This window comes from Aegilops tauschii, chromosome 3 (assembly GCF_002575655.3).
Source record: "Aegilops tauschii subsp. strangulata cultivar AL8/78 chromosome 3, Aet v6.0, whole genome shotgun sequence".
NCBI classification, from domain to species: domain Eukaryota; kingdom Viridiplantae; phylum Streptophyta; class Magnoliopsida; order Poales; family Poaceae; genus Aegilops; species Aegilops tauschii.
This window is the reverse complement of record NC_053037.3, coordinates 605655559-605727647: the sequence shown is the minus strand read 5'-3', so window position 1 is coordinate 605727647 and position 72089 is coordinate 605655559. Positions and strand designations below refer to the sequence as shown.

General features: G+C 44.1%; 1 protein-coding gene and 1 long non-coding RNA gene across 4 annotated transcripts; one reads left to right on the top strand and one right to left on the bottom strand.

Annotated features, from left to right (window-relative positions):
* Positions 1-25957: 25957 nt before the first annotated feature.
* LOC120962061 (protein FAR1-RELATED SEQUENCE 5-like) lies at positions 25958-30863 on the top strand. The gene is made up of 2 exons (XM_073511282.1): positions 25958-30536; positions 30649-30863. Exons 1-2 carry the CDS (start codon positions 27971-27973, stop codon positions 30849-30851), a joined length of 2769 nt encoding a protein of 922 aa, XP_073367383.1. The 5' UTR covers positions 25958-27970; the 3' UTR covers positions 30852-30863.
* LOC123497461 (uncharacterized) lies at positions 30863-39775 on the bottom strand. Of its 3 annotated transcripts, none has more exons than XR_012205731.1 (7): positions 33820-39775; positions 33230-33699; positions 32921-33092; positions 32403-32795; positions 32194-32294; positions 31902-32082; positions 30864-31797 (listed from the first exon to the last, which is right to left on the bottom strand). It is a non-coding gene; the product is annotated as an uncharacterized lncRNA (long non-coding RNA). The 3 variants fall into 3 exon arrangements; XR_012205732.1 differs by having other exon boundaries at positions 31684-31797; positions 32921-33699; positions 33820-36646; positions 36765-39775; XR_012205730.1 differs by having other exon boundaries at positions 30863-31797; positions 32921-33699.
* Between the last annotated feature and the right edge of the window lie 32314 nt (positions 39776-72089).

The window sequence follows — 72089 nt, the reverse complement described above, 5'->3', positions numbered from 1 at the left end:
TTCAGGTCGGTGGTCCGCTTGGCCAGCTCCTGGACCTGGGAGTTGAAGGAGGCCGCACGGATGTTGTGGTAATCCTACAACAAAGGCAACAGAAGAAAGAACAAGTTAGCACTCGGAACTCACCTTGAAGTTCCAAGCCGCCTGCTCAGCAGCCGGCCCAAAACTCGGGGGCTACACCCAGTGGGTGCACTGGCGCGCCCCCAGGGAAGATTACAAGAAAGAAAAATGAGACGCAAGAAACATACCCGGACGGCCGTCCACGTCGCCAGGAACTCCTGCGTGTATTGCTGGAGGGCGGCGCCTTGGGTCTGGAACCGGGCCTTGACCCTACGCGGCCACGTTTAAAACACTGGTGGCCTCGGTGTCGATGGCCGACGAGCTAGCGGCCCCGATCTTCAACGGCAGCGGCGCTGAGGCCGCCTTCGCCGCGCACCAGAGTACGGACCGCGGGAGTCGGGCCCACCACCAACTCGCCACCGGCTGGCGGCACCAGCGACGCATCAGGCCGGCTGCCCTGGGCGTCGGCAGTCGGCGTGTGCGGGGGCACTTCCGCCCCCAAGACAACGGGGTCGCCCCCTCCCCTCTCCAAGACTGGATGGTCGGCGCTGGCCTCTCCTGTCGGCGCCTGGACTTCCGGCACAAGCGGATCCGTGTGCTGCGGGCCGGTGGGCTCCGGAGCCCGGGTGCGAGACGCTTCCTCCGCCTGGGCCTTGGCGGCCGCATCCGCCTGCTCCCTGGCCGCCGCGTCGGCTTGGGCCTTAGCCGCGGCATCGGCCTCCGCTTGTGCTGCCTTGGCCGCCTCCACCTTCGCCCACTCTTCCCGCGCTTCCCGCGCGTTCCTCTCCGTCGCCGCCTGGAGGTGGGCGAGTGGATCCACGCGGCGGGGGCTCGCGGAGCCGCCGCTGCCCCAATCACCGAGGTAGACGGAGCCCGAGAGAGAGAGAGCGGGGCCCTATGATGACACAACAACAAGAAAAACTACTAAGAAGATTGCGAAGAAAGAAGAGCGAACGCAAAGCGACAACAGAAAGATCAAAGTACTTACGCAGACACCATCGGTCGCTGCTTCGGGGCCTTCTGGAATTGGGCCACCTTCGCGGCCGCCTCCTGCCGCTTGGTTGCGGTAGCCGAGTTTTTGGGCTTCTTGGGCCGGCTGCCGAACAAACCGGCATCGACCCGACGCTTCGACACGCCGGCTGCTGCAGTCGGCGCGGTCGAGGAGGTGGCACCCGCCCTGCCGGCGCCATGGGTACAGCGCGTCTCGTCATCTTCCTCGTCGTCATCCGGCCAGTCCCCAAGGTCGCCTCCTGAGGAGCCGCCTGCTCCATCACCGCCGCCGCTCGTGGCGTCGTCCTCTTCCATGGCGGCCGCCCCCAAATCGGGGTCGTCCACGTCGCTCACCGACCGGTCCGGCAGGTAACCTGGGTCCAGAGCATCGTCCGCCGACTTGGTCGAGAAGATCTGCACCACGGCCGACTGGTCACGCAGCAAAAGAGAACCGGACGAATGAAGAGAAAGAGTATTAAAAGACTCACCGCAGGCGGCGGGTGTGCGCGGCTGTATGGCGGCTTGCCGAACCGCCACTCCTTCTCCGAGAGCTTGCAGTTGGAGAAGTAGTTCACCAGCCGGACCACCTCCACGTCCGGCAGCTCCTTGCTGCACATCTAGCATGGGTCCCGGTGCCCGCTCATACGGCTGATGATATGGGGCCGAGCTTGGAGGGGCAGCACCCGGCGCGCCATGAAGGCGGTCAGCATATCTGAGGCCTTGAGGCCCTCCGCCTCCATCATCTCCTGGAGCCGGGCGAGTGCGGCGGAGGAAGCGGCCGACAGGTTCTTCAGCCGAAATTGCCAGTTGGTGCGGTGTTCGGCAGGCGGGCCGACTACGAAAGCCGGCAGGTTGACGTAGTCCATCGTCGAGTGGATGTTCTCGACGTAGAAATACGACTTCTGCCACAGCTTGGCCGGCTGCAGCAAGGCGAGGGCCGGGAAGCGGACCCTGGAACCCAAACGCCGCACCGCGACGCAGGCCCCGCACCGGGCCGTCGCGTTCATGGCGGCGGTGCCAAGTTTGAGGTAGAAGAGCTCCCCCCGGAGCTCAAGGGTTGGGAGCGTGCCGAGGTAGCCCTCACAGAGGGTGACGAAGGCGGACAGCAGAACCACCGTATTCAGCGTAAGATGGTGGGGCTGGACCTTGTAGAAGGTGAGGAACGAGCGGAGGAAGCTGCTCGCCGGCAGGCCGAAGCCGCGAAGGAAGTGCGACTGGAAGACGACGTGTTCGCCGTCCGCCGGCGCCGGCGGGATCTCCGTCTCGGGAGGAACACGCACCTTTACGTGCGTCGTGCGAGGCAACCGCCGCGTCTGGCAAAGGAATGTGAGGTGGTCCACATGAACATTGGAGCCATCCCAATCGCCGGAGCGCCCATCGTGCGCGATGGACGCGGGTACTCGACGGAGGCGCGGCGCGGCGACGAGCGGGCGAATCCATGGCGGGGCGAAGAGGCCTGGCGATGGCGGAAGCAAGGGAGCGCCGCCGGCGAGCGGCAGCGCGGTGACGGCGAGAGAGCAAGAAGAAGAAGGAGGAGAGAGGCAAGACAGAGGGCGAGGGGGGGCACGCGTGCGTCTGCCACCCCCACCTCCCCGTACTTATAGCCCCACGGCGGCAGAGCCGAGGGGGCGAGACGTGGGGGGTCGTGGGATTAACTGCGCCCACTCCCCCCACGACCCCGCGTTTACCGCGCCGTAAAGGCGTGTATTAACTACGCCCGGGAAGCGCAACCGCCCGCCTCGGCCGCACCGGATCCACGCGCGTGCCGAGGCCCTATAGTGGCGGGCCCGGGCCTGCGGTGACGTTCCATCGTGTGCGTGTGCTGGCAGGCTGGCCTGGCCCGCTGGCGCCGCGTGGCGGACGGGCAACGGGCAGCAAGCCTGTCACCCAGCTGGCGCGCCACCCGGCCCCCACCGCGGCGATTAGAATTCACCAGGCGGCCGGCCTGGCCCTGGCCGGCTCCTAACAGACAGCGCCTCCAGAAGGCGGACGAAGCAAAGCTCCCAGACCACTCGGAGTAGGAAGCTGCTGAGGCTCCTCAACTTTTCAGCCGCGGCGCCCCACCAGCTTCGGGGACTACTGTCGGAGTAAATGACCACGCGTAGCCTCATCATCCCCCCATGGTATTTCAAGACATCGGGGCTAGTTGCGCCCCTCATACCTCCTGGATGAACAGACGGCTCCTTGGGCCTGCTGGTCTGGGAGGCTGGCTGCTAGAAGGCGGCAAGACCACGGAAGGCGACCATGAAGAGGCCGACTCCTAGCAGGCGGCCACGAGAGGGCCGACTCCTAGCAGGCGGCCCCTCGTCCCCTCAAAGTCTGCACCCCCATTACCACGACGGGATGGGGCGTGGCTACAGTGCGACCTGTCACCCCCGAATCCAGGGCGGGGCGGGCTACAGTGTGGTGTACCAAGCGGACACCCCTCGCCCGGTGCGGCATTGTAGCCACGCGGCCCGTGACATCACCCACATCAGGAGGAGCCATGCTCCCACGACGGTCGGTCGATAAGGCCCGCAGGCGGCGGGCCCTACCTGTCGGCGAGCCCCAGAAGGCGGCGATGCCCCAGCAGGTGGCAGCGGGAGTGGGCCGCCTCCCAGCAGGCGGCCTCCCCCCTCCTCAGAATTTGTGCGCCATTAACCAGATGAGACGGGGTGTGGCTAAAGTGAGCGCCCGCCAGGCGGCGGGACTGTATCCACGCTCCCCCGACAAAGCCTCCGTCATCAGAAGCAAAGCAACAGTATAAAGCGGTCGGCATGACCCGCAGGCGGCGGGCCCTACCTATCGGCCGAGTTCCCGGCAGCCGATGGGACCCACCAAGCGGTGGGCCCCAGCAGCTAGCGGAGAAGCCGGCGTCCAGACACACTAACGGCCGGGTCCTACACCCTATCCTCGCAGGCGTCTGCTGCCCGAGTTTGATGATGAGATAACCGCCGATGTGACCGACTGGCCCCCTAGAGGACGTGACAGGCTAGTGCACGACAAATTCCAGACCCAACCGGCTCCACGCCGTCACGGCAAGGACCCTGTGGACTACCTAGACTCTCATGACGTTCGACATCGGATAGGAACAAGCCGGGCGCCGCCTGTCCATTTACGGGTCAAGAAGGCGCGAACCCGCGGGACTCAACGGCTACGATGCCTGGATGGACAGGAACGGCCGAGTTCGGGACCAGGGATACGCACGGATCTCCCCCAATATCTGGCTAGGAATTGGTCGTCAATGTGGTTGATTAGGTAAGCTATGAGTGAGTAGACTATTGGTGGATAGTACAAGAATACATCTAAATATTATATGTGTACTCATCTCATGAAGTATCTATATATGACTCAATGAAATCCTACTGGAAACCCTTTACCCAATCATATATGGAAAGGACTTGTAGCGCATACTGCCACATGAAATCTCGAGTTTGAGCTACCAAATCATATCTTTCTTGCAAACCCATTTCAAAGAATACCATGCCTTGGCGGTCAATATAAGGAGCATATATGAGGATCCGGAGGCCATGAGAAAACACAGCAAACCTACACAAGATATGCCGATTAAGGAGTTAGTCACAAGGATACCGAAATACGAAAACATTAATAAACATGAATACTAATAGAGAAGAAAAACCCAAGTGGCTTAGGATGTGAGGAGCAAAATGGAAAACTCGTTCCTGCAATTAATCACAGAATCCTAAACTCATGCCTTAGGTTTTTTTTAGGTGAACTCATTCCTTAGGTAATCCACTTAAACTTGATCAGACCCCGAGTTGGGCCAGGCTTGATAGAGCCCGAAGTGAAATCCCTAAGTCCAAGCTCAGCCCGGCCCCGCCAGAAACATATGAACAATATTGGTGTATAAAAATATTGTATTACTCCTATTTTTAATAAAATACTATTTATTTGGAAAATTTTGGTCTTCGGGTGGTAAAGTCAAGCCCGAGCCAGGCCCTGATCCCGGGCTTTCTGGTGGGGTTCATTGGACCGGCTGGGAGTCTCTATAGGGTGCTCTCAGTGCGAGGGAACAGTTATGTCACTCACTGCTGCACCGCATTGGGCAAGCCCAGCCTTGCGAGCAGTTGGAGGTGCTTCAGTGCGACCGTTCGAAAAAACAAATGGGTCGCTGCAGTGCACAGTTTACTAATTCATTGAGTAGATGCCTTGACATGTTGAGTTGCATTGACCACTGACTATTTTAAAAACATCACTAATTTTAAAAAAGGTTCATTGATTTTGTAAAGAAAGATCATCAAATTTTAAAATTTTCACAAAAATAAAAATGTTCATCAATTTTGAAAAAAAAATCGACGGTTTGATAAAAAATTCAATAATTTTGAAAAGTAATTTACCAAATTTTGGAAAACTTTCACGATTTTCAGGAAGTTAACCGGATTTATAGATAAGTTCATATAATTTTTAAAAAGTTCATCGATTCAAAAAAGTTTGACAAATTCGAAAAAAAACTCACAAAAAATTTAAGAAATATAATTTCATCAAATTTGAAAAAAGTTCATTGAATTTGAAAAAAATAGTTCATTAATTCTGAAAAGAAGTTCATCTAATTTAGAAAAGTTCATCGATCTTGAAAAAAAGTTCATCAATCTTTAAAAAGGGTTCTCTGCTTTTGAAAAAACCAATTCACGAATTCAAAGTTTAAAGAAAGAAACAAAATTGTTCCATGAAAATAGGAAAATAAGAAAAGAACGAAACTCTTCGAAAAATAATAAAAAAGAAAAAGAAAGAATATAAGAAATATAAAGCTGTAAGTAAACACAAAGGTGAGATGGCTGGGTTGGTTAGCGCAGCCTACATATAACCGGTAGTCCCTTGGTCGAACAAAACACCCATGCAGGCACGTTTTTTGCGTTTTACAAAACGAAAAAACAAAGATGGGCCAGCCCATGTGAAGGAGGGGGTGTGCGCCAGATTGCGTAGCGCCGTTTAGGATTTGCCTTTGCCTATTAGGCTGCCCGGTGTAACTCTACTCACTGCTTCCTCCATCCTGAGCGAACTTGCCTAGCCCAATTATCTAGTTATCGCTTCCTTTTTTCCGAGGAAGTTACCCTTTTCTGAGCGCAGCCAGTCGATGCTCAGGCTCATCTACACCTGGTCATAAACTAATTCACAAAAAAATCAACACAATTCAAAAATTCCAATTTTTTGCATGGTAGATAATTTATTGCGTGAGCTCCATTCCTGTTGAGTAGCTCTTAGCAAAAAATACAAAACGGGTCAGAACAATACATGAACAGTAAACTTTTTACAAACCCCAAATTTATCTTTTTTGCCGAGAGCTGCTCAAATGTTCAAATGATCTGAAATTGGAGAGGACCTCACACATCAAATTATCTACCATACAAAAAATATTTGGAATTTATTAAAAAATTTGAGTATTTATTTTGATTTTTTCTTCAACGCAGGTGCAGATGAGCCTGGACTCAGAAATGGATATTTGTCTTTTTCTTCCTTATTTCCATTTTGCTAGTTATTAATTTATTCTCCCTTTTATTTCCTTTATTTCTTCTCAAAATTTCCATGTACAGTATGTTTATTCTCAGATTGTAATTTAAGTATAAGGTGAAACTTATAAAAATCTTTTTAGGCAAATGTTGGTAATCACGGCATAAGTTAAGCATGTCAGATCTTGAGCCACCAATCCATTAGCTGCCCGCTGATTACATTCCTCTTATATATATGCAGCCACGCCGAACGCCATCCAGTCAATCCCATTACCTACACTATTAGTACTAAATATAAACAAACAGCGCCGCCACGCACGCCTGTGACAATGGCGGCGTTTCGGCATCTCAGCGCATGCAGCTTCTGCATGTGTCTCCTCCTGACCGTAGCTTTCGCTGGCGTCCCAAACCCACCAACCCTGCCGCCGGGCTTCCACAGCCGCGACGATTGCTACAGGACGGTGACAGGCGTGCCGAGTTGGTGCTCGGGGGAGTTCATCCGGGCGCTCTTCCCTGGCATCCAGGGCTTCCAGATCACCGACTACTGCTGCTTGCTGCTCACCTGCGTCGGCGAGTCGTCATGCGACTCCGCGCTCCGCGCCGTCTGCCGGCCCCCGGAGGCTGATCGGCCGTGCGGTCAATGATAGGCACGATTAACTAATACTCCAGCTACGTACCCTAGTAGAGTACTACAAGTGCATGCGTGTGATTTGCAATTCAACTTTCGGTAGTACCTACGTGGAGGATATATGCTGGACAGTCAAATAAATAGATCGTACATGTCATTCCAATTCTTTGTTTGTGTGTAATGCATTTGGTTTATGAGACAGATTGGTTTGATGCCAAACAAATAAGTATTTGATAAGCAATATTAGGAAAAAATAGAATTCCCAAAATTTGGCAACTTTTTGTGGGCTTGACAAGAAAAACTGGTAACCAAACGGTGACTAGCCATTAGCCAATATATTGCATTTGTCAAATTTTGACACGCCAACTTTTGGTATCAAAGCAATCGTGTCCTACGTTTCTGCTATCATTTATTGGCTTTCCCGGGCAGTATTGGCATTTGCCAAATTTTGGCATAAAAGCAATCTTGTCCTACGTTACTGCAATTATCTAGTGCCTTTCCCGGGCACTGTTCTCGGGCTCAATCCAAGAATCAGGGGGTTGTACCGCTGTCCACTAAGGTCTTGTGTGCCTTGTCCTAATCAAAATGTAGGTGTTTCGCGTGGTTGAATATCCAAAACCGACTATGATCACATACAGGTTGGTCGATTTGAAGATGACCACATGAGCGATTATGCCAAACTAGGTGTCAGAATAGGCGGTGGTGGTGCTCTTCTCCAAACGACGGTCGCATGCAGTGGCCATCTGTTGAGACTCATCCTAGTGGCAACCATTGGCGTTGGTGGTCGTCCTTGTTGAGGCTCAAAACTTCTTTGGATCTCGGTCCTTGCCGAGGCCAATGCTATCAGACTCTGATGAGTGGCATGATAGTGGTCCATAGAGGTGTTTGCAAAAATTGGTGTAGTCATCTTGTATTCGACAAGTATAATGTACCTTGAGCCGACGCATGCTTTGTTTTGTGTGAGCACGTGCTGATTAGTCACTTAGCTGTGATGTATAGATGGCAGCATTTGTGGATCATTGTTGAAGATATTGACTGAAGCTCACTCTTCAACGGTGGTAACCTCCAGTATATATGACTTTGTTGAAGATGTGTTAGCTTGAAGCTCGAGTGCGAACTTATGAAGGATGGGCTCCTTGGAACCCGTTATTTCAAAAAAGTCAAAAAGGATTTTTCCAAGTTTCAAAAAAATCAACAACAAATTTGTGAAAACTTCTACATATCCACGACGGATCTGTAAATTTACATTCAAAAAATATTATGATTTGCATGATAAAAAATCCTGGCCGAACAACAAATTATTTGGGCACATTTTCATGAACGCATTTGCTTCTTTTTTTGCCGATGCCACGTAGGAAAGTATGTTGTTTTGAACATGTTAAATATCTATTTATGTATGTAATTTTTTTTTATTTTTTTCATTGTGGAAATATGTTCTTTTAAAAACTTCGTCGTAATTTTCAGTTGAATTACCTTCAATTTAGGGGCGATAATCCCAAATCTTGTCTTCTTCTTTTTTTGTGACATCCCAAATCTGATCTTCTTGGTCTGTTAGACCAGACCACATCAACATATGATTGACAATTCCTTCTTGAGGCATCGTCTTGAGGATTTCTCAGGGTAACATTTTGTTTTTGTTGTCTTTTTATTTTTCTAACTGCATGTAAAAAATGTTGACATATATCAAAATAGATGTTCAAATAATTTATGCAATTACTTTGATATGTCAATAAAATATTCCAGGAAATACACATATTGGATTATTTTTAACATTCTTGAAAATGTACATGTGTATTTTGAAATGTTCAATTGCATCACATGACACACCATTGATTGTTTTGTATGGAAACAAAACTACCATAAGATTTTATATACTCGTGAATAAAAAATAGCTTGTGAATGTTTTGAGAAGTAAGTGCCAAGAGACATCATATTGGTGAAACACCCAAGAAGGTTAAAGTTAAAATAACCAAAATATCAAACCAAACAAAAATGAAAAAAAAAAGAAACAATACAAAAATATCAAAAGAAGGAAAAATATGAAAATAAAAAAGAATGACAAATATCAACAGAATTACAGAAACCATAATTAGGCCAGCCTTATTCGCCACAGAACCGTAACTCCCCCTTTAAGTAGACTTCTCCTGTCTTCTTCTTATTCACCTTTTCGGTTTTTTTTCTCTACTATTTTTGTCATATTCGCTTCTGCCTTTTTACTTTCTTTTTTGTCGTTTACTTTGCTTTCTAAGCGAAAAATTGTGTTCAAGGAGGGATGTAATTTGATTTGGCAACATATTCATAAGAAGACGAAAAAAAGGTAAATTTAATGCAGTGGAATTATTTATCATCTTTGTTCGTAGAAACATTTTAAATGAATTACCATAGTATTTTTGTTAAATACAAGAACATATACAATGGACAAAGCATATTACGCCATAAGGGAATGTATTTATCTATGGTAAAATTATTAAAATATGTGTGGACATCGTTTGTCATACATGAACGTTTTTTACATATATGGAAATATAGAAAAAATACTCACAAACCAATTTTATCTGTAGCAATTTTTTCAGCAGTTGCCTGAATATTTTATTCGTCATACACAAAATTTGGAGGTGAAACTTATTATTCTTTACAAAACGTTATTCTAAAATTACATTTTGCCCTTTTTTGTGGAGAAACTTTCAATCTATTCAACGTCAATCATGATATTACAACAAATACTAGAAATAATAAAAATTGCATCCAGATCCGTAGACCACCTAACGACGACTACAAACACTAAAGCGAGCCGAAGACGCACCGCCGTCATCGCCCCTTCCTCACTGGAGCCGGTCAAAACTGGTTGTAGTAGGTAATCGGGAAGTCGTCATGCTAAGGCCCTAAAGGACAAGCACCCGAAAACAGCAACCGCCGCCGTTGAAGAGAAGCTTAGATCAGAAGGATCCATCCTGTAGGCACACTAACACACACGAACAAAGACCGGATTCAGGTGGATCCACCAAATACAAACGCCGATCGAATCCCGCGAAATCCGCCCGAGACAAATCTCCACACACCCTCCAATGACGCTAGAAGCACCACCGAGACGAGGGCTAGGCGGGAGAAACTTATTCCATCTTTAGAGAGCCGCCGCCATCTCGTCTCTTTGAGCAGGACACAAACCTAAGAAAACTCACAAAAGCATTAATAAGCCAAGCCCTCCCGCCAGCTAGGGCCAGGATCCACCATGCCTCCATGGCCCTAAGGCCACAGGAGACGAGGTGGACCGACGCCGGCGAGAGGCAAGAGAACCCTAGCAACGGCTGGGTAGCGTCGCGCGACTTAAAATTATATTATATCGTATTAGTAAAATTTTGATTCCTGGCAAGAAAATCAACCTATGATTTTACAATATGCTTGTCAACATGAAAATCCTCACAAAATGCTTGGCATGCCTAGAGTTTTCCGTATGTCCCATAGGAGGCGTTTGATCGATGTGTAGCGCCTAATCGTGCCTAAGCACCTCCTAGGCCTCACCTTTTCCAACAGAGGGCAGTGCCATGATACCGGAGAGGTATGTGTCCTTTCTAAACCCATTAGTTATATCTAATAAGTTTGTCTGTCATGTTGCTTCTGTTGGTTTGATTCTTTTGGGAGTTGGAATAATTTCTCAACGTTATGGTTGAGATTCTTTTGGTTCGACTTAAAATTTAGATTCCTGGTAAGAAAATCAACCTGTGATTTTACAATATGCTTGTCAACATGAAAATCCTCACAAAATGCTTGGCATGCCTAGAGTTTTCCCAGTGTCCCATAGGAGGCGTTTGATCGATGTGTCGTGCCTAAGCACCTCCTAGGCCTCACCTTTTCCAACAGAGGGCAGTGCCATGATACCGGAGAGGCATGTGTCCTTTCTGATCCCGTTAATTAGATCTACTAAGTGTGTCTGACATGTTGCTTCTGTTGGTTTGATTCTTTAGGGAGTTGGAATAATTTCTCAACGTTATGGTTGAGATTCTTTTGGTTCGACAGCCTACACATATAGGGCATCATCCTCGTCCCAAGTATGTTCATCGCATCACTCACGTTTTCCAGTATTTTCAGATATGTGACTCAAGGGGCTTCCGGAAACATTTATATGATCAGGTTCCTGAAGGTGAATGGCAGTACCGCTGCTCCGGTCCAACTTGATGACTCCAAGAAGTTCCATTGTAATTCTTACTTGTAGGAGTTGCTTTATAATTTCTTGGATCATGGATCCCAAGCTATGTATCTGTAATGTTTGTGAGTATGAATAAAGTACATGTGTTTCTAAAAAGAAGATCTTTTCCAGAATAAATATAGCATCTGGAGAAATTAGTGGACAAAACCCATACTCTCCATTTCACGGCATGCCAAACATGGTTACATCTTACCCGAGGAGACTTTTCCTCTCAACCCTAGGCGTTGCCGCCACACTTCCCTACACAGTGTTGCCTTAGTCCACCTCCTCTTCCCCATCAGGCGGCCTTGTCGGCGACAAGAGAAGTGGGGACCCGTCTGTCTTGTTTTATTTTTCTTAGGTTTTTTTTGTTCGGCGACATCGACGATGTGGTCATGGCGATGGTGTGTTAAAATAAGGTCTCTTGAGTCCTCTGTACCTCGAATGTGTTCGATCCGGCGCCGACGAAGGACTTGTGCGAGTTTGTGTCCCTAGATCTGTTGGTTCCCTTTTGATCGCGCAGTTCGTGTATCTTCAAGAAGAGCTATTGGTGTGGCAACTCCGACATCTTCTTCCATGTTGTTCAATGGCTTGGCCCGGTTTCTCCAAACCTTTGAACTGGTTGTGATGGATCACAAGCTTGTTCTGCGTGGGGTGATGCACAAGCCGATGCTGCTTCAGCGATTTATAGATCTTCTCTCAAGGGGCGAGTGATTATTGCAGTCTTCAAAACGTGGTAGGCAAGGGCGTTTGCAGGTGTCGCTTTCCTTTTCTATTGGTTCAGTTCAATTTTAAATCTCCGGTGGGCCGTGTACAATGGGGGGGAGAAGAAGACTAATATGCTTTGAATGTAAAAAAAATTTGGGTGTTCTATGTCTAATTGTCTATCCATTGTACTGGCTTTTCTTTTACTCAAATATGCCCTTTGGGTGTCTTTATTCATAAAAAAACATGGCATACAAGTTAAAAAACATGTAAAAGAAAATAGAGTTGCTAAACCTCAGTCGACTGGGACTTAACTAAGTCTCAGTCAATGCAATATTCGTGGGATTTTACATGAAGATCCATGCAAAAAAATTCCTTTTTTTGTTTTTCTTTTTTCTTTTTTGCATGTTATGTCACTAGACTTAGACTTGGTTAAGTCTCAGTCGTCGACTGAGACTTAGCCACACCCAAAAGAAAAACGCATGCACATGATATACACCTAAAAACATGCATGGTTTAGAAGAATATTCCACTTCTCAAACACAATATATGTTCGTAATTTAATTTTGTACAGAAAATACTTCATACAAAATAATTTGTGGATGGAAATAAAACATAACATAATTAGGCAAATGCTTATAACCATGACGTAAATTAAGCATCTCATTACTGGAGCTCCATAAATAATAGGCTATCAATCAGTGCGTTGATTACGTCCTTCTCTTCCATATATACCGACGCCAAACGCCATCCTGACCACTACGTATATATCAAGCCTACACAGATCCATATAAACAAAACAATAGCGCCGTGCCAAGCACCCTGTCCTGACCGGCAATGCCTCTCCGGCGACTGTGCCTGTGCGGCCTATGCATGTGCCTCCTCCTGACCGTCGCCTTCGCTGGCGGACGAAGCCCCCCACCGCAAGAGGCCACTGTATTGGCCGGCGGCGACTGCTACAAGACGGTGACCGGTGTGCCAAGATCATGTGCTGGGCAGTTGATCCGGGCGCTCTTCTCCGGCGACAAGCACATCATCACCGACTACTGCTGCGGGCAACTCGCCTGCGTCGGCGAGTCCACGTGCGCCTCCGCGCTCCGTGGCGTCTGCCCATACCCGGAGAAGAATCTGCCCTGCCCGCCTCACCAGCTTGACCATGTCTACGACAGACACGGCTAATTAACACACGTTAGCCTACGTACCCTATCCTATTACTCTGCATACATAGTTACATGCATGCATGTGTTGATGTGTGTGTGTGATATGCAATTCGACTTTTAGTTTTTTTTTGAGACAAAATTCGACTTTTAGTAGTATCGTGGGAGAAGTTTGCTGGACTTGATAGTCGATCTCAACAACAACACAAATTGGAAAGCAGGATAGCTGGGCCTCACGGTGATTCACATAGCCAACCCGTAATTTTTTGTCCAATGAATTACATTCTCAGTCACTAAAATTAGGGGATGCTCTTGCTATGGTGCCTGATGTTTTAAAGTAGTTGTCCCGTTTCGAAAATTCTGTTTAGCGATTCAGTTTGGGCTAAATCATGATTTGTTAGCAAATCTTAAACATGTGGTCGTGGGCATACAATTAGGTGGCCAAAAATAATGAATCATTGACTAGTTGACACAATGCTCCTTCCTCTGATTAAGGACATTTTTAACCAACTCCCGAAATTCAGCTTCCAAAACACGGGCAACGCTCGTAATGGGCGCAAAAATTAGGCATCTCATGATTTGAGTTCCAGAAGTGAACCATCAGGCAAACGTGTTGACCGTCGATCACAACCTCCTCTTTATATGTATATATACCCCCTCCATTTCTATTTACTCCGCATATAAAATTTAACTTAAGTCAAAGTTCAGAAAGTTTGATCAAGTTTATATTAAAATATATCAACATCTGCATTACAAAAGATATAGAATAAGAAATTAAATTCTGATGCATCTAATAACATTAATTTGATATTGTAAATATTGATATTTTCTACTTAAGAGAAAACTTATATCTCTACTTCCTAAAAGAACCGTACGTTGTTAGTTTCGTCAAGCCCTCCCGCACCCCCACGTGATTGATTTTCTTCACGTCCTCCCCATGTTGGTTTTCCATGGAAACCACTCCTAAAAAACCGACGCCAATTGATTCCCTTGATATCCCACTTGTCACGCTCCCCGTCCTCGACCTCCCGCCAGCGACGCTCCAGTGTCTACATTGCCGGACACTCAAGGATTTGCCGCTACCGCCAGGAGATATTTTGCGGCGTCGAGGAGGGGATGGTCGAGAGTTCATGTCCTCCCGAGGCCACCGCCGCCGAGCTCGTATCGTTAGGCGGACATGGAGTCGATGCGGCCGCCGGCCACGCCCCGTTCTTCTCCCTCTCCCTCCCGGTTCATGCTCCCCTACCTCTTCCCCCATTCCCGAGGTCAATCGTGATGAACTCCTGATTTCTGAACATATATGTTGCTTGTTGTGCTGCAGCTTGTGGGTCGTTGTGGTGGGGTGTGGCAACTCCCGATACGGCAAGACCTACTGCGGTAGGGCGCCAATGGCGACGACGTCACCTGCATCAACCTTTACCTGACCAACGTCCAGCCTATTTTCACTTGGCAGTAGGTGTTGCTGATGCCATTTGAAATTCCAAGCAATCTCACCCTTTGCAGGTTCGTCTACCCATGTCACTATCCCCCGCAACAAGTGACAACTCGGTAACGAGCATCGCTGAGAAAAGAAAACTGGGAGATACCATGTGAACCAAAGTGCAGCAGTTCTTGTGGAGGCTAAACCATAATAGTTTCCCTTTGAGACTCTCCCTGAAGCGTACAAGAATATTGTGGCATGATGTGTGTGTGTGCTGCAAAAGATTAGATAGGCACAGCCCCCGTTTATAAGATGCAAGGAAGTCAAGGAACTATGGAGAAGTTTGGACCTAGGACTACATCCACATGAATACATGGATGCTAAAGGAGTAGTACAAACAGTACCAGACCTGTCGGAAGATCGAAGAGTGCTGGTTACGAGCCACCGAAACAAGGTAAATGCCGGGGAAGGGGGCGGGGATATAGTCATGCCACAATTCGGCTTGACATTTCAGTTCCGTGGAGCGCAAGCGCACGCAGGTAGCAGCGGCAAGCCAACAACACAGTTCCTTCTCTGAATTTGACCCTCTCCAATTTTCCTTGAATCATTTGCAAGCTACACAAAGTGGCAAGCCAGCAACACAATTCCATCGTCTCTGAATCTGGTCCTGTCCACAGCTAATTTTGTCTGATTCATTCCCAATTTCTTTCCCTAAATTTTACTTAGGTTATTGTCTATTTGTTTGTGTTACCATAAATAAATTATGGAAGATCTTGTTCAGTGATCTTGTTGTGTGCAGATTATGAAAAGGCACAATTGTTTAACAAAAAATTTCAGTTGGTAGCATAAGCAGTTCACTCAATTGTGTTTACAGTTCAGTGTAAGTAGCCGGCAGCCATCAACCATGGAAGGCTGGTTATTCAATAATGTACTGAGTACTGATTACGTCTACTGTAATACTACATCTATAAACTAATATAAGACGTTTTAGATCACTAATTTAAAACATCTTATATTAGTTTACAGAGCTAGTATATAAATGCTTCAGAATTTGTATTGTCCTTTAGCTTGGCCTGCCCACCTTTTTGTTCGTAGCTCCTCCACTGACTCAAAGGGAATGGAGATGATGTCAATCTGTAGTTTACTTCTAACGGCTGCATGTCATGTAATAATAGAGCAAAAAAACTTTTTACTGCTTCGTCACCCATGGACTAATTGTGTTATTCTTTACTCCCTATGATGAAAAGCAAGTAAAACACACGCATCAATGTCTGTTCAAAATTATATATTTTTCTTCAAATTAAATTATGATGTGTAATAACATATTTGCAGGAAATAAAACTATTGATATGTTGGATGAAAGCTAACATGATAGTTTGTGTTCTCTCTACAGGAACTAGATAGACATGTAATCTCAGATGCTTAGTTGATGAACTTTTTCATAATATACATGTGATATTTAGGCCAACCCAAATATCCCTTTTCCTTACATGCTGGGTATAATGGGCCTTTTAATTTATTATGAAGAATGGTATTTGTGACTCAAAGAACAAGCCGTATCGATGGAGGTGGCGAGCATGGATTTGTAGGTGGAGACTGTGGGGAGGAAGAACAAGAATAAGAAGAAAATTGGTTTGGCAGTAGAAAGGTTGAAAATGTCACCTGAAGTGCATTATTAGAACTTAAAGGTGTATGTTTGACATGAACAGTAACGAGCAACTAGAATATGTGTGCCCCTGTGCAACGCATAGGCATTCACCTAGTGTTAATTAAAAAGAAGCAGAGGGAGTACAGACGGTTGATCTCAATTCTAACACTGGAAATCAGATACCACATTATCCTTCAACGTCAAAGCTCCTAGGAATAGGGGCTCTAGTTGCTCCCTATGGTAAACAATCAAGAAGTGACATCTCATCCATCTCTCTCTATCTCTTTGTGATTCCCTTCATTTTTCACTCTCCCTCATGCCTGCAACACAAGTTCCAACTCCTTGCCCTCGCAATTACACAGTCGCCAACCTCCTCTAAACTTTATTCATGGGACATGCCTCTTTCCACATAATTGCACCGGTAGTAGCGGCCCCAGTGCTTGCAGAACATCACCTCCCGATGAGAAGGTCACCTGACGACTCCTCTCCCCCTCTGAGATGCACCATCCCACCGCTAAATAGCTCCCCCATGATATTCATCAGCTAAAAGCCACCCTAACCCTATCCTACTCAACCCATCAAGTGATGGCCGCAAGCAGACAGATCACCACAATACCTTCTGGATGGAAGTATTGTGCCAATATACATCGAAGTAAAGGATCAAAATGCATTCACTTTACCACAACTAGTGAGTAGTGAGTCACATGGACTAGTTGCGAACGGGTTGTGTATGCACCTAGAGATAGCCTACCAATTATCGCTTCAACAGGACAACGGTGACAAGGATAAGATAAAATAAAGTAAAACCAAGAGAAAAGTGAAAGCAAAGACTATAGCTAAACAAAATTAGGGCAAGTACCATAAAGTGAAGGTGGTATCAAGGCTTTGATATCATTAGTGGTAATGGGGTGATATACGCTTTCTCGAATTTTGCGGCACTAAAACAAACCTATAGAGAAATTAGGATACCAAATTCATGTTCGAGTTAGCAGATACTATCAATTATATATATAACTAAAGATAAAGAAGATATAAATAAAAAAGAACCACAAGAGTAAGAGAAAAATCAGGAACAAAATACAATACATTTATTGCATTCTTCTAATTGATTGCAATCAAGCTCGCCTCGATCTATTTTCCAAAGAAAAAAGATTGAGCAGATTAAAAATAGATCACGATATGATCATTTTTTTTCAAAAAGATCAGATCTATTACAAAGATTCACAGAAGTAGAAAGCACCTCATACGTAATAAAAATACAAAGCACCTCAGACGTAATAAATATTACATGTCCGTGTCGCCGCTCCCATACCAGAGCCGGTGTCAATGAATCTTTGAATCGATCTGAAGAACCTGCCGCCAAATCTCGCCGTTGTGCACACATGGTGGTTGGTGAGAAACCCTAACCTCGCTACCCTGAGGAGCTGGCAGGAATCTACGTTGGAGAACCGTGTAATCCATCTTGACGGATGAACTTGAGGAGGATGAGATCATGGAAGACTGACTCAAAGAAGAAGCACCGCCATTCATTTGAGTGTTGCCCCTGCTAGGACTAAAACCCTCTTATCTACTAGCCCTAGCCGAGGTACCAGGAATGCCCTCCCTAGCACCGACCACCGGAGCGCAGATGAAGGTGAGGCGAATCCATGGGCTCGCTGGAATATCAAGGGGAGGAAGACTTTCCCTAGTAGCCTTGCGAGAGAGGAATGAAAAAGTGGGATTTTAGGTAATTAATCCTGTCAAGATATGATCATTGGATTTGAAAAATTGAGATTCGATGGTAGTAGTTAAGTATTTTATCCAAAAATAGAAGATAATAAGACAATGCTTATTATCATAGCGCAATTAAGCAACTAATAAAAATGTGCTAAAAAACTAAGCCATCAACCAATACATTCATTATATTCACCCCCTATATATACTAATGCCAAATGCCATCTCAATCGATACCACTATATTTACACCGTGGAACAGCACCAGGGCTGTGATAATAAGAAAAGATGAAGAGGATACAAATAAAGTAGAAATACATTAAAAGGAAAAAATAATGGGTTATGAAATGCAGTAATTTTTCTTTATTTTTTAATTAATTGCTATTAAACTAGGTGGAAGAGATTGAGTCGAATAAAAATAGATCATGATGCGCTCATTAGACTTGAATCAAGATTGGATAATTTAAGACTTCATCCAAAAACAAAACAAAAACATTGAGGCGAATAAAAATAGATCATGGTGCTATCATTAGACTTGAAAATCAAGATTTTATAATTTAAGGCTTCACCCTCAAACACGAGATAACTAGACAGTGCTTATTATCACGCCACAAATTAGGCAACTAATAAAAATGAGCTAAGAAAATAAGCCACCAACAAATGCAGTCATTATATTCACCCCCTATATATACCGAAGCCAAACACCATCTCGATCGATCCCACTATACCAACAACACACTACAGCACCACGGTCGTACCACCAGCAATGGCGCTCCGGCAACTCTACATCTGCGTCCTGTTGGTATTTCTTCTCCTGGTGGTCGCTTTTGCTGGCCGCCCAAGCACGCCACAGCAGACGTCCATGGCCTTGGCCCGCGACGACTGCTACAAGACTGTGACGAGTGTGCCGAAGTGGTGCTCGGGGCAATTCATCCAGGCGCTCTTCACCGGCAACAAGAACATCATCACCTAATACTGTTGCGCACAGCTCACCTGCGTCGGCGAGGCAACGTGTGCCTCCGCGCTCCACGGCGTCTGCCCACCCCCCAAGACTAATCTGCCATGCCCCCCGCACCAGGGCGGTGGTATCTATGATAGACATACGTAGTACCCTACATATACATACATAGATGCGTATGTATGTGGCTTATCAAAAGAGAAGATGCATATGTATGTGTATGATCTGCAATTTGAATTTTGGTCGTAGTTGGAGATGTCTGCTACACTCTAATAATCGGTCTGATGCGTGCATGTACATGTGGTTGCAATTCTTTGTCGTGTGAATTACATCTGCAGTTCTTAAAATAAAAGAAGGCAATTTTCTCCATGCACCTATGGTTTTTTTCAGCAGTTTCATTCAAAACTGTTTCGCTGCGTTTTCAGGCAAGTTAAACACACCTCTGATGCCTTAAATTATCCTACGCTGTCATTTTGACTTCTAAAGTTCAAAAATACACAAAACAAGTCTTCTAACTTGTTCGATCCTGCAAATACGACGCCTCTTCCCAAAACGAGGCATATGCCTTGCCCATATGGCGTGCCAGTGTGGTCGTGGCCCACCTATCACTGACAGGGAGGGAGACATAAAGGAGCTGGGTGCCCTGCGTGTGCTGATCTTTGTGCAGAAACCCCCTCATGATTTGTCTAATTACCCAAAAAAGCCCTTGACCGACCCTGACCAGCAGGTCCGACCTGGCAGTGAACACAAAAAATGGTAAATCGCCGGGCAGGTGGCCATTTTGACCCGACGACCTGGTACCATCAGGCTCGCATTGATAGCCACCTGAATGAAGGACAACACAGTTTTATATATTTTGCTATATATAATGTGTGGGCCCGACCAGCTCGTCTCTTCTCTTCTTCTACCTTTGGACGCAGATGCATATGCAAAAGTTAATTGCACGGAAGTACCACAATTGAGGCTGTATGTGCTGATTGGTACCAATTTCCGTAATTTTTACATGTTAGTACCAAGATTGGGAACGTGTGGCTACACAACGACCTAAACTCCGTATAAACATGTATTGGCGCTGAAACTGACCGGCGCGGCCCTCCTGTCAAGGGTTGACGTGGCATGTTCTTTCACAAAAAAACCATGGATTTATATGTAATCAAGCAAATGCCCCTGCTTGCAAAAAAAGAGGCTGACAGTTTTTTTCCCGCAAAAACAACCCATGCACAGGGCCCCGACAGGATTCGGTCCTGGGTCATGAATATTTTTCTGTGTGTGTGTGTGTGTGTGTGGGGGGGGGGGGGGGGGGGGGGTCGTCATGAAATATTAGGCGTGTGCGCGCAGGCCAATACGGCCATTGATGGCTTGTGTCAAACTACAGGCTTACATACTTTCATAATTCAAATTTTAGACACGCCCGGGCCTTTGTGGACTGTTTAGTTGTTTTATGTGTTTTTTTGGATTTCTTTTATCTTTTATACTGTGATATTTTTGTCAGATCATTGTATATTGATTTTTTTTCAATATATATAACAAAAAAATTCATTGTGTATTATAAAATAATGTTCAGTGTATATTTATACAATAATGTCCAGTGTCTCTCACGCTTCTAGAGAAAACACCGCATGTGGGGGTGCGCCCTTTCGGCACACGATCCTTGGCACATGCGGTTAGGTTATCTCCTGGGTTGCTACGGCCAGTTCAGAATCGTTGCTTTTGTAGCCCCAATTCCCAAGTCATCTTGGCTATGCGGTCGTTTGCCGGTTTGGAGGTCGCTAGAGAGGCTGGTCGTCCCTGTGTTTAGATCGAGTTCTGGTAATTGGTTTGTTTGGTTTGGTGTCTCCTGGGTTATCACGTGCCCGTGTAAAAACACAAAACAATCGTATTCATTATCGTCATGATTGTGTTCGGCGAATGATTGCGAAAAAATAAGGTTCGGATAGTTTACCTGTCTTCTTCATGAGCGATCATCAAAAATATAATCTTAGAGTCCATTCGCCTGCACAAGCAAACGACTTATGTGTCACCAAATAAAGCTATTGGAATGATTGTTGTCGAGTCAAATTCCAACACAGTACGGGCATAACCGTTTGCATATAGTTTAGGAAAAGGATCATTTAGATAATTCGCTTATCCTCCGAGCTGCAGTTGGTTTCTGTGTCAATCGTCGTTTTTTGTCTTTGGTAAATGTGTGGGCAAGAAACAAATGCAATACAAACATAACTAGTTTTAGACCATTCATGAAAAATATCCTTCAAATAGTTTACTTAACTTCCATTTTGTGTTTCAAAAAAGCTCGCTTAATTTTCTGGCTGCAGGTGGTCTCTACGCCATCAAACAAGTCACCTAAATTTTCAGTACTATTAGTTGTTTCTCTTCTTGATCTCTTCAAATACTTCACTTGAATTCGATTTGAAGTTATATATAGTTTGCTTAACTTGCAGGTTGGACTTCATCTCCGCACCAATTGGGGCAACGGGTCATCTAGTTATAGAAAGGAAGGGAGGCTGAATCCTCTTTGGAGAGGAATCCCTCCTCCCGTAGGTCGGTCGAATTGGGAGGGGTTCCTTCAAATCACCCCCCCCCCCCCCACACACACACACACCTATATATATATATATATATATATATATATATATATATATATATATATATATATATATATATATATATATATATATATATATATATATATATATATATATGTATGTGTGTGTGTGAAGAGACCCTTGTTGAGGCACACCAATCCAAAGGTGATCTATCCCACATAGCTCCACGCTCAACCTGGTCTAATTGGTCTAACCTTCAGACTTCTAATAAGACGTGCTCTAATATTGGTCTGATTCATCTAATAAAATTAGACTCCTAATTAGATGGGACGTCACTAGGCTCTCTCTCTCTCTCTCTCTCTCTAGCTTTCTCGAAGCTCTTCTTCCAGGACGTCAAAGTGTTGCCGGATTACATCTTCAGAACACGTGGATACCGCACAGAGAGGTCGTCTACTTTGAATCTTCATCGGCGGATCATCTCAAAGAAATTCTCATGGCCGGGAGGTATAACCTAGATGCGGAAATAATTGCGCTTCACCAATTTCCTCGCTGCTTCCGTTTAGTCTGCTTGTTTGTGAGTTTGCTCATCGCCGCCATCTTCATATTTATCATGGTTGTGGTCGTGTAGCATAATTTTTGTTGTTGCATATCACATTACCCTACAAACCCTTGGACGATTCCTCCAGCCACATCGGGGGCACCGTACAAGTGTGCCGCTTTGCTTCCTCGAGGCGCTGATGAGGTCTTCCCTCTCAACCACCACCCGACTGAAATACCAAAACCCACCTAAGGTTGGGAGGCGACGGCTCTTCGTGTGTCCTGACCTGCATGGAGGCGCCGCTTCGGTATGTTTGCTTCACTGGCAGACTTGTGCTACACTTGGTGGGTGCTTGGTGACTGTTGAGTCCGAGTGGCGGCAAAGCAGTGGAGGTTCAGCGAGTGCCCCGTGTATCTTTGGGATTGTGTTCTTGGGCGGCGAGGAGCGTGGGTGTGTCCTAGAGGTGCAACACCTTCGATATTTGGCGAAAGGGGATAGGGTTCCCTTTCCGATGGAAGCAATGCGGCGGGGGTCATGGATGCCTTCATACATTATATATTCCTAGGCTCCTAGCTTCGCCACTGTGACTCCGGAATTTCCTTGTGGAGATGGTCGTGCACAATGGCTACTCTGGGTTCGAGGTCGACATCTGTTCTAGGCTTCTAGCTCTTGGGTGAGCGCCTCTACAGTTTGACGGTGTGGTTCCATCGATCTTAGGCGATGGTATAAGGTTCCTTTTCAGTGTCAGAGAAGGGAGGTGTTGGGTGTCTTTGGCCCCATGGATCAGGCTTGTTCGCGGTTCTTTAAGTTGTTGGCCAATCCTTGAAACTTCTTCTGCTTGTCTATTCTTTGGTGCCGGAGTGCAGCGAGCTTTGACATTACTAGCAGTGCTCTCCCTATCTTCTCTTTGTGTGCTTGTACTGTGCGTTGCGTGGTAAACTGGTCAGTCAGCTCCCTTGTATCTTTTGACAGATTTTTTTTAAAGGCGAAGTGTCCAGTGAAAACGCTCATTCAGTGAAAACTTGAAAATTATCTTCCTGGGCCATCAGATCGCTAACGTATGGTACAGATCAGAGGGGGAATCCCACCAGCCACTTAACCACAGTTTTCCCGAAAACCCCCTACTAATTATTAGCTGAAGGGAAAAGAAAACAAAAATTGTCCCCTTCCTACTTTTTCTCTAGCCGTGAGGGCGACCAGGATGCCGCGGCGATTCAACGACGACTGACTGCGGCGCCGCTCCCCTAGCGACGGCCATGGTGATGCCCCCGCGCAGTGGCGTCATCGGCGACCCGGCGCTACACCCACACGCGAGTGAGACCAAGCGGCTGCGGCGCTGCATCCATGCGATGGCGACACGACGCTGCCCCCTCACAAGGGAAACCAAGCGGCCGCGGCGCTGCATCCATGCGACGGCGACTCGGTGGCTTGCTTGCCGTCAAAACTGCTCCACGCGAATGTTTTGCTGATGTTTGACAGAGAAATTGCTGATGTTTTGCTGTAACAGAATGAATGTGGATGTACAGATAAATCCTAGTTCTTTTGCTGATGTTTTGCTGTAACAGAATAAATCCTATATCTTTTGCTGCACGTGGTGTGGATCTACAGAAAATACTTGAATGAACATGGATGTACAGTAAATCAGTTCTGTCATTTCAGTGACATATTCTTGCACAGCTATTTAGAGATATAAGACCATCTAAAATGCATCCAACAAGTGATCTTCAGTACAAATATTCAGAGATAAAATGATAATCTCCTAGAAAAATGTCGGCACAAGTACCAATGAGCTTCAGTATGAATAATCAAAGATACCAGCCATCCAAAATTCATCCAACACATGAGCTTCGATACAAATATTCAGGGATAAAATGTTAATCTCCTGGCAAAATATTGGCACAAGTAACCATGAGCTTCAGTAATAATATTCAGAGATACAAGGCCATCTAAAATTCATCCAACACATGAGTGGCCGGGGACATAAGATCGGCAACACCATTGTTTTTACGAGGGGCGGTGATGCATGATCTGAAGGGTGACCCACGACCGGCGTAGGGCAATGACTCACGGTCAGGGCCAGCGGAGGGTGGGGGATCACAACCGTCGGAGAGCGAGAGCTCCTGGACGGAGTTGTCAGAGGGTGAGTAAGAGTGCTCAAGGATGGGCTAGTCCAAAAGCTAGGCCACACGTCCGCCGGAGGGCCAGCGGCGAGCGTACATGGCAATCGGCAGGACGAGGCTCCATGGCGGCTCAGATTGAACACGATTTGGTTTCTTTTTTTCTTTTTGCTGAACCCTTACCAAGCTAGCACGTAAATGCAGGGGGGTTTTGGGAAAACTTTGGTTAAGTGGCTGGTGGGATTCCCCCTCTGATCTCTACCATACATTCGCGATCTGATGGCCTAAGAGGATAGTTTTCAAGTTTTCACTGGACACTTCACCTTTTCTAAAAGATATCGGTTAAATCCAGTCTCTGCACCGACAAGAAGTCATAAAGACATTCAGGATGCACATAGCCCGAAAAGAAAACCAAAAAGAAATAAAGAAACAAGGACCTCGCCACAGTGATCAGCTCCTCTTAGTAGTAGCAAACAAACCATCACCAAAGACAACACCCGAAAAACATAAAAAGTCTTCAAATGCGACACCTACATTAAGGAAACAGTGCTTGTCTCGAGCCATATCTTTCAACTGATGTTGCTTGGTGGCCATATAATTCCTGATCGACCCATGGCTTCGTTAATTTATAGCCGAGCTTGTCTCGAGCCTTCCTTCTATATACAATGAAGAGGAATTAGGAACATGGAAATGCCTAATTGACCTCTAGGAAAGATAGAAGCGGGAGAAAAGAGCTAGAAACTCTCTTCAACAGGTACGTGATGGATTATAACTCTTGATACTTGCAACAGGGACGAGCTAGAAACGCTCTTCAACACTTTGCAATCGTAGAGACTGCTAGCATTTGGATTTGTGTACAAGAAAAAAGGGGGCATCTATACCACGTAGAACTGCACACACCAGCCAGTTCACGCAAAAGATAAAGCTGATGGGAAAGGTGGGCACCTCTGATACAACGTAGAACTGCATACACCAGCTAGTTCATCCAAAGTTCAAACTGATTGGAAAGGTGGGTGATGCATTTATACTTCAACACTCACAAATAAAAAGGTGTGTTATTTTCTAGCATACCAGCTCCATGTATATAGCTAAATAAAAAAAAGGCTCCTTGCTGAAAAAAAAAAAGGCAACACCAAGCAGGGTCCATATCTTTGAGTACCCAAACTCGGACAAATTTTGCAAGCGAACCGACGGGAGGAGAGCTGTCAAAAGAAAAAGAAAATAACAGGAGCAGTGATTATTTCAACAGATTTTCAATCTGATAGCAAGGCCATTAAATTCTGAAACGAAGCGGCGCTACTGAGCTAGCGTTCATGGCGGCCATCATGCACGCCCAGTGAACTCCCACCAAGCTCTTTTGGTCTCGCGCTCGAATCGCCAACGACGCATGCGTAGCGTCGCATCGCATGCCGCCTCTTTGCCTTCGCACTCAAACAACTAAGGGAGTGTCTAGGTCTCAGTCGACTGAGACTTCGCGAAGTCTCAGTCGGCTGACGTCGGCTGACGTCATCGCATGCAGATTAGGCCTGTTAAGTAGCTCTGTTTTTGCTGGGTTGAAACGCTTAGCACCTGGGCTTATTTCGTTTCCCCCCTGTTTGTTTGTTTCTTACTTTGGGCTGGGCTTCTCACTTTGTTTGTCCTGGTTGAGGCTGGACCAACAAGCTGCTACTGTTGTATGGGCCTGGACGCACCAAACACACAAACAAAAAAAGCAGAAAGCCCATGTATAGCTAAAAGACAGGAAAACTTTTGCTCCTCTGTCAAAACCCTGAACCCCCACCCTCCCACGCTGAGAGAACACGCCAGTCCTCACCCCTCCCACCTTTCCCCTCCTTCCTCCCCGTCCCTGCTTCCCCTACCCAACCCTAGTGTAGGTGGCGGCTGTTCTTGGACATGAAAGAAGCAGATGATGAAGATAAGAACAGGGATAAGGGGAAACAAACTCACCAGGGTGAGTTTGTGCGTCCATGGATCCATCTGCAACTCCTTTCTTTTTCAATTCTCCTGATCTTGTTCCCTTCTTCTTTTTGGATATGAAAACCTTCTTATTTCTTCTTCTCCCTTTGTTTTTCTGCAGCAATCTTGGAGCAGTATGGAAATTTCCCGATGGGCACGCAGGTTTGTCTCTGAGATAACTTCATGGGAGGAAAACTCCATCTTTGTCTCACATGTTGTTCAAAGTTTCTCTGAAGAAAAAAATGAAGAAGAAAATTGTAGTATATTAGAAGCATGTAGTATACTAGAAGCATGGGTATTCAGTGGTTTGATGACATAAAGGATAATAATTTCCATGCTGCTACTATTTTTGTGTATGTCCAACACACATACAGTTCAGGACACACTGAAAAAAACATGTAGTGCGCTTGTTTGTGGACAGAGAAAAGGTTGTATGCTTGTTTTGGACAGAGAAGTTGAAAATTTGCTGTTGTTGTTGACACTTTTTGAATATGATAAACTAATGAACATGGTTCTTTGCATGAGACAAAAAAAGATGCTGTACAGTTCCCTACAGAAACATGTATATGAGCTGTTTTGATTTCATGTTTCAGGGCAAAAAAACAGAATACATGCCCCCTCCCATGATTACCCCAGTACAAATACAGTGAAAACTGAACTTTTTTTCAAGATCTGCTATAGTGGGTTGTACAAGAAAAAGCATATAAAAGCATACATGCCCCTGCCCCTCTGGATCTATACAGAAAGATGGAAATGTACAGTGTATGTAACATCTTGTTTGCTGACTACAGAAGATAGAAAATGTATACCTCACAATTAATGATTCCTCTTCATTTTGTAGGTGCCGGGTGAAACTATGGCACAAGGAACTCCAATCAGCCGTGGACCAGTCCCAGTTGATCCAGTAACATCGGTTCATGTAAGATCGCTGTTTTTTTTAAAGAACAAAACCATTAGATTGTGAAAGAAAAAATACATAATTTTTTTGGGTGGCCTCAAAAAAGAAAAGAACTTAGAACATTACTCTCTATGTGCAGCAGCCATACGTTGGTGCCCAATATGTGCAGCAGCAACAAGCTGGGACGCGACTGGCATTTCAAACATCTTCAAGTCCATTTGCAACGCGTGTACGTGCTTTCATGAAAAAAAATGATAGCTTGTGCCCTCTTCAAGTCATGTGCTTTTTCATGAAAAAACTTGTTCTTCTGCTATGTTGCAGACACTTATAACTCTGAAGAACATAAAAAGAGAAAAAGAAAGTAACTTACACTATTACCAAATTCTAACATGCAAAAAGGGGAAAATAATGCAGGAAATGAATTTCCTTGGAAGTGGTTACATGAGCTACACACAATTGTTGATGGTTGCTGATCAAGAGGTACTATAAAGTGCCTTTATATTGTTGACTTTGACATGTATGTTGAAAAATGTCAACAAATAAAATATAAAACTACATAACATGTTTGTGGTCACAGGCTAGTATTGGTGGATCTCAACATTCTGGTCAACAACAAGATTCTGGTGGCAGGGGGTTTTGTGAGGTATGATTTCATTTACATATGTACATATCCGACTGCCCTTTCCCCCATGTGTGAAAGAAAAAATAACAAAAAAAATATGCTTACTCTCTTATACTTGTTGTTGCTGATACAGAATGACGCATACATGATAACTGAGCGGTATGGGCGTTTGCAAGGACAAGATGAGGGGGGACAGCCAACAGGGAGGCAGCAAGCGGGGAATGTAGATGTGGGGGCAGAAGGTTTCCCTAGCTGGAGCTGGGATGACAACACAGCTGAAGGGCACCAAGGTTGTAGCTACCAGCCTAGATAAAGAGAACAAGACAGCGATGATGGTGATTTTGACTTTGATGAAGGTGAGGATGACTTGGATGATGATTTGGATGATGATATGGATGATGAAGTTGCTGCTTGTACAAGCCATGTACCTAGTTTCCCTGATGACATGAGTCTTGATGGTGGTTTGGGTGATGATTCAGCAGCTGCTGGCTCCAGCCATGGCCCTAGTTTCACGGATGGCATGAGCTTCGATGATGTTTCAGACAATGGTAAACAAGCAGACGCACATGGAAAAAACAAGAATGTCTGTGATTGTGATGATCAACAGGAAGGCGGGCCAGTGCAACAAGAAAATGTTGAACACCTGTCACAGGAGGACATACTCATTTTCATACAAAATGACAGTGTCTGTGCGGCTCAGGCTCAGACTTGCAGCCAAGAAGTACGGAGCCACCATGTGCCATATGTGGGCATGGTCTTTGATTCTTGTGATGCTGCCCATGCATTCTACAATGAGTATGCAGCCATTTGTGGTTTTGCAATCAAGAAAGCAGGCAACTACCATGCAACTAAACCTGGTGGCAAGGCAGTGTCCCGTTACACTTACAGGTGCAACCGCTCGGGTAAAGTTGTTGGCAAGGATGTGCTTGAAGAAAGGAAAAAACAGAGGCAGCTCAAGAAGCAAGAAAAAACAGGGATTCCCCCACCTGAGAAGGCAAAAAGGAAGAGGAAAAACTTCATACAAATAACCGGGTGCCAGGCTAAAATGATTGCAACACTAAAAGGAGACAAATGGGTTGTCACGAGTGTTGACCTGGAGCACAACCACACACTTAGCCCTCCAGACGAGAGCAAGTATCTCAGATCGCACAAGAAGATGACAGAGGAAGAGAAGTTGTTTATCAGGACATTTAACTCTGTACAAATGCCCACTAGGAAGATTATGGCCATTCTTTCTTACCTGCGAGGGGGTGATGCACCATACACTAAGAAATATGTTAGCAATGTGAGGACAGCAATAAACAGAGAGAATGGCAAGGGAGATATGTTGCAGGTCCTTGAGTACTTTAGGAACAAACAAAAGGAAGATCCAAATTTCTACTATGCATTCAAAGTTGCTGACGAGGACATCAATAAGGTGTTGTGCATATTCTGGGCGGATGGCTACTCGAGAAAAATGTATGAGCTGTATGGTGATTGTTTGAGTTTCGACACGACATACAAGACAAACCGTTACAATATGCCGTTTGCACCGTTTGTTGGCATCACTGGACACGGGCTCAACTGCTTGTTTGCTTGTGCTATAGTGCATAACGAGACGGTGGACACATTTGAATGGCTTTTCGACACATTTCTGGACTGCATGCGTCGAAAAGCTCCTCTCACGGTCATTACTGACCAAGATGTGGCAATGAAGACCGCGGTTCCTGCTGTTTTCAAGGGTGTTGTTCATAGGTGTTGTCTCTTCCACATAATGAAAAAGGTTCGGGAAAGATGTGTGAGAACCTTTTCAACACAACCAGACTTGTATGCTGACTTCAGCGACATCATGCATAACTGCCTGACAGAGGCAGAGTTTGAGACGTTGTGGCCACCGATGACGGAGAAGTATGGAGTAGAGAATGTCAAGTACTTCAGGTACATGTGGAAGTATAGGGAGTTGTTTGTCCCAGTCTATTTCAAGAAAAGCTTCTTCCCTTTCATCCACTCGACTGCCCGGAGTGAAGGGACAAATGCCATATTCAAGGACAATGTAGGCTCAACATTCAGTGTGATTACCTTTTTGCGTGAGTATGAGCGGATATTGAAAGCGATGCAGGAGAATGAGAAGGAACAAGACTCTATTACCAGAACAACAAAGCCAACCTACTGGCTGGGCACTGAACTGGAATTGCAGGCTGCAGAGAAGTACAACAGAGCGATATTCTACATATTTCAGAAAGTTATAAAGTTTGCAAGCCAGTTGCATGTGGAGGAGGTTGAGAAAAACACAAGGTACGAGGTGTACAAGAAAGATTTTAGAATCCGGAGATATGTTGTCATTGTTGATATGCACAGAGAGGATTTTGCTTGCATTTGTGGAAAGTTTGAAAAAGATGGCGTTGTGTGCAGCCACATACTTAGGGTATTAACACACCTCAACTTGCCGGTGCTACCCGAGAAGTACTACATTGACAGATGGAGACCCAAGCAAAGAAAAGACATTAGAAAACTCAGGTACGGCGTCCCTGAGGAGCTAACAGCAGGGGACCATCACCTTAGATACATGTTGCTGTCTAGCAGACTGAATGAAATGGCTTCGGATGCTGCGTCATCCAATGAAAAATATATGTATGTGGTTGGTGAAAGTGTGAGGATTGAGGCAAAGCTAGATGAGATGACTTTGGCAGAGGAGCAGCAAAAAATGCAAGACAAGCATGTTGAGAGAGCTCCAGCCCCTACTATGGTCACGCCGCACCCTGATGGGTACGGGGAAAGTCTAAAGGATCCTGATGTTATTGCTTCGAAGGGGCGTCCACAAGAGCGTTACAAGACATTTTTGGAGAAAATACAGGCAAAACAACAAATTGGTTGCAGTCATTGTGGTCAGCATGACCATGTTTTTGCTTCGTGCACAAACAAACACATCCCCAGGTCCCAATTTCACAAGAAGACTACAGTCGGCAAGCAACCAACAGGTTTGCCTCAATCCTCGCACTTTAAAAGCACTACTACTTAAAATCGCATCACTCTGCTGCTGTCATTTGTTTGTGCCTAAAAAACTAAGAAAAAAAAATCTTGTTGTCACAGGAGTCCCTGGTGCTTCAAAGGATAGTAGTAGGAAGAGTCAAACAGGAGGGGGGCCAAAAGCAGGTGACAAACGGAGTGCACAGAAGGATACTACTAGTGCGCCTAGTGCCTCAAAGGGGATGCCTAGCAAGAAACAAACAGGAGGGAAGCAAAAAACAGGCGAGAAGCGGAGCGCACGAAAAGATACTACTGGTGCATCTTGAAGAAAAAAAGAGTTGAAAGTTCTTTAACAATAAGTACATTATAAGGAGAGACGATGAAAACTGTTGCATGTTTCTCTTCCTCTCTTTTTTTGCTTATGAACTGAAAACTCTGTTGTTGCACAAATGATGGGAAACAATGTGGATAAATTACCTTGTTGCTGTTGGTCTTGATCTTCATGAGTGTTTCCTTGCATTATGAGAAAAATCGAAATGGGCATTGTTTCTCCTCCTTAAGTTCATAAGTTTTTGGTGCCTGATGTATGATCTTTATTAGTAAAATGACAAAATGCAGTAAAACTGGAAACTGTATGAACAAAACTTGCTACCCTAGCTGGGATTCTGAAAGATGACTTCATACTTTAATATGTTTGTAAGCAAAAAATGAGTGCAGGAGTAAAATGATACAGGAAAAACTCAAACATGAGCAACGATTTTAGGTGGATCTGAACCTAAAAAGTATAGAGATCTAGAAACTTAAAGATGACTGTTGTGCATTAAAATGAGTACAAAAAAGATATAAAAAAGAGAGGGTGACCTTTGTGTCATCATCTCCTTGGCCCTCTCCATCAGATGGAAAACACCAAAAAAGTATTGATGCCACACGGAAAACATGAAAAATTCATTTAAGCAAAAATTTGGAAAAGGTGCAAACATAAACACATGAGGAAAAACACTGTTATAGTTCCTGTGTTTCACCACATTACCGAGTGAAAAAGAACAAAACAAAAAATAATAGAGGGGGCATATATATGTTCTACAGCAACAAGGGTGTACATTCTGTGTTCATACAAAAAATAGAAAAACATCTCGAAAATGTTTAAACAATTGCTAACTATGTGTTTGATACAACTCCTCTTTCCTTTGATTTTGCTGATATGACTCTTGATACAGCTCCTCTTGTCACTGTGAGTGGCGTCTTTTAGGAGCTGTCAGCACTTTTTCATGTCTGCACGGAAGGATAAAAACACAGGGGGAAACTTAATAAAATCCTGTCACAAACATAAAGCAAAAGAATCTGAAAAAACCAGAAAAAATGCATATGGGGTTAACCTATAGGCAGAACTCCTTGACACGCTTCTTCTCGTCATCCAAAGTGTTGTAGTGGCTGAACATGAGATCAACAGCATATCGGATCCTTGCATCTGGGACATCTTTTGGTGAAAAAACTATAGGGGTTGGATTCCTTGGGCACCATCCCATTAGTTTCATAGTGAAAATGCCACAATCAATACTGGAAAAGGTACAGGTGTTTGTGAACAAAAATCACAAAAATGTATAAAAAAGTTACAACAAAGCAAAAGGAGTCAGGAAAAATAAAAAGCGTAGATGTTTGGTTTCGTACTCGTTATCTTGTTGAGGGACTTTAGGGTAAACAGCAGGGAATGCATTGAAATCCATTGGCTCAAGCCGAGCTTCGTACCAAGTGCATATAAAGCTTGAGATCTGCCTCAAATATAAAAAATAAAACATTTACTGATGTTTGCAGGAAAACTTGCAGACAATATAATTATCACAAAAACAAAAAACAGTATTAAAAACCCTTGTACTTACAATCTTCTTTTTTATGTTCATATGATATGAGCTCTTCTCATCATACAAAGAATCCAGAAAATAAAACGTGCGACCCTTGATGTCGACGACGAACAGAAAGTAATGTTCCTCGTGTAGTGTTGGAAAGTACAACTTGTGTACATCCATTTTGGAGTTGATGCAGAAAAGGGAAAATATAGATAACAAGTTAGTGTATATGAAAGAAGGAAAAAACACTAAACTAAATTATAGCTGAACTTGTGTTGTGGAAAAATGAAAAGAGGAAGTTTGACAAAAAACCTTGTCTGACATCGAAAGATTATGTGCTTTTCCAGCTCCAATGAAACTCGTAATCAGTTTCTTCCTCCACCAAATTCTTGCCTCATCATTTTTCCATTTGCCCAGGAAATATTCCTTTTAAGTTGTTGAATGATGAAAATTTTGAAAGGTAGGTAAGTACGATGACAGAAAAAATAAAAACAAGGGAAAGCATCAAAAACAAACAGAGAGAAAAAAAAGGTGGGGTTTCATTTGCTTACAGATGCAGTGTGGAAGAAATAGTGCTTGAGTGAGTTCCTAGGATGATTTTCATTAAATAGGTGCCTACATTAGACATTTATGACATAGGCCTGGACCCGGCCATCTATTTTCATCGAGTTACCCAATTGTCCAAATGTGGCGACGGTTATGTCAATCAAAACTGCAGGTTTGCTATACATATAGAACAAAAGGAAAACATGTCAGCTTGCAGGTTAGGCTTACTCACAAAAAGTCTTTACAGTGAGTATAAGGCAAAAAAAAACATTTTGCAAAAAAATAAATTAGTGATTCTGAGAAAAAAAACTCACGATCCTTCAACATTGGCCAAGGATGTTATGTTCTCATACATCTTTCTCTCGTGTGGCATTATTGGGCCCCTCTCGCTGCAGTCGTATGGTGAGCTACGGTACCTGCTTGGTTGGACAATCCTCTTTGGTGGTACATTTTCTTTTCCACGGAAACTGCTTGGCCTTCCTAATGAGAGATTTGTGTTGTAAAAATCATCAGTTCTGTTGACCAATGTGCTGCGCTCTTGCCTAAACATGTTTTCTCCATGAATTTTGAGTTGTCCTGACTATACATATGACACAAAAAGAATTTCAGAAAAAGAAAAGAACGATTAACAAAACAGAGAGCACTTAAAAAATAAAAAACGGCTTCTTACAGTTTTTTCTTCCATTAGATGTACTGGATTCCTTTTGCTGCCGCTGGATTCTTGTTGACAGCTTTCCTCCTCTGGAAATAACCTTTTTCCTATTATTGGAACCATGGAGTAGTCCTGGGGGAAACATAAAAATAGAACCAAACACACAAAAAAGTGCATATGAAAAGGATTGTTTTAGTACGAAAAAAGAATACATGCTTGTATTTGATAAGAAATCTGCTATTTCAGGACTACCTTCCTCATTTTGAGTGGGGGAGTCTTGGCTGTGTACTCGTTATTATTTTTGCATGGTGAGTAGCAAGTTTGCCTGTGATTCCACCCAGTTGACATTTGAACTTCAGGTGTTGTCTGCGCCACATAGGGTGAATAAAAAAGAAAAAAGGAAGGAAAAAGTCAACCCTGGAAATGCTTGGAGAAAAAAGCCTATTTGTGATAAACTAATACAAGACAAGAAAGTTTTTTGCGAAAACTGACCAAATCAACAATCTCCTCAACTGGTTTTGGGGGGTGTGGCGTCTCACACAACAAACTTCTCTGTACTTCCCTTTGGGCGCACTGAATGCTTAGCTCGTAGTTTGAACTACTGCTCCCCTGTTTCTGTGTTGCTCGTCACAAAAACCAAGTAACAAAAACACAGAGAGAGACCAAAAAAGTCAAAAAAATAGCCAGCGTTTATAGCAAAAGATTTGAACAGATGGGGGGTAGAATACCTTCAAGTTTGTATTCCCTTGCACACAAATGTCGGTTGTACTTCCTTGAAGTTTCTGGCGATCTTCAACTTCGTTGCCTGTTTATGAGAAAAAGAAAAAATGTTATGTGCATTGAAAATATGGCATTTATGTTGACAGGAGAAACCACTTGTGGATGAAAAAAAGATATTGAAAAACTAGCCTCTAACTTTTTATTGTAACACTCATCCTTCATCCATACAGGCCTCCACAATTCATGTTCTTCGATTATATTTCCACATTCATCCACATCTTCAGAGATCCTGAATGAGGGGGTGCTATCCTCGGCGAAGAAATATTTTTCTCTTGCCTTGTCTAGAAAGTTGCTAATGATTTTATAGCCTCTTGCGAAAACCTCATCTGTATGTGTCCCTGAAAACAAATAAAAGCATTTCAGTCACACACACACACACACACACACACACACACACACACACACACACACAAGAAAGGAGACCTCTGATTGTGCTGGTACATTAATGTCTATGCTTCAATTTTTATAAAATTGAGAGCATAAAAAATAGAAGACATGCTTACCACTCTCTGGTTGCGCTTTTACATTAATGTCTATGCTCAGGTTATCCGGGCGCCCCCTGAAATTTTTCCTCTGCAGGTCCTGTTTTCAAGTGAACAAACAAAAAAACAAAGAAAAAAGACAGAGTTAAACACATAGAAGAAGACAAAAAAAGATTGACAACTAGAGAGTGGTAAGCATGTCTATGAATGCCACTGCTGACATGAAGAAAAATAAATTTTGTGTACCAATTCCTGAATTGATGTGTTTTGAAAACCAGAAAATGTTGTTCGCTTTGATTCCGTGAAAATTATTTTGGACTGAATGAGCTCTGTTGGGATGTCCTCCTTGGCACTCTCTGCTACATTTTGAACGTGGTTCTCTTTTGCTTCTCCAATAAGCATGTAGTTGAGGCTGCTGCTTTTCTCTTGTTGATTATCTAGAGTGTGGACTTCATCCTTTTCTTCACCCTGTTTTGAGGGGATTTTTTTGTCTTCCTGTTGCAGGAAAAGAATGCAAACACGAAAGCAAAAAACTATGTTAGACGAATCTTTTTGAAAATCAACTTGCATTACGAAAAAAGAAAAAAAACAGCACATTCTGTACCTTCAAAAGAGCTTCCAAAGGCTTCTTATGCTTGATTGAACAGGGATCATGTGGTTCGCTGCTTGATTGGGCATCTATCCTCCTCCTTTTGTATTGTATCAAAATTGCTGTGGTTCAAAAATGAAAAAAATGGAGTTAGGAATGTAAGTTCAAGAGAACGAGAAAAAGAAAAGAACATTAAAAAGTTACAAAAAACCAAAAAGTTGTACCTCCATCTTGATTTCCTAGAGTGAAAGTTGATGCGGCTGGAGCACACATTTCCGGCATGGGGTCCTTTGAGGAATGCTCTCTTTGACATTGTGCTACGGAGTCAGACTGTTTAAGGGTACATGGTTAGACGAAAAAAGAAAAAGAAAAAATGTGTGGCCAACCAAAAAATGGTGTGAGATCAGAAAAGCTGTGTGTTGCAGTGCGCACCTTCAGCTTGCCTATTTCATGGACTTTAGGAGGGCTGCTACAAAACCCATCAGCTTCATTTCTGCTCCCTTTTCCAGCATTTGTTTTTGATACAGAAGAACCAACAGACTGTTGGCTAGTTGATAGAACATTCGTTTTTGATACAGAAGAACCAACAGACTGCATGGCGAGGAGAAAAAAAAGGGCACCAGACGGGAGGTGTGACACCTTTGTAAAAATGCTGACTTATAGACTGACTTGTAGGCACACATTAGAAAAGGAACTACTACTGAAGGATTACAGCAAAAAAATGGTGACACACCTCCATCATTTTCCTCTTGAAGTTCAGTCGATTGTAGTTTGACAGTGTCTCCTGAGTTGTTGGATTGTTGGCTTGCATTCAATTCAGTTCCTGTTGAGCCCACTTTAACTGTATCACCTGATTCACCAGAGGCATTGGTTATGATGCGGATCGAGTCTAGCAAAAGCCCTTTAGCTTTGATGCAAGTATTTAGGTCTTCATTCTTCATATGGTTTTCGTAAGCGAGGAAGATATCCTCTTTGACCTGGTCCAAAAGAAATACATGATGCATCACAAAAAGTGAAAACTCGTAAAAAAGGCGTAGGCTGTACATATAGAAACCGCATAAAAAAGAAGGGTTTGCTTCAATGAAAAAAAGCACGGGGTCACAAAAACCTTGTCAGACAAAGAATTCCCTGCAACATTGTTTATCGCTTTCCTGAAATTTGAATTCTTAATTGTACTTGCCCACTCATGTGTTCCATCCTTATAGCAGGTTTCTGATACTTCTTTTATCTACAAAAATGCATACAGAAATAAAAAAAGTGTAAGAAATTTAAAAATAAGAAAATGTTGCACAAAGGATGTCATGCTTTTGGATGAGAAAAAGAAAAAGGAGGGTGAAAGAACTTACTGTCAGACATCCATACTTTCCATCTCTTCCAATGGTCATGTCACTTAAATGCTTGACCATATCTCCCTTCCAAACACATATCCTGGCATCAAAGATGGGATTTGAATTGAGCCAAAATCAGTAAAATCAAGGCAACGGACCTGCAAAAAAACAAAAAAATTGGGAAAACATTAGACTAGATGATATAGGACTACACCAACAAAAGATAAACAAACACAAAAAATGGCTTAATCACATAAAAAACACATTGGATTTGAAAAAAAAGAGTGACATACTGCTAGGTGGTATATACATCCTCCTAGAGTCATCATTGTTCGGTTCTGCTTCAGCTTTTCCTTTTGGTATTTCTTTATATACATCAACTACCAATCGTGAACAAACCTGCACCAATTTAGTTGCTTGAGTTGCTCCACATTAACTAGAGCTCCCATATATTTGGTGCTTGGTTTAGTGTTTGATGTCGGGCAGAGGAATGTTGATAATGCCACAACCAGGAAACAACGGATGATCTGGTCGTCAGACATATCTTCGTTCATCAGCTTATTGCCAAAGAATTTGATTGTTGGGACTTCTGTCAAACCAAAAAGCGCAAGAAAAGCTTGTTTGCCAGCATCTTCTTCTTTAGTGTTTATGATTGTTTCCCCTGAAGGAATCCCCAACACAAACTCCACTGACTGAGCATTCAGTGGAATGCTCTTCTTGTTGAAAACAATTGCTTCTGCTTTTGTGTCAACATTGTCAGCGATCCACTGCACAAAACCCCTGGGTACAGGACAGTCAACCAGCTCCAACAGATACCCGAAACCGCTGTTCCTAACAAGCTGGACCCTGTGGTGGCTCTTACACACGAAACTCACAATCTCGGAGAAGTATGGCACGCTACACCGGCTGTAAGCTTTGGTCGCAATCTCATCAATTGTGGCTTTGATTGTGTTTGGGTCAATCCTTGCTCTCTGTTGCAAAAAAGAAAAAATATAGAAGGTAAGAGAAGGTGTGTGAAATTTTTTGAGCTACACAACTATAGAAACAATGGAACCCCAACAAATGAAAAAAAGAAAAGAGCAGTGACGTACCTTCTTTTTTCGTTGCAAAACAGCTTTCCGATGTTCTTTCCTTTGAGCACTCTTAGTCAGCTAGCAAAAAGCAAAAAAAGAGAAAAAATTCATTAGGGTGGAGCAAGGGGAAAAAAGAGGCAACACAAATCATTCATTAGCTATTTTTTAAAACATCAAAAAAGAAAAAAAAATCATAGCCTCTCTTTCAACATGTGTTGCCTAGTTAAAAACTTCCTATATGAATTAATAACCTTGGAAAAAGAAAAAGTGTGTATTTGTATATAAAGAGTTACACACCACCGTCAGAACTTCTTCATACAGCAAATCGTCTGATGCTTCAGTGTCGGTGATCTCAACATCATAGCCTCTCTCATCTAAATCAGTATCTTCCACACACTGATGTCTCCCTTCTTCATTCCTATCGCTACCAGGGTTCCCTTCTTCATCTTCAATATCTGTACCTGGGTGTGGCTGTGTTCACAAAAAAAGTGCATATGATACATTAGTGTTGCATAGTAACATGTATCTTTTGCGAACATACTCTAGGCCAAAAAAAGATAAATAGCAAAAACAACACACATATGTTGCAGGGTAACTTCCCTTGTTTGCTAATGCTTAACGAAAAACCAAGCAGTAGACATTGTAGAAAGCATACAAAATGGGTGATTGCATTTAACAAAAAGAGAGGCAGTTAGCTAAAAAGAAAAAGTGAATTTAACACAAACACAAAAAAGAGAAAGATAAATGATCACTTGATTCCCTCTCAAAACTTTACTGTGCAGTTAGCTAAAGAAAAAAATACTGCACCAAAATCATTCAAAAAAGTTATGCATCAGAGACAAGGATTATGATCTTGGAGTCTAAATTCAGATAAGGGAAAGTGAAAAACACAGCGATTATGATTGATTCGGTTAGTAGTGTAGGTTTAGAAAGGTGTTGCTGAGTGAGATGCAGTTACACAAAAACAATACTTAATAAAAGTAGCAGGTTTATTTTTTCGTGTGTGAGGAAAAAGAAGAAGGACAACTAGCAGGTGGTCAAAGTCACAGCCTGGTTCGTGGTGTGGACATCCGATCCCAACCACAATGCTCGTCACGCCACGCGAAGCACGCACGCACGCATACCCCACATTGGCCGCTGCCGCCCACCCACGTGTCCCTCCGTCGCAAGTACTAGCTCAGCCTAGATTTGTGTGAGGGAATGGAGTCTGGCTAGAATTGCCTAGAAATAGAACTATGTATAACACAACACTGGCCCAGCTTGGTGTAGAACACACACATTGTCTCAAAAACAAAAAATCAACTACCTCAGTATGCCAAATGCCTCAGAAAAATAATTCAAACAGGCATTGCCAAAAACTCCATCCCAGAATCTATATTCACACCATATACTCCATCTCCCACAAACTCCATCTCCACAAACTTCATGCCCAAAAAAAATGATGATGAGATTCATAATAAAATGTACAAAAAAGGGGTTAAATCAAAACACATAAAAAAATGATGATGAGATTCGAGTGCGTACAGTTTTAAGCTCTTGACCTAACCCTTCTTTCAAGGACGCCTTGGCTTTACTTTCGATCTCGTGTTCAATCTTCTTGCGGGCATCCATCAGACACTGCTCCATAAAAAAAGAGGCGCATTAATTTAAAAAATATAGATCACAAAAGTGGATTTACACACGAAAGACAAAAAATAAAAATGATCACTGGATTCCCTCTCAAAAACTTTACTGTGCCACTTAGCTAAGAAAATAAGATACAGAGCCGGGATATGGTTTAGAATTGGTTAAGAGGAATTTATGCATAGGAAAATAAACCGAGCATTGTCCTCAAAAGAGGAATATGGCCTAATATATACTTGATTTCTCAAAAAGAGTTGCAAGTAGCAGAAAGAGAATCACAAATAGTATATTTTTTTGGTTTGAAACAGCGACAAAAAATTACCCCAAAAAAGACACCTGCCATCTTGGAGCATGCTGCATTCTTTCACAAATTGTAAAACGTTCTTAGGTGCGTACATTCTCCTAAGACGCAATCTCAACAAAATACAAAATCCCTCCCATGCTCACAAATCACTGAATGACTAGACAATGGGACTAGACGCAACATATTCCAGTTAGCGAATTCAGCCAGGGGACAATACGCAAAAACATATTCCAGTTTGCGTGAATTCAGCGAGGGGACTACAAAACTGCTAAATTCTGCTATATACTAGCAGTTCTGGTGCCATCATTTACTTGTGAATCACAGATATATCTTGTTCAAAACATAAGTACAGATAAAAACATGTTCAAGTACACAAACTCTGAATTTCCAGGCAACAGAGTGCACAAACATTGTTCAAGTACAGGAATCATTCGCTCCAATTCCAGTTGGCAAATTCTGCAAGGGGACTAGACTTGACGCCGCATATCAAGATGGCAAAACTAAAAAACAAGCAGCAAACTGCAAAAAACATGCATACATATCTGTGCATGATTCGTGTCCCCGCTCTCTAAATTGATTAGTTGCTGTTGTATCTGAGCAGCTCCCACATGCTAAGTTCAGAAAAAACACAAACAAGCAGAATGCGTTCTGACAGTGAACAGAATTAGACTGACGCTCTCATAGAGCACATAATAAAATTCAGACATAGTCCTACTAAGTTCCCCATCCTGCTGACCGGGCGTGGCGCTGGCCGGGGTGCCGCCGGAGAACGATGGAGAAGACGGCCATGCTGCCCCTGACACCTTCTCGTCGGGCAGCACCACCGGTGCCCATTTGACCTCACGGGCGACCACGCTAGTTCCCCCCCCCCCCCCCCACACACCCATGCCGCTGCACGAAAACACACCAAAATCCCTCTTCTAGACTTGCAATTCCCTCACGGAATCGTGATTCTCAACAAATTATGAATCCTATACTGTAAAAAATGGACATCCGCAGCTGGATTTCGCCTCGCGTACACGCAAACGGGGGGCGCGATTGTGTGGGGTGGAGGGGAGAGAGGGGAAAAGCGGCCATAGCTCACCTCATCAGCGGGGCGCGAGGACTCTGGAGGGGCGCCACCGAGCATCTCGCCGCGGGCGTCGACGAGCATCTCGTCGCCGGCGACTTCCGCCGCGGAAACCTTGGATGTGACCGCCCCCGTGATGCGGCTTCCTTCCTTTCCCGTTCTCTCTCTGTGTCTATGTGCCGTTGGGTGACCTCTAGAAAGAAGTAGAGCCTGGGTCCACATTCCGGAGACTTAAAAAAAAGAAAAAAAAATAGAAAACAGCAGCACACCGTGTATAGTCACTATTTTCCGTTGATTTGTTGGGCAATTATCTCTGCTTAATTAATCGATAGGACAAATTTTTTGCCTCCGTTTCGAAAAAACTCCTTTCCTTCACAAAAAAGTATTAAAAAAATATGTCCGAGGATCTGGACAAGTAACTCTTCTTCTTTAATATGCTCCTTTTATTTTTGAGAAAGTGAGCTCCGCTGTTAGAATAAGATACAAAAATATTATTTTTTCTTAAATCTTTGGGAAAACAAAAAATGCAAAAAGAAGAAAGTAAACAAATGTATATGAATATTATTTTTTCATAAATCCTCTACATAGTGAGGGTAGAGCATGCTTGATTTGTGTTCGCGAGCGTGGTTTAAAACAGCGGTGTTATGGTGCTCGTATGACACATAGTGAGGGTAGAGGATTCACGGGGGAGCTGCCCCCTTCCGACCAAGCAAAAAAAGTCTAGTTTGAGAAAAAAATTGTTTGTAAAAGAACATCTAGTTATACTCCGGGGGACAACGCTTGCAACTGCATGACTAGTTGTTGCCCTCTCCGGTAAAACAAAGGCCCCTAATTGCAACTAAGTTGGAAGACACTAAGTTCCGACCATGCTAGAAAAACATGTGGTTGCATGAGTATAGTTGGGCATGCAACACGGCCCCATGTCGCTCAATGTTGCCCCCTCCGACAAAACAAAGCCCCCCCTTAGTTGCGACCAAAGCTAGAAGACGTGCAGTTGCGTGCCTGGTGTGGGACATGCAACTAGTCCTCATGCCTGTTGACGCCGCCCCGTCCAACAAAAAATTGGGTACCTGCACCCCTCCCCGAGTTGGGACCAGAAAACTAGAAGAGCCGCCCCTCCGGCAACCAACAAAAAATGGAAGTCGAGTTGCGACCCAGCTAGAAAACATGTAGTTGCGTGCCTGGTGTGGGACATGCAACTGGGCCCCCCATGTCTCTCGACGCCGCTCCGGGTACCCCCCCTCCCCGAGTTGGGACCAAAAAACAAGAAGCCGCCCCTCCGGCAAACAACAAAAATGGAAGTCGAGTTGCGACCCAAGTAGAAGACATGCAGTTGCGTGCCTGGTGTGGGACAAGTAACTGCCCCCCCCCCCCATGTCTCTCGACGACGCGCCCATCGACAAGACAAAAAAGCCCTCTAGTTGCGACCAAGCTAGAAGACATGCAGTTGCGTGCCTGGTGTGGGACATACAACTAGGCCCCATGTCTGTTGACGCCGCCCCATTCGACAAAAAATTGGGTACCTGCCCCCCTCCCCGAGTTGGGACCAAAAAACAAGAAGCCGCCCCTCCAGCAAACAACAAAAATGGAAGTCGAGTTGCGACCCAGCTAGAAGACATGCAGTTGCGTGCCTTGTGTGGGACATGTAACTGGGCCCCCCATGTCTTTCGACGACGCGCCCATCAACAAGACAAAAGCCCTCTAGTTGCGACCAAGCTAGAAGACATGCAGTTGCGTGCCTGGTGTGGGACATGCAACTGGGCCCCCCATGTCTCTCGACGCCGCTCCGGGTACCCCCCATCCCCGAGTTGGGACCAAAAAACAAGAAGCCGCCCCTCCGGCAAACAACAAAAAATGGAAGTCAAGTTGCGACCCAGCTAGAAGACATGCAGTTGCGTGCCCGGTGTGGGACATGTAACTGGGCCCCCCATGTCTCTCGACGACGCGCCCATCGACAAGACAAAAGCCCTCTAGTTGCGACCAAGCTAGAAGACATGCAGTTGCGTGCCTGGTGTGGGACATGCAACTGGGCCCCCCATGTCTCTCGATGCCGCCCCATTCGACAAAAAATTGGGTACCTGCCCCCCTCCCCGAGTTGGGACCAGAAAACTAGAAGAGCCTCCCCTCCGGCAACGAACAAAAAATGGAAGTCAAGTTGCGACCCAGCTAGAAGACATGCAGTTGCGTGCCTGGTGTGGGACATGCAACTGGGCCCCCCATGTCTCTCGACGCCGCTCCGGGTACCCCCCATCCCCGAGTTGGGACCAAAAAACAAGAAGCCACCCCTCCGGCAAACAACAAAAAAATGGAAGTCGAGTTGCGACCCAGCTAGAAGACATGCAGTTGCGTGCCTGGTGTGGGACATGTAACTGGGCCCCCCATGTCTCTCGACGACGCTCCCATCGACAAGACAAAAGCCCTCTAGTTGCGACCAAGCTAGAAGACATGCAGTTGCGTGCCTGGTGTGGGACATGCAACTGGGCCCCCCATGTCTCTCGACGCCGCTCCGGGTACCCCCCATCCCCGAGTTAGGACCAAAAAACAAGAAGCCGCCCCTCCGGCAAACAACAAAAAAATGGAAGTCGAGTTGCGACCCAGCTAGAAGACATGCAGTTGCGTGCCTGGTGTGGGACATGCAACTGGGCCCCCCATGTCTCTCGACGACGCGCCCATTGACAAGACAGCCCTCTAGTTGCGACCAAGCTAGAAGACATGCAGTTGCGTGCCTGGTGTGGGACATGCAACTGGGCCCCCCATGTCTGTCGACGCCGCCCCGTCCAACAAAAAATTGGGTACCTGCCCCCCTCCCCGAGTTGGGACCAGAAAACTAGAAGAGCCGCCCTCCGGCAACCAACAAAAAATGGAAGTCAAGTTGCGACCCAGCTAGAAGACATGCAGTTGCGTGCCTGGTGTGGGACATGCAACTGGGCCCCCCATGTCTCTCGACGACGCGCCCATCGACAAGACAAAAGCCCTCTTGTTGCGACCAAGCTAGAAGACATGCAGTTGCGTGCCTGGTGTGGGACATGCAACACGGCCCCCCATGTCTCTCGACGCCGCCCCATTCGACAAAAAATTGGGTACCTGCCCCCCTCCCCGAGTTGGGACCAGAAAACACGAAGCCGCCCCTCCGGCAAACAACAAAAAAATGGAAGTCGAGTTGCGACCCAGCTAGAAGACATGCAGTTGCATGCCTGGTGTGGGACATGTAACTGGGCCCCCCATGTCTCTCGACGACGCGCCCATCGACAAGACAAAAGCCCTCTAGTTGCGACCAAGTTAGAAGACATGCAGTTGCGTGCCTGGTGTGGGACACGCAACTGGGCCCCCCATGTCTCTCGACGCCGCCCCATTCGACAAAAAATTGGGTACCTGCCCCCCTCCCCGAGTGGGACCAGAAAACAAGAAGCCGCCCCTCCGGCAAACAACAAAAAAATGGAAGTCGAGTTGCGACCCAGCTAGAAGACATGCAGTTGCGTGCCTGGTGTGGGACATGTAACTGGGCCCCCCATGTCTCTCGATGACGCGCCCATCGACAAGACAAAAGCCCTCTAGTTGCGACCAAGCTAGAAGACATGTAGTTGCGTGCCTGGTGTGGGACATGCAACTGGGCCCCATGTCTATGGACGCCGCCCCATTCGACAAAAAATTGGGTACCTGCCCCCCTCCCCTAGTTGGGACCAGGAAACTAGAAGAGCCGCCACTCCGGCAACCAACAAAAAATGGAAGTCAAGTTGCGACCCAGCTAGAAGACATGCAGTTGCGTGCCTGGTGTGGGACATGCAACTGGGCCCCCCATGTCTCTCGACGCCGCTCCGGGTACCCCCCATCCCCGAGTTGGGACCAAAAAACAAGAAGCCGCCCCTCCGGCAAACATCAAAAAATGGAAGTCGAGTTGCGACCCAGCTAGAAGACATGCAGTTGCGTGCCTGGTGTGGGACATGCAACTGGGCCCCCCATGTCTCTCGACGACGCGCCCATCGACAAGACAAAAGCCCTCTAGTTGCGACCAAGATAGAAGACATGCAGTTGCGTGCCTGGTGTGGGACATGCAACTGGGCCCCCCATGTCTGTCGACGCCGCCCCGTCCAACAAAAAATTGGGTACCTGCCCCCCTCCCCGAGTTGGGACCAGAAAACTAGAAGAGCCGCCCCTCCGGCAACCAACAAAAAATGGAAGTCAAGTTGCGACCCAGCTAGAAGACATGCAGTTGCGTGCCTGGTGTGGGACATGCAACTTGGCCCCCCATGTCTCTGGACGACGCGCCCATCGACAAGACAAAAGCCCTCTAGTTCCGACCAAGCTAGAAGACATGTAGTTGCGTGCCTGGTGTGGGACATGCAACTGGGCCCCCCATGTCTCTCGACGCCGCCCCATTCGACAAAAAATTGGGTACCTGCCCCCCTCCCCGAGTTGGGACCAGAGAACAAGAAGCCGCCCCTCCGGCAAACAACAACAAAATGGAAGTCGAGTTGCGACCAAGCTAGAAGACATGCAGTTGCGTGCCTGGTGTGGGACACGCAACTGGGCCCCCCATGTCTCTCGACGCCGCCCCATTCGACAACAAATTGGGTACCTGCCCCCCTGTAGGGGAACGCAGCAGAAAACAAAAAATTTCCGACCTACGCACCAGCCCAGGACCACTATGGAGACTGCATACATGGTTTGTTCTTTTTTCGTTACCGACTCGTAGCGCAGCGGGAAGTAGAGTCGATGACGATCGGCGGTGCAGATCCCCGCAGCTAGGATTTACAACCTCCCAACCGCGAGGATGTGTACCCTCATCTGCTCCTCAGACAGCCCTCCGGGAGGCGGTCGAACAGCCCCCCCGGACGGTGTCGCGGACAGCCCTTCGGGAGGACCTTCGAAACTCGAACGGTCACTCGGACAGCCCTTCGGGAGGACCTTCGAAACTCGGACGGTCACACGGACAGCCCTTCGGGAGGCACTCACGAACTAAGACCGAAACTACGATCTCTCTACAGAGTTGCACACATACGGTGTCATCTATCCAGCAGGGCTTCGCCGTCCAGAACTAGTTCCTGCCGGAACCCAGACAGCCTTACGGCTCTACGAAACTCTTTTCGTGGGAGGGAGAGAAGAAGCCAGATAATGCATGGCATGTGTATGAGAGCAAGGGATGGATGTGGAGGGCTGCCCCTCCACCTCTATTTATAGGAAATCCCAAGGGGGTAGGGTAGTTTCACAAAAAACCCAAAATGCACATGAATGAAGTCCTTCCACAAGGACCTAGGAGTGAAACCAAGGAACAAGAGGGTCCCCAAGGGGGGATACCTCATGTGGCCGGCCACACCCCCATGAGGGGCCCAAAAAATGGCTCCTATCCATCCATGTCATCCCCAAGATCTTTTGGAGCAAAGCCCCAAAAGGTGGCTTTCCATAAAGCAACCATAAAGCTGATTTTCACTATTCACGACGACATTTTTCAGCGTCTGATCGAACTGAAAATATTTATGTGGGCTAAGAACATTTCCAGTACCCACTAAAATGATTTTCAACGCGTTCCGAAACAATTCCGGTTTTAGTGATTTTCATCTGCGAAACGCATCTGAAGTGGCTCCGGCAGCTCCGGAACATTTCCGGTTTTTATCTCAGAAAATTCCAAAAAGCTTCCAGAATGATTCTGGCATCCTCCAAGAATTATCAGGCATGTGCCGAAACCAATTTGACTTAATGGTGTATCCCGAAACAACTTTTCGGTATCATCGAAACTTATCCGATGACCTCTCTCTGCGGTACGATTCCGCTGTCCGAAACTTTTCGGTGTCCGAAACTTTTTCGGTGATTTTCTCTCAGACTCCCTGTCTAGTATTCAGCAGATAGATGACCCTTAAGCGTGTGACCCTATAGGTTCGGTGAAGTATAGACATGACCCGGAACCCCTTCCGATCAATGATCAACATCGGAGCCGTGGACACCCATATTGACCCCTATACCCACACGAATAAATATTCGAGTGAACCTCCAGTTGCCGTGTGCTATTCCTGTTGCTTCGCGATATGTTACAAATACCCGAGGTGAGACATGTTGGCATTCCTGTGGATCAACAACTTGTCCACTATGCTAGTTACCTCGTTACCGGTATTGTTCTCTTTTCTCGTTATCGTGTTCCGGCATCCCCGTGATCAAATCACAAAGTGTCTGGCCAGACGATGATGGATACCGTAACACCGAGAGGGCCCAGAGATATCTCTCCATCGTCGGAGGAGCAAATCCCAATCTTGAGCTATCAAGTTACTTGACACACTTTTCCATGAACCCGTAAGCCGCCGTAATAGCCACCCATTTACGGATGACGTTTAACAAACCCCAAAGTTCATGAAGCAAGCATGAAGAAACTCGATACTCTCATGGTCTAAGGAATCATGCAAACATTAACCATCTCTGTGTTATGTACCAATAAACTTGTGACGAATGAATCTCATAGCATAACATCAATCCGGGTCGATTCAACACAAATGTTCTCTTAACATTGTGCCCTCAAAGTTGCTGGCATAGACATGCCCATGACCAGGAAAACAGAATCATCATGCAACACTTGAGCTAGTCTTAGAGGCCAGACTAGGAATACTTTTTACCGTTTATTATTCCACACGTGCATTTGAGTCTTCCTCCGAGCCTCGTGGATATTGCAGACTCGAGAATCATTGCAGTTATAGCATGGAACATAAACATAATTATGAACTCGGAGATAAATAATATCATTTATTATTGCCTCTAGGGCATATCTCCTACAGACTCCCACTTGCATTAGAGTCAATAATCTAGCTTATGCTAATGCACTTCACACCTGTGGAACACCGGTGTAAATATGCTTCGCTTGTGGTATAGCCTGATGTCCAACGGATCTGACGACTTCAGTTCCGTGTGTATCTTTGTATGTCCTCACGTTTTCACGTTTTCACAAAATTCATATTTTGTGTGGACTTGGCTTTGTATGTATGTGAATCACAGGTCGAACCTGGATTCCTCAGACTGAGTTATGGAGCAACTACCTGCAGTAGTGTCCCATTGTCAAAAGCCATCTGGGAACTATACTAAGTTCATGAATGAACTATATGATTCAACATCTTCTTTGTCGCTTCTAAAGCGTCAACATACTTAGCCCTTGTTATAGAATTCGCCACAGTAACTAGTTTGAACAAATTCCAACTAACTGTGCCACCACATTGTGTGTTACACAAAACCCTTAACTTAAATCGAAAATCGCACGGTGAAAAGATGAAGACTATCGATGTAACATTTTACAACGAACTCTTCATGATCTCCGCTTGCAAGAAAACATATCATCAGTACTTACTCTAGTACTCAATGACATCTTTCACTGTTGTCCCACGATCAGTACTTTGATCACTTTAGTATCCATACTCGCAACACCTTGGGAGTATTGGACATATCTGGTTGTTTTACATACCATGGAATACATGATTAATCCAAACACAAAAGTGTGTGGAATCTGCATCATGTATTTTACTCATCAGTGTTTTGGGACACCGAGTCTTGCAAAAACTCCTTCCATGTGACTTTGGCAAGAATCACTCCTTGGCGTTTTAAATGCTAAAAGGTTTTAGCATCTTGTCAATATGTATTCATTGCTTAGCCCCATTAGGTAAATCTATCTCCATAGATCATCATGCCTAATATTGAGGCTATTTAGCCTAAGCACTTCATCGAAAAACTATTTTCAAATGAAGTCCTAATTCGTGTCAAGAAATTTATTTCCAATTACCAATGTGCCAAGCACATAAGGTTTTTAGAAATATTATTACGCTCCCACTTACTTTCTTGAATTACAAGCATCTTCGTTACCCATTGATGAAGTCAAAACCCCTTTGACCATTTCATCAAAACACGAAGATTCCAACTCCATTTTGCTCTCTTCTGTCCATTGCTGGAACTCTGAAGTTTGCATACCTACTAGCATCCTCTGGATCGACAAATTACTTTGGACTGTATCATATACAAGTCCTAGCTTTCATTTCCATCAGATAGAAATGCTTTTATCATCCATGTTTCATATCTCATGATTGAAATATGTAATAATTGCTAGTTCAACCCGAACCGACTTTAAGCATCGCTACGATGAAAACAACCTCATCGTAGTCAACTCTTGAACTTGTTATTTCAACAAGTCGAGCTTTATGGATAAAACATTTTATCCGTATCAGTTTTAAGTTCCATAAATATTCGTTAGACTCTAAGTCTTCCGAAAGGTGTATCAAGGTTTTAATCTTGAATCACTTATATGGAAACTAACTCGGGTTGTATTGGCATTTAGCCAATTCCGGAGTCAGGGCCCATCAACGCTTCCTTGTGTATCGTAGGTATAATGTTGTCTAACAACAATATCTCGTTTGCGCACCTGAGAGGTTTGCACGAGCCTTGCCTACGTGGTTCAGCTGCAAGTTCGACCGAAGTTCATACATTTTATTGTAGAGACTTCCGTATCAGTCGCAGTAGGAAACTCTGGAATTACTTCCAAGGTCTCTTTCCTTTGATCTGATGAAGATACTGTTTATCTCGTCGAGTTGCGCTATTCTCCCACTCACCTTTTAGAAAGAACCATTCTCTTTTAAAGCATACCGTTCTTTGTGGCAAACCTATTTGCCTCGGTATAGTGAGGGAGGAATACCCAATGACTTGGGATAACCTACAAAGTAGCACTTGTCTGATTTGGAATAGGTTTGTAACCTTTTACACAAGCCCCATATTCCAAATGTTAAGAAAAGATACAACATGGTTGGGCGTACCATACCATGGCTTCATTTCAACAGACCCAATGTAGCTCTTTTCAGTGTAAAAGCCGCAGTCTCTAAAGCATCACTTTAAAAGGGATAATGGCAAATTTATTTATGTCATCTTTGACCTTACCATGTCATAAATGGTTTGATTACATCTCCACGGACTTTGCACTTGCAGTGGTGTTCCGGGAGGTGCAAGTTATGAAACCCCTTTCACAACTCATCAGACATTCGCTAAACATGTAACTCAAATATTCCTTTGTGCAATCAAATTGCAGAAGCATAATTTTCTTGTTACAATAACTTCTACTTTATTTTTGAGAACCTTTTGAATGATTTCAAAAGATCCAGACTTACGTCTCATCAAGTAAATATCCACATATCTACTTGAGTCATTTCTGCAGATAAATAAATCCACCACTAACAACACTTATCGAACTACACACATCAAATGTATGATCACTAATAAGTTTGTTGTTCGTTCCTTATGGCCTGTGAACGGTATTTTAGTCACTTCACTTTTCGGAGGAAAGTTGCAAGTGTCAGATGATTCAAAATCAAAAAGACTTCAAAATCCATCATAATGGAATTTTCCATGCGGGTTTCTCAAATGTGACCAAATGTAGTGCCACACTTGTGTGGTATTCTTTTAGTCTTGCGATATTTAGCGTCAGTGTTATGGATGTATCATATTACCCTCAATATTCATAACATACGTCCCATCGATGATGGAAGTATGGCCCTTATGTTATTCATAATACTTAACAACAATTGTTGTTTTTATGAACAACTCTTTTGCAACAAACATTGTGCAATGGGCTAGAGTGTATGAAACTCTAAAATGAATTATGAAAGTAAACCCAGAGGTATTGTATTATTATCAATATTCATAACATACATCTCATTCATAATGAAAGTATGGCCCTTGTGTTATTCATAACATCGAACATAAAAAGTTCTCTTATGAACAACCTTCTTGCAAGATATCTTATGCAATGGGATAGAGTTTGTAAAACTCTAAATGAATTATGAAAATAAATACAGATGGCAATACACCGATGGAAGGTATAGTAACATTTACTATGTTCCCTGTGTATACCTTAACCTCATTTCTGGCTAGTCTTTTTAGGCCACAGTAGCTCTTACAGTGATTCGCAATTGAATGCAATCGAGCGGGTATCTTTGTGATTAACTCACAATACCCAAGAATTAGTGATTAACATGTTTAACCAGAATTCCCAAGAACTATATTTTTGACCAGCCTACTATACAACAAAAACTTGTATGACATTCATACATGAGCTGGATATTCCAGTCATCTTTCTTTCTGCCTTTTTACTTCTAACAGTTTAACTTTTAGTATTTCTCCTACTCGCAAAAGAAGCACCCAACTTAAGAGTGGCGTTAGCCCCGGACTACCTAGGCGTGTAAGTCATACTAACACCCTTTGGACACTTCCTTTCTCTTTAAGTTGTTGTTTTATTCACCTTTCATTATATGATAGGCGTTCTTCTGGATCCCTTTCCCAACAGTCAAATGCATAGTAAACACTTTTACTAATACTTGCAACCAAACATTGCTTTGTTTGTATCTGAAAATAATTTTCAGTTCCATGAATATCATATAACTATCCCAACTTTCGAAGTTTGGGTTTCCTGGAAGCAAACATATTGCACTTGACTGAAACGGAATTATAGCTTTTGGATTGAAGGACGAGAGTCACATGATCCATAGCTTTAGCGGGAGGATACGGAAAGCATGCGATAGGACAAAGTCCTTCTCGGCACTTTTGAGGACAATCCTCATATTACGTTACCAATCGTAAAGTTTTAACCAGATATTTAACAGTTATTCAATTTTAATAGGGAAGGTGGAAACGCGAGCCATTATTCTACAACTATTTTGCAAGAAACACTTAGACACTGTTCATAATTAATTGCACTGAGAATTAAACATGTTAATTCAACAGTGCGCTCCCACTCAAATCAATATCTCTCACAATTAATTTTGAGTGATACAAGATCCAGACTTCAATTCATCGCCATAGAATCATCATCTCATAACGGGAATTTTAATCGGTAGGCCAACTTGCCGATCACATCTCTATGTGACTCTTGCTCATCTTTCGATGCGTGTGTTTCGAGCTCAGGACGATCCTGCCATGAACGTCAAGACAACCAAGTGATCTTGCTGCGAGGTCTGACCTCACCCGCCTCACACTTCTCTAATCGTTCGTACCCATGCATCCATGGCGCACCCCGAAAAGATAGGTGCCGTGACGGTGCTACACTTGGGAGAACACTAACTACTTGATATTTTAAGTGAGAGATCACCCTAATAAAAGCGACTACCGCGCAATCAAGAAGGGTGCATCATAAGGGATAAACATCTCAGGTAATTCATAATAGCATGATATGGTATAGCCCTTTCTGACGGAGAAGTATTTCATTTCTTCGTCTTCGGCATTCGCGTCGGTGGTCACCTTCACGAACATTGCCACCACCTTGTCGATGCACCAGATAATATTGCTATCTCTATAGCTAATAAAATAATGCATTACAACAAGGTTGACACACAGGTCATTAAAATGCAATCATATGGCTCCAGCCATCATGCCGAATCATGACACGTAGGTCATGTTAATCAAATTACATCATATAGTCATCTCATACATAATCGAATTAGTATGAGCACTGCTATACCACATCACATGCACATCCTGCAAAACCAAGTTAGACGCCTCTAATAGGTTTATGCAAAATTTTATTTTACGTGGCTTCTAAGGTTTTGACTTAAACCGCAGCTACCAACGTTTTATCATCAAGTATGATTATTCAGGTTGCTAGATTAACATCTCGGGGTGTATGAAACACGGGATAATTAAATCTCGAGCCCCATACTAAACTTCGTCATACGCATGACCCCCGTGCAGATCATATCTGCAATGCCCTTACATCTGCGAATTTCATCTTTCTTTTGACTACGGCAGAACCCAAAGAACTGATAGCACTTCCATGATCAATCAGGATCACGGATTGCCAGAACTTTGTCAAATTCCACCATGCTGTCTCGAGATTGAGCAAACGCAAATTCTAGGGAAGCAACAAGAACCTCGGGTAACAGATTTCATCTGTCACCCGCATAAATAATTTTCAGCAATAGATCTCATCTACTACCTAATTATATTATGCAATACCCATACATCTCCATGTATTCTAGATCGAAACCTGCATCTACGCATAGCATGGCTCTTGATGCCACTGTAGGGGAACGCAGCAGAAAACAAAAAATTTCCGACCTACGCACTAGCCCAGGACCACTATGGAGACTGCATACATGGTTTGATCTTTTTTCGTTACCGACTCGTAGCGCAGCGGGAAGTAGAGTCGATGACGATCGGCGGTGCAGATCCCCGCAGCTAGGATTTACAACCTCCCAACCGCGAGGATGTGTACCCTCATCTGCTCCTCAGACAGCCCTCCGGGAGGCGGTCGAACAGCCCCCCCGGACGGTGTCGCGGACAGCCCTTCGGGAGGACCTTTGAAACTCGAACGGTCACTCGGACAGCCCTTCGGGAGGACCTTCGAAACTCGGACGGTCACACGGACAGCCCTTCGGGAGGCACTCACGAACTAAGACCGAAACTACGATCTCTCTACAGAGTTGCACACATACGGTGTCATCTATCCAGCAGGGCTTCGCCGTCCAGAACTAGTTCCTGCCGGAACCCAGACAGCCTTACGGCTCTACGAAACTCTTTTCGTGGGAGGGAGAGAAGAAGCCAGATAATGCATGGCATGTGTATGAGAGCAAGGGATGGATGTGGAGGGCTGCCCCTCCACCTCTATTTATAGGAAATCCCAAGGGGGTAGGGTAGTTTCACAAAAAACCCAAAATGCACATGAATGAAGTCCTTCCACAAGGACCTAGGAGTGAAACCAAGGAACAAGAGGGTCCCCAAGGGGGGATACCTCATGTGGCCGGCCACACCCCCATGAGGGGCCCAAAAAATGGCTCCTATCCATCCATGTCATCCCCAAGATCTTTTGGAGCAAAGCCCCAAAAGGTGGCTTTCCATAAAGCAACCATAAAGCTGATTTTCACTATTCACGACGACATTTTTCAGCGTCTGATCGAACTGAAAATATTTATGTGGGCTAAGAACATTTCCAGTACCCACTAAAATGATTTTCAACGCGTTCCGAAACAATTCCGGTTTTAGTGATTTTCATCTGCGAAACGCATCTGAAGTGGCTCCGGCAGCTCCGGAACATTTCCGGTTTTTATCTCAGAAAATTCCAAAAAGCTTCCAGAATGATTCTGGCATCCTCCAAGAATTATCAGGCATGTGCCGAAACCAATTTGACTTAATGGTGTATCCCGAAACAACTTTTCGGTATCATCGAAACTTATCCGATGACCTCTCTCTGCGGTACGATTCCGCTGTCCGAAACTTTTCGGTGTCCGAAACTTTTTCGGTGATTTTCTCTCAGACTCCCTGTCTAGTATTCAGCAGATAGATGACCCTTAAGCGTGTGACCCTATAGGTTCGGTGAAGTATAGACATGACCCGGAACCCCTTCCGATCAATGATCAACATCGGAGCCGTGGACACCCATATTGACCCCTATACCCACACGAATAAATATTCGAGTGAACCTCCAGTTGCCGTGTGCTATTCCTGTTGCTTCGCGATATGTTACAAATACCCGAGGTGAGACATGTTGGCATTCCTGTGGATCAACAACTTGTCCACTATGCTAGTTACCTCGTTACCGGTATTGTTCTCTTTTCTCGTTATCGTGTTCCGGCATCCCCGTGATCAAATCACAAAGTGTCTGGCCAGACGATGATGGATACCGTAACACCGAGAGGGCCCAGAGATATCTCTCCATCGTCGGAGGAGCAAATCCCAATCTTGAGCTATCAAGTTACTTGACACACTTTTCCATGAACCCGTAAGCCGCCGTAATAGCCACCCATTTACGGATGACGTTTAACAAACCCCAAAGTTCATGAAGCAAGCATGAAGAAACTCGATACTCTCATGGTCTAAGGAATCATGCAAACGTTAACCATCTCTGTGTTATGTACCAATAAACTTGTGACGAATGAATCTCATAGCATAACATCAATCCGGGTCGATTCAACACAAATGTTCTCTTAACATTGTGCCCTCAAAGTTGCTGGCATAGACATGCCCATGACCAGGAAAACAGAATCATCATGCAACACTTGAGCTAGTCTTAGAGGCCAGACTAGGAATACTTTTTACCGTTTATTATTCCACACGTGCATTTGAGTCTTCCTCCGAGCCTCGTGGATATTGCAGACTCGAGAATCATTGCAGTTATAGCATGGAACATAAACATAATTATGAACTCGGAGATAAATAATATCATTTATTATTGCCTCTAGGGCATATCTCCTACACCCCCTCCCCGAGTTGGGACCAGAAAACAAGAAGCCGCCCCTCCGGCAAAAAAAAAGGAAGTCGAGTTGCGACCCAGCTAGAAGACATGCAGTTGCGTGCCTGGTGTGGGACATGTAACTGGGCCCCCCATGTCTCTCGACGACACGCCCATCGACAAGACAAAAGCCCTCTAGTTGCGACCAAGCTAGAAAACATGCAGTTGCGTGCCTGGTGTGGGACATGCAACTGGGCCCCATGTCTGTTGACGCCGCCCCATTCGATAAAAAATTGGGTACCTGCCCCCCTCCCCGAGTTGGGACCAGAAAACTAGAAGAGCCGCCCCTCCGGCAACCAACAAAAAATGGAAGTCAAGTTGCGACCCAGCAAGAAGACATGCAGTTGCGTGCCTGGTGTGGGACATGCAACTGGGCCCCCCATGTCTCTCGACAACGCGCCCATTCGACAAAAAATTGGGTACCTGCCCCCCTCCCCGAGTTGGGACCAGAAAACTAGAAGAGCCGCCCCTCCGACAACCAACAAAAAATGGAAGTCAAGTTGCGACCCAGCTAGAAGACATGCAGTTGCGTGCCTGGTGTGGGACATGCAACTGGGCCCCCCATGTCTCTCGACGCCGCTCCGGGTACCCCCCATCCCCGAGTTGGGACCAAAAAACAAGAAGCCGCCCCTCCGGCAAACAACAAAAAAATGGAAGTCGAGTTGCGACCCAGCTAGAAGACATGCAGTTGCGTGCCTGGTGTGGGACATGCAACTGGGCCCCCCATGTCTCTCGACGACGCGCCCATCAACAAGACAAAAGCCCTCTAGTTGCGACCAAGCTAGAATACATGCAGTTGCGTGCCTGGTGTGGGACATGCAACTGGGCCCCCCATGTCTCTCGACGCCGCCCCGTGCAACAAAAACTTGGGTACCTGCCCCCCTCCCTGAGTTGGGACCAGAAAACTAGAAGAGCCGCCCCTCTGGCAACCAACAAAAAATGGAAGTCAAGTTGCGACCCAGCTAGTAGACATGCAGTTGCGTGCCTAGTGTGGGACATGCAACTGGGCCCCCCATGTCTCTCGATGCCACTCCGGGTACCCCCCATCCCCGAGTTGGGACCAAAAAACAAGAAGCCGCCCCTCCGGCAAACAACAAAAATGGAAGTCGAGTTGCGACCCAGCTAGAAGACATGCAGTTGCGTGCCTGGTGTGGGACATGTAACTGGGCGCCCCATGTCTCTCGACGACGCGCCCATCGACAAGACAAAAAAGCCCTCTAGTTGCGACCAAGCTAGAAGACATGCAGTTGCGTGCCTGGTGTGGGACATACAACTGGGCCCCCATGTCTCTCGACGCCGCCCCATTCGACAAAAAATTGGGTACCTGCCCCCCTCCCCGAGTTGGGACCAGAAAACTAGAAGAGCCGCCCCTCCGGCAACCAACAAAAAATGGAAGTCAAGTTGCAACCCAGCTAGAAGACATGCAGTTGCGTGCCTGGTGTGGGACATGCAACTGGGCCCCCCATGTCTCTTGACGCCGCTCCGGGTACCCCCCATACTCGAGTTGGGACCAAAAAACAAGAAGCCGCCCCTCCGGCAAACAACAAAAATGGAAGTTGAGTTGCGACCCAGCTGGAAGACATGCAGTTGCGTGCCTGGTGTGGGACATGTAACTGGGCCCCCCATGTCTCTCGGCGACGCGCCCATCGACAAGACAAAAAAGCCCTCTAGTTGCGACCAAGCTAGAAGACATGCAGTTGCGTGCCTGGTGTGGGACATGCAACTGGGCCCCCCATGTCTCTCGACGCCGCGCCCTTCTGACAAGAAAAAATCCCTCTAGTTGCGACCAAGCTAGAAGACATGCAATTGCGTGCCTCGTCTGGGACATGCAACTGGGCCGCCCATGTCTCTCGACGCCGCGCCCACCGACAAGACAAAAAGCCCTCTAGTTGCGACCAAGCTAGAAAGACATGCTGTTGCGTGCCTGGTGTGGGACATGCAACTGGGCCCCGTGTCTGTTGACGCCGCCCCATTCGACAAAAAATTGGGTACCTGCCCCCCTCCCCGAGTTGGGACCAGAAAACTAGAAGCCACCCCTCCGGCAACCAACAAAAGAATGGAAGTCAGGTTGCAACCCAGCTAGAAAAAGACATGCAGTTGCATGCCTACTGTGGGACATGCAACTGGAGCCCCATGTCTCTCGACGCCGCGACCATTGACAAGACAAAAAAGCCCTCTAGTTGCGACCAACCTAGAAAGACATGCAGTTGCATGCCTGGTGTGGGACATGCAACTGGGCCCAATGTCTCTCGACGCCGCCCCATTCGACAAAAACATAGGGTAGTCGAGTTGCGACCAAGTTAGAGAATACATGCAGTTACGTGCCTAGTGTGGGATATGCAAAATGGGCCCCCGTGTCTCTCGACGGCTCCCCCTCCAACAAAACAAAAAGGTGCCCCCCCTACTCCCCGCGTTGCGACCAAGAAAACAAATGTCCCCTCCCCTAGTTGCGACCAATGTAGAAAAGACATGCAGTTTTACATGCCCCCTAGTGAGGAACATGTAAATTGGGGGCCATGTCTTTTGACGTCGCCCCGTCCAACAAAACAAAGGTCTCCCACTCCCCCTAGTTGCGACAAAAAAAATGTAGTTGCCCCAGTAATCATTTTAGAAAAAGACATGCAAGCAAAATTAGATCACGACAGGCTTAAAAAAAATCGAATAAAAGTTTCATCGTCCACATTCTCCATTCGTTTGTGTGTAAGGAGCGTGTTCCTGGACACCACAATTAAAAACACATAAGCTGGTTGGATAGCGTGGAAAAAAATTGACATGTATAGAGGAAGTCTGCTGTCCTTGAAACGAATACAGTAGCACACATTTTGACATTTAAAAAAAAGCATGTACACATAAATTAAAAAAGTATATGTATGGTTACTGAAAAAATCAACAAAAAAAAACTTAGGTGAAACACTTGAATATAATGTAGAAAAAAGGTTCCCATCATATATTATTCAAGCCGCATTGTTCGGTGTACACATAAATTAAAGGTTCGTCATACAGACTTCGACACAGAAATATATAGAATACCCAAAAGATGAGTATTATAGACGCAGCTCTGCTTGTCATTAGTTGCTGTGGTTGGTGCCTAGCCAAGCTTCTTCAAGATAACCAGGACATGGACATCATCCCTCTCGCTGCTCTTGAAGCCAATAAGAACAGCTGTGTTGACTTTGAGTCCTCTGCTAGCTGCGAAGTCTTCCCACTTCTTCCTGCCAAACACAATGCGGCCATCATCAGCAGTTTTGTATGAGATTTTTTTGAATCTCCGACCATCCACAGAAATACCAACAACCCCTTGTTCTTCAAACGGCGTGGCAGCAGCAACTTTCTTGGGTATTTTCTATCAAAAAAACACAAACAGACACGAAAAAATATGAGTGTTTATATCAAAACAATCAAACTTTCTTTGGTCTTTAAATAATTTAAAAAACGGGTAAAAAACACAATTCAGATTTTTTTGCTTGAAAAAGAGCGTACTGGAAAAAAACTGAGCATGAATACATGTTCAAAACATGCTTGCAGATACTAAAAACTAATACAAAAAAAATCTTATATTTTTGGTTCAGAATCCATATTACCCCCGCCCCTTCTCTTTCAAGGAATCATATTTGCATTGTGTGTTCACATATATATGCCTGTAGCATACACATACAAAAAAAGAAAAAACGAAGACAAATATATACATACCATCATGCCCAAGCGAATGTCAGTCCTTGTGAGGCGGTGAACAAAAGCAAACCCGATGAAACCATCACTGAGAGGCAGCAGCCCCTGTAGCTGAGCATCCTCTGTCTCATTAAGCAAAAGCCCCCTAGTGCGAACAATGCCTTCACTATCATCGCTTGAAGCTTCTCCATCCTCATTACCTGAAATCTGAATCTTCAATGGCTTCGAGCCATTGCCCACCTGGAACCACAAAATAGATGCCGTAGGCGAAGGTTCATCCAGGTAGAACACCACCATCTGACCCTTGCCCAGATTGTTGTCTTCATAGAACTTCCTCCAACCTCTCCCATACATAGCGCTCTTTCTGCGACCCTTGTAACACTTTACAGTGTATGCCCGTTGGTTTGCCACAAACGTCACCTTCTCTCTTGTCGCATTGTTGAAACGAGCCCTTTCATTGCAAGGCACAACCTGATTTGAACCAAAAAAACAAAAAAGTTAGGAGTGATGTCACGACAAAAAGTTGTGAGTATTGTGATGACATTAGTACAAAAAGTTAGGAGTGAGTTACCCCTGCATTCTTGAACTCCTCCCATGCAAGCATGCTGAAACCGCTTCCCTTGCTCTCATACTTGCAATGGTTGAAACAAACTCCACAAACCCCCTGTACACATCAAAAAAGGAAGCAAAAAAAATTAGAATGGATAACTCACTAAAAAAAAACACTTTACAGTGTCATTCTTTCACCTCAGAAACATATATATATTTCACAATGTATTCATGCAGCTTAATGACTGCGAAAAAAGCCCCAAAACCATGCTTACCCGATGGTACAACCAAAACAAAAGTACTTATGCTGTAAAAAGACTAGTAGTTTCAGTTTCAGGAAACAGAAGAAACGAAAGTATTGCTGTACATGTGGTTACTATTACGCTCTTCTGAAAAAAAAGGAATTACAAACAAAAAGTGGTTTCGAATAGCTTCACACAGGGTCCATTCAGGTTCCTGAAATTAAATCCTGCCCCCCAAAAATGACAAAAATCTTGCTTTTTAATACATTTTTATGACTAAATTAATTCAGAAATGATGCTAATCTAGGCTAAGATATTTCATTTTTTGCTACTCGACAGATCAGAAAATACTCCTGTGATGGTCATGAGTCTAACCTCTGAACTAAATGTACCTACATAGAAAAATGGTGGTGCTACTAGTACTACTTCCAGTAAAAAAACAAAAAAGATACTAATCACTATTATAGCTACTTGGCTTTACTACTAGTTCTAACCAGTGCCTCAATGAGTAAGCAGCTACAACGGTTCTCCTGCCTGGTTCATTCTCTAAAAACGGCATTTCGCACAAACAGAACAAACAAGTAACTGTCCACGGTGTCAGATATAAATGCCCAGCCTATACTGTAATCACTAGTTCATGTATTGTTAACAAATTTAGTATCCAATGCAATTTATTTTGTAAAAAAAGGAAAGTGTACAAAAATGAATATGCATGCATGTACATCTCCAGCACCTTACTGAACCTAACTGAACTTCAGACTAAAGAAGTATAATTTACTTGGCTTTACATATGAAGAAGCAGAAAAAGAACCAGACTAACTGAACCTAACTGAACTTAAACACCAAAAACAGTATGAGCTTCCACACTCTCCAGCACCTTACAACTGCATGAAAAAACACACAAAAACACCTTCAATCGACGTGCGTGAGCGAGAGACACTATTTTTTTTCTCGAATACGCACGAGTGTGCGTATCATTCATTAAGCGAGAGACACTATTGTGCATTCAACATGCAAAAAAAAACATACAAAAAAATATAAACTATGGACGCAATTCTCTGCTTCAAACTACTAATCAGATATTTAATACAAAAAGAAAAAGAACCGTACCTCATCTTGCGGGGGAATTATGGACATACAAAAATCCTATCTACTCTACTGGATACATGGGCACAGTAACACATTCCTACATTGCAGCAGACATGCACTTAGCTTGGGCGAGGACCTCATGTTGCTGACTCACAACAAGCCCCTGGACTAAAATCTATTTTCAGACTAAGAAGCTAACAAAAAATTTGAAATTAAAAAGACTAAAAATTGAGGTTAACTTGGCGTTAGGTCTGCACCACCTAACAAAAAAGGCCTAGCAGCCGCTTACTCTGGCCGCCCCCTTTGAGACACTACAAAAATACAACTTGAACTTGTTCGTACAAACTACCACCTCCAAAATCAATCCTCCAATCTGTTGATTGCTTGAACAAGTAAGGATACAAAAAAAAATGCCTATAAATCCTGGAGTCCATCGTAGACTTGAATCTACTAATCTACACTCGATCCACTAACAAAACTACCCCCCCAATCCCCTACAGATCTACGGTGTAGCATCAGCAAAAACAAGACAGAAAAGAAGGACCCCAATCCCCTACAGATCTACGGTGTAGCATCAGCAAAAACAAGACAGAAAGAAGGATGGAGAAGAAAAATTAGGGGGGAACTCACTGCATCAGCAGCGCCGGCCATTTCCCTCTCTCGTCCTCTGGTTCGTCTTCTGATTTGATATTGGGGAATGGAGAGAGACGATGTGGATTGAGCTCTGACTGCCCGTTCACCTCTTCTTATCACCATGGGGGCAGCCCAGCCCACTCAACGCTCACGCGGGATCGCGGTTCCACAAAGAAGAAAAGGAAAATGGGCCGGTCCACGCCTTACACGGGCCGAAACAAGGGACAAACAGGCTCAGCGCGAATCTACACGCTGCTCAACATCAGACGGCTGAGCAATCGACTGAGACTTCCCCAAGTCTCAGTCGACTGATTTTTAGCGGATCCGAACAACTAATTTAACCCCTTCATCTATACCATCATCTTTCCCCCACCGCAAGAAAGAAACAACCAAAGTCAATCTTCCTCCCCTAATCACTCAGAAACCTCCCATACATGGCGGCCATGGCGGACTGGGCCTCGCTCCCGGCCGAGCTCGTCCGCCGCATCGCTCACTGCCTCCTGTACAGCAACGACCTCGACTGCTATATGGACTTCCGCGCCGTCTGCCCCAACTGGCGCTCCGCCACCGACGACCCCAACAATTCCACCAAGCTGCGCTTCCGTCCGTTCCGGTGGATCGTCGTCGACGAGGTCTCCGAGACCCATTCACGTCTGCTGATTAACACCTTCAGCGGTCGTGTCATCCGCAAGGACCTGCCTCTGCTCAGCAAGTACTTTGTTGTTGCTGCTACCCTTGGTGGCTTCTTCGTACTCGCCAACAAGGAGCCCCCTCACCCAGCGGTCGTCCTCAACCCTTTCACGGGCCACATGATCCGCTATAAGGCCGCCGTGCCGTCCTATGTTGACATTTCTGGTGCTGCTCTGTCCGGTCCTTTCACCGGAAAGTTATGTATGAGCTATTGATTTCCAGAGCACGGTTCTTCACGGCCGCAGCGTTCTTCGCCCACCCTCATTTTGCTCTGGGACAGTTGTTACGAGCAGTACAAGGCTGTTCCTGACAGCGATAGCTTCGCTTTGGATTTCGATGATGAAGAGTGGGGACGCACGTTCGTCTCGATGCGGCTAGCCGTCGCCAGCGGCATGTGCGCCTTCGATAATTGGCAAACAACGGTGGCCGTGCCACCGCTTCCGCTTTCTTTGGTTCCCAAGATCTCCTATCTGATGAGGTTGTACGCCATTGATCCTGACAAAATGTTCTCCGACAAGCCTGTAACGGCGTTTGCTGATCTTCCTGGGACGGGAGATGCGAACCACCTTTTCCTTGTAGCATCGGACGATGGAGAAGTTTTTGCTATCATTAAGCTGCAGCAGCACCTGAAAGTTTTCTGGCTGGACAACGACAACCGCAGTGAGGAGGTCGAGCCTGTGAAGAGCATCGGCGACCGTGCCATCTTCATTGGTTATCGTCGGTGCATATCTGTCAGTGCCAACAAGTTCCTATCTATCGTCGCCAACAGCGCCTACTATGTGAAGTCCACCGACTCATCTCTTGCCATCTACAAGTATGACCTCGAGGAGGAGAAAGAAGAGAGGGTCTCTGAAGCCATAGACTCTCTGAACCAGGGCAGGCTGTCTTTTGCCAAGCCTCCATTTACAATTGTTCAACTTCTCTCCAGCTACACCGTCAACGTCCGTGAATCTCAGCTTCTTGAGATGGAAAAACTTAAACGCCAGCAGCTTCCTAGTGTTCCTGTCGTGCGTGGCCATTGATGTCAGTGAGTTTTGAGCTCCATGATTGCTGAGGAATAAGGATCGACCGTCCCTTGTTATATGGAAGGAAAATAGCTGGTCTCGAGTCTAGTCTTTCTTACTTGTGGTATCTGATCGATGTTTACTTCATTCATGATTTATGAATGAGCAAGAATTGCGATCTGAAGAAGCAAAAGTCAAGTTCATCTGTTAGGACTGAAGTTGCAAAAGTAACTAGAAGTGATCATTTTTTCTGGGCACTAGCTCTCTCCTACTAGAACATTTTTTTTGTGTGATCCTAGTAGAACATAATCTATACTGCTGGTTTTTCCGTGTTTGTCGGCAGTCAGACAATTGACACTATATAATTAGTTCAAATTATAGCAACCTAGCTAAAATTTCCAATCCATCTAGACGCCTGAAATTATTGTGGACATAGACCTAATATTTACCTGACGTGCGCTAACAGCAAGCAAACAAACTGTTGGATTTGTGTCTTGTAGTAGAAGTAGAAGAATATATTATGGGATTGGCTAGAACTCATCTAGCTGAGACATAACTATGGTCTCATTCACCACAGTTTTTTTAGTCTCTCATTCACCTCAGCTGATGTCATCCTAGTTGTACCCCATTTCTTTTTCTTTTTGGGCTGGCCACGTTTTCTTGTCTTTCCTTAGCCTAGTAACTTTCGTGTTGTGCGGCAAGCAGCTTGAGTAGAACTACTAGTTGTTATTGCGAAGGTAAATAGGAGCAGAACTACTAGTTGTTGTAGGGACGATGAAGCTACCTGAAAACTTGTAGGAAAAACGTTTTAGGAACATTTAGCACCACAAACCAATTAAATCATGACTTTTTGTCGATTTTCGGTTGCTCCATTTTGCCATAAACCATGTGATTTTTCATTTAGAAAAACGTTTGCCAATTTTAAAATGTACGCGTATTTGACAAATATTTGTCAAATATGAAAAATGTTCATGAATTTTTTTAAATGATTGTGAATTCCAAAAAATGTTAGTTACCATTATAAATCATAAATGCTAAAAAAGTTCATGAATTTTGTGGGGGGACACGGGTTATAAAAAATGTACAGAGCCTTTTTTAAAAACCTCATGATTTTTTACAAAATAAAATGAGAATTAAAAAACAAAATGAAAATGAAAAAAGAAATTATTGAAATACATGCAGTTGCGACATGACTTGAACGTATGCAATTGCGGCCCCCTTGAAATACATGTAGTTGCAACATGCCTTGAAAACATGCAGTTACGACCCTGTTTAAAAACTTACTGTTGCACCCCCTATTGAAAAACTTGCAATTGCTATCCCGCCTTGTAAACATGCCATTGCGACCCGCATTAAAAACATGCAGTTTCGACTTGCCTTCAAAAACATACAGTTGCGACCCCCTCTTGAAAACATGCAGTTGCGGCCCATCTTGAAAACCATGCAGTTGCGACCCTGCCTTAAAAACATGCAGTTGCGACCCCACCTTAAAAACATGCAGTTGCGGTCCCTCTTGAAAAACATGCTGTTGCGACCCGCCTTAAAAACCTGTTGTTGCAACCTGACTTGTAAACATGCAGTTGCGGCTCCTCATGAAAAACATGCAGTTGTGACCCGACTTAAAAACTTGCAGTTGCGACCTGACTTGTGAACTTGCTGTTGGGCCTTCATATAAAAACTTGCATTTACAACCCGCTTTGAGTACTTTCATTTGTGACCCCATTTGAAAAGTTATACTTATGGCCCGACTTGAAAACTTTCAGTTGCTACCCTATTTGAATACTTGCTGTTGCGACCCGACTAGAATACTTGCAGTTGCAACCCTCGACTTGAAAGCTCGCAGTTGCGACAATATTTGAAAACCTGGCTTTGCGACCCCATTTAAAACTTATATAGTTTTTACTAAAGTCTCATGGAAAAAAATATTTTTGTCCAAAAGGAAGGCTTAGCTTTTGATGTCATTAGAATAAAAAATTAAAACATGAAAAAAATAACATTAAATAAAGAAACAAGGGAAAAATGAAAATATAAATGAAAAAATGAAAAAGACAAATGCTAGAGATCAACAAACGCTGAAATAAAACAACAAAGAAGAAAATGCCCACGTGGCCTGATACACATTTTTTTTAGATGACCTGATATACATAAGTAGCTCAACACAGTTGACGGGCCGTGACATGCCACCTACATGAAAAAAAAAGCGAAACCGAGCTGTCACGCCGCTGGACAACTTGGAAAGAGCGAATCACTGCCTACAAAAAAGGACAGAGCGAATCTGAAGTACATCCAGCGGCTGACATGGTGAATGATCTTGCTGTGTGCAGATTATGAAAAGGCACAATTGTTTAACAAAAGTTTTCAGTTGGTAGCATAAACAATTCACTCTCAATTGTGTTTACAGTTTAGAGTAAGTAGCCGGTAGCCATCAACCATGGAAGGCTGGTTATCAATAATGTACTGAGTACTGATTACGTCTATTATAATACTACATCTATAAACTAATATAAGACGTTTTAGATCACTTATTTAAAACGCCTTATATTAGTTTACAGAGCTAGCATATAAATGGTTCAGAATTTGTATTGTCCGTTAGCTTGGCCTCCCAGCTTTTTGTTCGTAGCTCCTCCACTGAGTTACACTTCCCATTTCTATATACAAATACTTGCTATTCGAGTAGTATCATAAGCACATGATCAACAGATTGCCTAGCTTGAGATTGGCTCCTTAGGTCCATCAGTTTTGGGGCCTTCTTTTCCGGTGACTCAAAGGCAATGGAGGTGATGTCATTCCCTAGTTTACTTCTAACGGCTGCATGTCATGTAATAATAGAGCAAAAAAACTTTTTACTGCTTCGTCACCATGGACTAATTGTGTTATTCTTTACTCCCTATGCTGAAAAGCAAGTAAAACACACGCTTTAATGTCTGTTCGAAGTTATATATTTTCTTCAAATTAAATTATGGTGTGTAATAACATATTTGCACGAAAGAAATAATATTGATATCTTGGATGAAAGCTAACATGATAGTTTGTGTTCTCTCTACAGGAACTAGATAGACATGCAATCTCAGATGCTTAGTTGATGAACGTTTTCGTAATATACATGTGATATTTAGGCCAACCCAAATATCCATTTTCCTTCCATGCTGGGTATAATGGGCCTTTTAATTTATTTTGAAGAATGGTATTTGTGACTCAAAGAACAAACCGTATCGATGGAGGTGGCGAGCATGGATTTGTAGGTGGAGACAGTGGGGAGGAAGAACAAGAATAAGAAGAAAATTGGTTTGGCAGTAGAAAGGTTGAAAATGTCACCTGAAGTGCATTAGAACTTAAAGGTGTATGTTTGACATGAATAGTAATGAGCAACTAGAATATGTGTGCCCCTGTGCAACGCACGGGCCTTCACCTAGTGTTAAGTAAAAAGAAGCAGAGGGAGTACGGATGGTTGATATCAATTCTAACACTGGAAATCAGATATCACATTATCGTTCAACGTCAAAGCTCCTAGGAATAGGGGCTCTAGTTGCTCCTTATGGTAAACCAATCAAGAAATGACATCTCATCCATCTCTCTCTATCTCTTTGTGATTCTCTTCATTTTTCACTCTCCCTCATGCCGGCAACACAAGCTCTAACTCCTTGCCCTCACATTACACAGTCGCCAACCTCCTCTAAACTTTATTCATGGGACATGCCTCTTTCCACATAATTGCACCGGTAGTAGCGGCCCCAGTGCTTGCAGAACATCACCTCCCGGCGAGAAGGTCACCTGACGACTCCTCTCCCCCTCTGAGATGCACCATGCCACCGCTAAATAGCTCTCCCGTGATATTCGTGAGCTAAAAGCCACCCCAATCCCTATCCTACTCAACCCATCCAGTGATGGCCGCAAGCGGACAGATCACCACAATACCTTTTGGATGGAAGTACTGTGCCAATATACATCGAAGTAAAGGATCAAAATGTTGAGCATTCACTTTACCACAACTAGTGAGTAGTGAGTCACATGGACTAGTTGCAAACTGGTTGCGTATGCACCTAGAGATAGCCTACCAATTATCGCTTCAATAGGACAACGGTAACAAGGATAAGATAAAATAAAGTAAAACGAAGAGAAAACTGAAAGCAAAGACTATAGCTAAACAAAATTAGGGCAAGTACCATAAAGTGAAGGTGGTATCAAGGCTTTGATATCATTAGTGGTAATGGGGTGATATACACTTTCTCGAATTTTGTGGCACTAAAACAAACCTATAGAGAAATTAGGATACCAAATTCATGTTTGAGTTAGTAGATACTATCAATTATATAGATATAAATAAAAAAGAACCACAAGAAAAAGAGAAAAATCTGGTACAAAATACAATACATTTATTGTATTCTTCTAATTGATTGCAATCAAGCTCGCCTCAATCTATTTTACAAAGAAAAAAGATTGAGCAGATTAAAAATAGATCACGATATGATCATTTTTTTTCAAAAAGATCAGATCTATTACAAAGATTCACAGAAGTAGAAAGCACCTCATGCGTAATAAAAGTACAAAGCACCTCAACTGTAATAAATATTACATGTCCCTGTCGCCGCTCCCATACCAGAGCCGATGTCATTGAATCTTTGAATCGATCTGAAGAACCTGCCACCAAATCTCGCCGTTGCGCACACATGGTGGTTGGTGAGAAACCATAACCTCGCTGCCCTGAGGAGTTGGCAGGAATCTACGTTGGAGAACCGTGTAATCCATCTTGATGGATGAACTTGAGGAGGATGAGAGCCTGGAAGACTGACTCGAAGAAGAAGCACCGCCATACGTTTGAGTGTTGCCTCTGCTAGGACTAAAACCCTACTTATCTACTAGCCCTAGCCGAGGTACCAGGAATGCCTTCCCTAGCACCGGCCGCTGGAGCGCAGATGGAGGTGAGGCGAATCCATGGGCTTGCTGGGACATCAAGGGGAGGAAGACTTTCCCTAGTAGCCTTGCGAGAGAGGAATGAAAAGGCAGGATTTAGGTAATTAATCCTGTCAAGATATGATCATTGGATTTGGAAAATTGAGATACGATGGTAGTAGTTAAGTATTTTATCCAAAAATATAAGATAATAAGACAATGCTTATTATCATAGCACAATTAAGCAACTAATAAAAATGTGCTAAAAACTAAGCCATCAACCAATACATTCATTATATTCACCCCCTATATATACTAACGCCAAATGCCATCTCAATCGATCGAACTGTGATAATAAGAAAATATAAAGAGGATAGAAATAAAATAGAAATACATTAAAAGGAAAAAATGGGTTATGAAATGCAGTATTTTTTCTTTATTTTTTAATTAATTGCTATTAAACTAGGTGGAAAAGATTGAGTCGAATAAAAATAAATCATGATGCGGTCATTAGACTTGAATCAAGATTTGACAATTTAAGACTTCATCCAAAAACAAAACAAAAACATTGAGGCGAATAAAAATAGATCATGATGCTATCATTAGACTTGAAAATCAAGATTTTATAATTTAAGGCTTCACCCTGAAACACGAGATAACTAGACAGTGCTTATTATCACGCCACAAATTAGGCAACTAATAAAAATGAGCTAAGAAAATAAGCCACCAACCAATGCAGTCATTATATTCACCCACTATATATACCGAAGCCAAACACCATCTCGATCGATCCCACACCTACAACACACTACAGCACCACGGTCGTACCACCAGCAATGGCGCTCCGGCAACTCTACATCTGCGTCCCGTTGGTGTTTCTTCTCCTGGTGGTCGCTTTTGCTGGCCGCCCAAGCATGCCACAGGAGACGTCCATGGCCTTGGCCCGTGACGACTGCTACAAGACTGTGACGAGTGTGCCGAAGTGGTGCTCGGGGCAATTCATCCAGGCGCTCTTCACCGGCAACAAGAACATCATCACCGAATACTGTTGCGCACAGCTCACCTGCGTCGGCGAGGCAACGTGTGCCTCCACGCTCCACGGCGTCTGCCCACCCCACAAGACTAATCTGCCATGCCCCCCGCACCAGGGCAGTGGTATCTATGATGGACATACGTAGTACCCTACATATACATACGTAGATGCGTATGTATGTGGCTTATCAAAAGAAAAGATGCATATGTATGTGTATGATCTGCAATTTGAATTTTGGTCGTACGTGGAGATGTCTGCTATACTCCAATAATCGGTTTGAAGCGTGCGTGTACATGTGGTTGCAATTCTTTGTCGTGTGAATTACATCTGCAGTTCTTAAAGTAAAAGAAGGCAAAATTTATCCATCCACCTCTGGTTTTTTTCAGTGGTTTCATCCAAAACTGTTTCCCTGCATTTTCAGGCAAGTTAAACACACCTTAGGTGATTTAAATTATCCTGAATGGTCACTTGAATTTCTAAAGTTGATCAATACACAAAACCAGTGCTCTAACTTGTTCGGCCGTGCAAATAGAAGGCCTCTTCCTATATTGAGGCATATGCCTTGCCCGTATGGCGTGCCAGTGTGGCTGTGGCCCACTATCGATGTCAGGGAGGGAGCAAGAACGGAGCTGGGTGCCCCGTGCGTGCTGATTTTTGTGCAGAAAAACCACTCATGATTTATTTAATTACGCAGAAAGCCCTTGACAGACCTTGGCCGGTGGGTCTGACCTGGCAGTGAACACAAAAAATGGTAAATCACGAGGCAGATGGGGTTTTTGACCCGGCGACCTGGTACTATCAGGCTTGATAGCCACCCGGACGATAAGGATAACACAGTTTTATATGTTTTGTTATATATAATGTGTGGCCCGGCCCTCTTGTATCTTCTTCTAACTCTTGACGCAGATGCATAGGCAATAGTTAATTGCACGAAGGTGCCACAGTTAACGTAGTGCAAGCGGATTGGTATCACTTTATGTAATTTTTACATGTCTTTTTTTTAGCAACATGTAATTTTTACATATCAGTATCAAGACTGGACGCGCGGCTACAGAACAATCTAAACTCTGTATAAACACGTATTAATGCTGAAACAGACCGACGGGGCCCTCCTGTCAAGGGGCGACGTGGCATGTTCTTCGGAAAAAAAACCTAGATTTATATGTAATCAAGCAAACGCCCTTGTTTGAAAAAAAAAGAGGCTGACAGGATTCGGTCCTGGGTCTGCAAAAATAACCCACGCACGGGCCCCGACAAGATTCGGTCCTGGGTCGCAAAAAATTAGGCGTGCGATCCGACCAATACGATCATTGATAGCTTGTGTCAAAGTACATGCTTACATACTTTCATAATCAAAACTTTAGACACGCCCAGGCCTTTGTGGACTGTTTAGTTTATTTATGTGTTTTTTGGATTTTTATCTTTTATACTGTGATATTTTCAGCTCATTGTATTTTTTCGATATATATAAAAAAATATTCATCGTATATTATCCAATAATGTTCAGTCTATATTTATACAATAACGTTCATTGTGTATTTACAAAAAAATCGCATAATATAAAAAAGTTCAATATATTAAAAAATCATCATATATTATAAAAAGTTCATTATATAATTAAAAGATCATTAAATACTAAAAATTATTGTATATAACAAAACTATTCACTTGATATTATACAATAATGCTCTGTGTGTATTGTCAAAAAATGTCACATAATATAAAAAGTCAATATATATCTAAAAAGTTCATCGTATATTTTAAAAAATCATTGCAAAATTATTGTATTTCTTCATCATATATTATACAATAATGTTTAGTGCATATTTTCAAAAATATCGCATAATATAAAAAAATTATTCAATATATATTTAAACTATTTCATCGTATATTTAAACGAATTTATCATATAATTAAAAATGATCATTGTATATTAAAAAATGTTTAGTCTGTTTAAAAACTTATTCATCATATACAATAATATTCATTTGTATTTACAAAAATTTAGGCATAATAATAAATTTAGTGCAAATTCAAAATATGTCGACAGTATTGAAAAACGTACACCGTTTATTACAAAACCAATATAAAAAGGTAATATGCAAAAGTTTAAATAGGAAAACCCCAAAGAATAATCAAGATCTAGGAAAAAAAGATAAAAGAAATATGAAAAAAATACAAAAAATGAAACGGTCAACAAAGGCCTGGACGTATCTAAAGTTTAGTTTAAAAAGGTTGTAATCATTTACTTTCATGCAAGCAATCGAGTGGCGTAGTGGTCTACGCTCAACTTGGCAACTCGACCGATGGATACGGCCACCCATGGGCACCCGACCCGAATGGGTAATGTATGGTTCTTCATCTTTATCCATGGGTTAAACTCATGGACAATCCGATTAGTCATGAGTAGGGTACGGGTCTTCGTCTATGCCCATGGGTAACTCGATCGGCTACCCGATTAATACATAATCATAAATACTACTCCTACATATAAGCAAGACTAGTGTCTATACTAGCTATATACAACCCCAAACACGTGCATCAGACAAGTTTTTTTTTTTTTGAGGTGCATCAGACAAGTAGGGGACCTCATGGAGTCCAAGATGGGAATAGAACCCGCACCCTGCGGAATACAGGACCACGCACCTAGCCAGGGCGCCCAGCTGACTCCAATGGAATATCTGCAACGCGATACGTAAAGAAATGAAAGGCAATGGCAAAATTTAGAGAATAGCTTGCAAAAAAATTAGCCAAAACGTGTGTGTATAGGATAGAACCATGTCGCTAGCCACTATGTTCATAGACATGTTTGTCTAAAAATGCCAGCTCAATTCATATAAACTATAGGTGGGGAAAAGAAAATAAACTTTTTTTATAAAATTTGTACGTGGTTTCCTTTTTCTGAAAAGTCAATATATTTAGAAAACTGAATATTTTCGAAATTTTCTAACAAACTTTTCATAACTCAAATATTTTTTGTAAAAAAGGGAACAATATTGAAAATGAGAACATTTTTAGAACCATGAACGACTTTTTCAATATGCAAAGATTTTTTGAAAAATAGGAACAAATTTGAAAAACACCCCGCTATTATGAACATCTTTTTCAAAACACAAAAATATATTATGAAATTCTCCAGAACATTTTTTCAATTTGGGAAAATTATGAAATCGTGATTTTTATTGAATTTGTGAACTAACTATGAAAATAGGAACATTTTTTTAAAATGTAAAAAACATAAAAAC

Coding starts and splice junctions, on each gene's coding strand:
- LOC120962061 (XM_073511282.1), top strand. CDS start 27,971: ATGGATGATGAAGTTGCTGCTTGTACAAGCCATGTACCTAGTTTCCCT. Junction 30,537..30,648: donor AGTCGGCAAGCAACCAACAG/GTTTGCCTCAAT, acceptor TTGTTGTCACAG/GAGTCCCTGGTGCTTCAAAG.